Raw genomic sequence first — 72089 nt, 5'->3', positions numbered from 1 at the left:
CCATGACGACCAGTTACACCCGCTGCGAGCCCTCTGTATTGATCAGGTAAACGGAATAATCCGTCATGAAAATTATTATACAAATTATGGCCTTATAATTAGTATGAAACATGTCAGCCAAAATACGACCCAATGATAGGTGGTATTTGCAAATAAGGTCATCATAACGACCATAGATTTGCAAAATGTTGACTTTAAAGGAGATTTTAAAAAGCCTTGCAATATCAAATTATTTGTTAGGACCCTGCAGCGGTTCAAAAATTGATCTGAAATTGAATCATTCCGTTTGCTATATAGTTAAGTTGTTAATTTGTCATAAGCGTCTTTAATCTGTAAATCATCCAAATTTGAAACGTGTTGCAGACTCTATGTTGTCTTTTATTTCAAGATCACTGGGATATATCGAGTCTATTGAGAATGTATAGGTAATTGCTATTAAACAACTTGTTTGTTCCTTAAACTTCAATATATCAGCAACGGAATTGACGCAGTTAATACAAGTAATATTATTAATCACAAAAAGATCCAGTCTTGTATTCCATCATATTTCAAGTTGAAGCCCTCACCTTGTGTTTCTTACAAATATGCATTAATAATTGCTTCAAAACTTTTTAATTATCAAAAAAACTGTAAAGTGTTCAGATATCGAGCATCTGAAACATAATCTTCCAATGTGTTCATGTTCTTCTTCAAGCTACAACTATAGCCCTGCTGGACACGTCATTAATGGTGACGTAAATATAGTTAATAATGAGGACCTTAAATCACTTATTAAAAGAGGACCAAAGTTTAGGGAACCCCGATCTTTAGAAGATTACGCCAGACGATGGGCCAAACATGAAAAAAAGACCTTGATACTTTATCAAAATGAATTAAATGTATTAGGTGGATGTTGAAATCGCGCAATAATCGATTGAGGAGCAATATGAAAACCATCCATCCTTCTGTCTTCGACAATGCAGAAGTGAAACAAGAATGAGATAGATTAAACGATCGTGTACTGGTCGCCGCTGACAAAGCAGGTAACAATATTGTCTTTATTTGTAAGGCTCATTATTTCAATTGTATTTTAGAGGAACTAGGATTTAATTCTGCAAGTGGTAATCCAACTTCTACCATCAATAACTCCCTTTCTAAGGAGGAAATTCTTCAAAACCATATGTCAGTTTTAAATATTCTTAATATTTAATTTAATATCTTAATTTAGATATAACCCAACAATCAAAATGAATTTGCATTACCATACCTACACTGAATTTCAAAACTCCACAAAAATCCTTACAAAGATGCATAGCGGGTTCCAGTAAATGTTCTTCCAAGCCTCTTTGTATACTCCTCACTAAAATATTTACAGTCGTGAAGGAGAAACTTCAGGAGTACTGTATATTCGAGAAGTGATGTAAGCAGATGTGGATACTTACAAACTCCAAGGAACTTTTAGAAAATTTGAAATTACAAAATTTCAACAAAATCAATAACATCAAAACGTACGACTTTTCAAAGCTTTATACAACCATTCCCCACAATAAATTAAAGTCCAGGCTTTTTGACATTTTAGACAATTGCTCTTTCAATAAAAAAGGAACTTGTAAATATACTTACCTTGTCATTTGTCATTTGCAAAATTATTTTGTTAAAAAACATTCTGATTGTACACACAAGTACTCTGAAGTTGATATTAAAAAGATGCTTGAGTTTCTGATTGACAATATCTATGTAGTTTTTGGAGATGAGGTCTTCCAACAATCTGTTGGAAATTCCATTAGCACCAATTAAGCCCACTTATTAGCAGACCTGTGTTTGTATTCATATGAAGCAGAATTTATTCAAAAACTTCTACATGAGAAGAAGAAAACACTTGCTATGGCCTTAAACTCGACATTTAGATATATCGACGACGTATTATCAATTAAGAATAGTTACTTCACTTCATATGTCGACTCGATATATCCCAGTGAGCTTGACATAAAAGATATCACAGAGTCTGACACATCTGTTTCATATTTGGATATTTTACTAGAAAAAGACATTAATGGTAACCTAACATCAAAGCTTTATGATAAACGTGATGACTTTAACTTTTCAATCGTTATCTTCCCTTACTTATGTAGCAAAATACCCTTATCACCTCTTTATGGGGTTTTTGTCTCCCAGTGGATTCGACATGCAAGAGTATGCTCTGCGTATGAACAATTTCTAAAACGAGACAGGCTGCTAACAAACAAGTTGATGAAACTAGGATATCAACAGTTTCATTTGAAGTAATCATTTGGCAAGCTGTCTGGCGTTTTTCATACTTATTGTTAGGCCATTATTTTTACACCGAATTGTCCACGGATTTTCTGTTTTTCCGATTATGACATGAAGCACACGGCAGGTGTGACCGGTCGGCAGGAGATACTCACTCCTTTCTGATTCCACCTCTGATGTTTTTGGGGGTCCTTGTTTGCTCTGCTCCCGATTTGTATTGTTTTAATGATCTTTGAGCTTGAATATTGTTCGTTATCTGCATATTCATGTAAAAGTATGATTCAAACATGTATGTTTGTACTTTTGAAAATTTTATTTCATAACAATAATTGCCTAGAATCTTATTCAGTTTTATTGAAAAGTAATAACGCCTAGGTTTTTTTTTAAAATAAATTTTGTTCTTTTTTTTTGGGGGGGGGGGAGGCAAATTTGATCATTATTTACATGCAATACCGTATGTTTTAGGTCTGTAAATGCATATATAAATATACTTTTATGAAATTTAAAGAAAGATACTTAATGATTATTTAGATTTTTACAGATCTAAGTAATATTCTACAGGAGAGGATTTATGACCCCTTCCTCTCTTTTCACAGCAAACATGTGACAGTGTGGGAAAATCAATATGAAAACAAACTTCAAATTCTGTGCTTGTACTCCACCCTGAAAGTTTTTAGATGCTGGGGCAGGGGATCCCGATGTTTATTTATTTTGTATAATACAGTAGACATAAAACCTTGAGGGGTGAATCTTGTAATTTTTTTCACAGAAGTGGTAACTGACCACTGGTACCCGATCGTGAAAATTTCAACAACACCAGCAAATAGTGCTCTGGTGAGGCTACTGTCCTTTTTGGCATATTTCATTTTACCAAATAAAATCTGCAACATGACTATTTTTTTTAGTGCAGTCACCCAAACGGGCGACACGACACTACTCATAATAATTAATGACAAATTAATGGGTAACCCCCTTTTTCTCGTAGGTGTTAACTAATTAAGGAGCATGAACACTTGCTATAGCTACGTTTTTAATAAATTAGATAATTAAATTGCATTTTATTTACCCTATAAACTTTAAAGTAGCGGACTCTTTGGACTTTCGGAATAATGAACCTTCAGAATGGCAGACACTTTAGACCTAAAATGGAATTAAAATGGACCTAGAATGGAATTTGAGCTTGAATACTGTTCATTATCTTCATAGTGAACATTTTCGGAATCTCAGACACCTTACATCGCACAACGGACAGCGGACTTGCGAACAAAAGACAATTTACGGGGAGCGTATACAAATACATTTTAACATTTACCTGAGATCTCTGACATCTATTAAAGCGAATGAATTGAAAACAATTAAATAGGTCAGAAATGTAGAGATTGGTAGAAATTAAAAATAGTTTTTTTTTAACAAACAAAACTTAACAAACAATAAAACTACCACATTAATTGATCATAATTAAATATGTGTATACTATCTTTACATCATATGCAATGGCGGATTCAGATGAGTAACGGGAAATGCAACCCTCTCCCTTTGATTTTGGAAGAAATAAAAAATAATAAATGAGGATTGTAAAGAAAAAGAATATAAGGAGGGGTGAAAAAAGAGAGTTGTGACTGTATACATGTTATTGGAATTTTAAGATGCAACAGACAATAATAAAACTTGATTGATCTTCTTCAGCACAATGAAGTTATTCAAAATTTTTGATTTCTCTCTACTGCACACAAAACACTTTAAACACATCAGCTCGGTTAAGACAAAATAGAAACTAATGATTTCTTTCTTTTCTTTTTTTTTTTATTTACAATAAATCGGATATGAAAAAAGAAAATAATTTTGAAAAAAAAGTCACAATGAGGAATTAAAATTTGCAAATATTGATTTGAAAAATCCAAAAGTACATTGCTAAGCTGACTTTATTGAGGGATTTTCAGAACTCAAAATTTAATGAAAGTAAACAATTAAGAAAGATTCCCTCTCCAGTTTTAAAAGATAAAATACTTGATATAGATAACACATGTACGTGCAAAAATTCTGAATTATGTTTAGTATATTAATTAAACGATTTCTTGGTTGAACATGAATTCTTGTATATATACATGTACATTTATACTGAATTAAAAGTTTCATGTTATTACCTCGATAATTCAAACTGTATTTTTATCATAGCCATGGTGTAATTACAAACTCTTCATTAAAATACATCGATGCAATAATGTTTATACGTTCATATTAAAAAGTCTGTCTTTCAAAATCCAAGAATGAAGAAACTTTCTGGACAGATTTTTTTCTTATTTAAAGATCATGCGCTCATTAAGGTATCTATATCAAGATGCAAGTCCTTTACATTTTCTTAGTTCTTGGAGATCCCCGCTTTCTATTTGGTGCCACAAGAATTAAACAATTAAACAATCTCTCGGGAAAGGGTCAAATCATTATTTTAGGAAAAGTTGGTGGAGACACCCCCCCCCCCCTCAATACCACGTGCATGTGTACACTTGTACAATATCGAATAGTTTTACTCATACAAATAAGAACGAAATGTGATTATCGAGTACAATTAATCAAGATTACAAAATTTATTTATATTATTCACTTTTTGAAAACGTTCCCTTACGTGAAAAGTCCACTGTCTGAAGTTAACTGTCGGGTGTCTGAGATTCCGAAAATATTCAGTATTCCTAATAGAAATCTTATATAGTTTCCGAATTATTGGTATTAACTAATCTAACTTCAGTATCACATGTCTTGTTCCAGTATGTGTATGTCACTGGTCCAAACAGACATGTACGTATCAATTTAAAAAATAATCCTATCTGTAATACATATTAGAAGGTGAATCCTGCTAAATCCGCAGGTATAAATCTCTCAAGATAAGATAATCTGTGTAAATTCATATGAATTGTTTGAACAAAGTACTAATTCGTTCAAACAAATTTCTAATTCGTCCGAACGAAGTTATTATTTGTCCGAACGAATATCAAATTTCTAATTTGTCTGAACAAACTTTTAATTTGTCCAACGAATATCTAATTCGTCCGAACAAATATCTCATTCGTCCGAACGAATTTCTAGTTTGTCCGAACGAAATTTGTCCGATAAATTTCTAATTTATCCGAACGAATTTTTTAATTTGTCCGAACAAATATCTAATTTGTCCGAACAAATATCTAATTTGTCCAAACGAATATCTAATTCGTGCAAACGAATATATATACTTCGCGCGAACGAATATCTCATTTGCCCTAACAAATATCAAATTCGTCTGAACAATGTTAATATATTTTTTTTTTTTATCACAATTACTCTGAAAATGCAAGCGATTGCTACTACAATTATGAAACATGTCTCACAAGAATTCTGATTAGGTGAAAGTGATGGCTACTACAGTTAAGAAATACGTCTCACACGATTTCTGACAAGGTGAAAGTGATGGCTACTACAGTTAAGAAATATGTCTCACACGAATTCTGACTAGGTGAAAGTGATGGCTACTACAGTTAAGAAATATGTCTCACAAGAATTCTGACTAGGTGAAAGTGATGGCTACTACAGTTAAGAAATATGTCTCACACGAATTCTGACTAGGTGAAAGTGATGGCTACTATAGTTAAGTAATATGTTTCACACGAATTCTGACTGGGTGAAATTGATGGCTATGTCAAAGTGACTATGATTACTATAAAGATGTATGTTTTATTTAAACCCCCAAAATGTGTAAGTGATGTTTATGTTTCTGTAATGCCTATAATAAGTATTAAAAAGAGCAGTGACTAATATTACAGTCTTACCGAACTTTGGAAACGTTATCGTGATGGCTATTGCAGTGTACTTAGTATGCAAAATATTAGATAACGAACCGAGGTCAATGTCATTTTATTCAACAAGAGGCTGCAGGGCCTTACCAGTCACCTGAGTATAATACAACACTCTAAAGGATCCACTAAAGTATGAAATGAAATAAAATAAACTGAGAGATGAAGATATGTTGGCCCAAAGAAAGAGAAATAGGATAATGATACAACCGGTTAAACTCATCAAATAGCGTTCCATCTATTTTAAATCTCCATTTAAACATGTCCTAGGCCTGGTTCAGATTTAAGCTAAATAGTGAACCTTACTCAAAAAGGTAATTCAGAAAGTATGCAAGTGAATTGATATGTTTGAGCTTGACTTAATCCTCAGTCCTCTTGATTCAGGCTTAAGCCACACATGAGCAAGAGACCATAGGTGTTATTAGTATGCCTCAAAATTATGTAGACACACAGAAAGACTTTCATCCCTTATTCTGAACCAAGGACGCATTCAAAACAATATAAACCATATATATATATATATATATATATATATATATATATATATATATATATATATATATATATATATATATATATATATATATATATATATATATATATATATATATATATATATGTATGTATGTATGTATGTATGTATATATAAATGAAAAATGTGAGGATAACGAAAAGTGATCGATCTCAAAAAATCTACAAACAATACAAATCTGAGAACAGGGCAACAAAAAGGACAACTGGAAATTCCAGAGGTGGAATCAGGTGCCTAGGAGGAAATTGCCACAAATGTTGCAAATGACCGTAAAGAATTACAGCTTTTTAGCTGTAGGACCCCCTGCACCCTCTCCTTGCACAGCAATGGCGACATGTAGCCGATTAATCCCGGTATTAAAAAAATGTTTGACGAGGGTACACTTGACGAAATAGAGTCCAGAATCAGTAAGTTAGAAATATCAATGAATTCTGTGAACACTAGCAAATGTGTTGGTACTAAAAGAAAATTTTTGGAAAAAAGCGTTATATTCACCAGTAATTAACAAAAGGAGTGAGAAAAAGAAATCTAAAAGAGATAGTAGCAGAAATTGGAAAATTTAAAAAAAAAATCATGAAAATTTTGATAAAAAATGCGAAACTTGTTGCAAATTAAACATTATAAATAAAATGACAAACTTCAAAGATCAGCAAATGGAAACTATAAAGCAGTCAAATGACAGCCAATGAGTTGATAGTTGACTCAAATACCGCGACACAAAGCATGGATCAACCCCTCTTGCCTGCGGGTCATTTAACAGACACGGATATATTATCTCAAAGAAGGACAACCATTATTTGACAATTCAATGACCGGCTCTCTCGTATTATCTTATTAACATACTATTAACATGAAACAGGCGTTTTTATCTCTTCAGCTGATGTGATTTATTGAATTTAATTTGATGCTAAAAATAGACATGAATTTTTCAACAGAAGTTTCCATGGAACACTAAATTAACATATATTTAAATATTTGAACCTATCTTCATATAACTGTATCTATCTTTAAATAATTGAATTGAATTAAAAATAGGTGTTAATGAATTAATGATAGGTGTAAATAATTACACCTATCATTAAATAATTGAATCTAGGTTTAATTGAATGAAATATGGAGATAACGAACAGTATTCAAGCTCATAAAACCATTCACACTATACAAATCAGGAGCAGAGCAAACCTATTTAAAAAATTAAACCTATCTGTAATTCAATTACAGATAGTTTAGTTCAATTACATATAAGTTCAATTGAATTATACCTATCTTTAAGTCATTTGAAAAAGGTAAAAATGATTTAAAAGATTTTTTTTTACAACTAAAACATCTCCGAAAATGATTTGAGGATAAGTACGAATCAATTATACCTAGGTTCAATTCAATTGCACCTATCTTTAAATCAATATACCTATCTATAATTATTAGTATTTGTACCTATATTCAATTCTATTATACCTAATTTCAAAACGATTGCGCCTATCTCAAAATGAATTCAAGATATTTATAACTGAATTTAATCTATCTTCAAATCATCTGAGATAGGTAAAATTGATTTGAAGATAGCTGCAAATATTTGAAGGTAGGTACAAATCAAATAATTCTACCTATTTTCAAATAAATGAAATATGTCCACATAAATTGAAGTTAGGTACAAACGAATTAAAGATAGGTCTAAAAGAATTAAAGATAGGTGTAAAAAAAATTACACCCATCTTTAAATAATTGAACATAGGTTCAATGAATTGCATCTGTATTTGATTCTATTAAAGATAGGTTCAATTCAATTACACATAGGTGATACAGATAGGTACAATTGAATCATACCTATCTTAAAATCATATGAAGATAGGTAAACTGTTTAAAAGACAGAAACATTTCAATTAAAGACAGGTAAAATCAATACACCTTCACAAAGATACAATTATACCTAGGTTCAATTCCATTGCACCTATCTTTGAATCAATCACACCTGTCCTTAATTCTTAGTATCTTTACTTGTCTTCAGTTCTAATATACCTTACTTTTTATGCCCCCGTAATCGAAGATTTGGGGGCATATAGTTTTTGCCCTGTCCGTCCGTCTGTCTGTCTGTCTGTCTAGCTGACTGTCTGTCTGTTTGTACGCAAAAACTTTAACCTTGCCCATAACGTTTGATTGGTTGGAGCTATGCCTTTCATATTTCACATGTGTATTCCTTGTGACAAGACCTTTCTTTGGGTACCATAAAATTTGACCTTTTGACCTTGACATTGGAGTTTGACCCACTTTTGCTAAATTTTTTCTGACTTTAACCTTGGCCATAACTTTTGAATAGTAGGTGCTAGGGCTTTCAAACTTCACATGTGTGTACCTTGTGACAAAATCTTCCCTCGGACACCAACGACTTTGACCCTTTGACCTTGACCTTGGAGTTTGACCTACTTTTGAAAAAAAAAAACATTAGCATTGGCCTTAACTTATATACAGTTGGTGCTAGGGCTTTCATACTTTACATGTGTAATCCTTGTGACAAGACCTTTCATTGGATACCAACAACTTTGACCCTTTGACCTTGACCTTGGAGTTTGACTTACCTTTGCAAAACTTGAACCTTGGCCATAACTTATGAACAGTTGGTGCTAGGGCTTTCATACTTCCTTTGGATACCATCAACTTTGACCATTTGATCTTGACCTTTGACCTTGACCTACTTTTGCAAAACTTTAATCTTGGCAATAACTTTTGAACGGTTAGTGCTAGGGCTTTCATACTTCACATATGTAATCCTTGTGGCAAGACCTTCCTTCGGATACCAACAACTTTGACTCTTTGACCTTGGAATTTGACCTACTTTTGAAAAATTTTAACCTTGGCTATTACTTTTGAATAATTGGTGCTAGGGCTTTCATACTTCACATATGTATCCTTGTGACAAGACCTTCCTTTAGATACAAACAACTTTGACCCTTTGACCTTGGAATTTGACCTACTTTTGAAAGACTTTAACATTGGCCATAACTTTTGAACGGTTGGTAATAGGACTTTCATATTTCACATGTGTATTTCTTGTGAGAAGGCCTTTCCTTGAGCACCATTACATTTGAACTTGACCTTGATGTTTGACTTACTTTTGAAAAACTTTAACCTTTTCCAAATCTATTCAATGGTTGCTGCTGGGGTTTTCATATTTCACAGGCATATTCCTCGAGACAAGACCTTACTTTGAGTACCAACATATTTGATTTGCATTTGAGAAAGTTTAACCTTTGTTGTGAGTTGCCATACGGGGGCATCAGTGTTTCACAAACACATCTTGTCTATGTAGTCCTTGATTCGAGTTCTTCCATCTAACTGTTGAAATTTGATGGAACTTATTGTGCTCCTTTATTAGCCGACCTGTTTTTCCTATGAAGCAGAAATTTTTTTTAAATAAACTTCTACATGAGAAGAAGAAAACGCTTGCTCGGCTTTCAACTCCACATTAAGATACATCGACGACGTTTCATCAATAAAATAATCACTTTCACTCGAACTCGAAATAAAAAAAAAAACACACCACAGAGTCTGTCACATCTGTTTCATATTTGAAAGTTTTAATGACTATAGACGAAAAGGCCGAACTAAGAACTTAATTGTTTGACATTCGAGATGACTTCAGCTTTTCCATCGTCAACCTTCATTATTTATATAGAAATATTCCGCTCTCATCTATATACATGTACAGTGTTTATGTTTAAATCTGGTTAATTTTTTTGATTACTTAATGTTCCATTAGCATAAAATTGACACTCAAAATTAAAATTTGCGAATAGATTAACTGTATTTAACATCTTTTGAAGAATTATTGCAGATTGATTCCCAGTTTTGTTGAGTCAAGTTCTATGGAATAATTGGTTTTGATTCCATATAATGCCATCTCCACTGTCATCTAAATTTGACTTTAAAATTATTTTCGAATTCTTCAACCATTTAGATTCATCAACATCGACAATTTAGCACGAAGTAAGCTCTATGTTATACAGCAATGGTTTGATTATTTTCAATGTACAAACATTGACCAGTATGCAATGATTCTTGTTTTGTATAATTAATGGCATTCTTTCTTATTCATCATAATTTTTGAAATTTGGACTACTAGGTTATAGATGAAAAAGTAATATACAACACTTTAGGTGTTTCGTTATTACCATAATCCTATAACCACGACGGTATTACAATTGGGGAACAGCTATTATATGAAAGAAATTTAATTGAACATCAAAATAATGGTGTAATTGGTAATCCCCTTTCTTTTTTTGAGAAAATAATAAAAACAGATTAACAAAATATCAATTCCTTCTTCAGATTCATATGCTATTGTTGGAACAACATTATTATTATGAATTATCAAAAAGGAATTCATGGCAGACTATCATCTAAGTAGAATAATTGATCTATACCACCACCCCCCCTTGATTTTTGTTCAATATATCAAGTTTTTAAGCATAATTTTTAATCTTTTAGCTAAAATAAGACATAAATATAGTTGATAATGAGGACCTTCAATCACTGATTTAAAAGGGCCAAAATTTAGGGAGCCCCGATCTTTCAACTGACGTAATAATTTCATAAATATTATGAATTCTGTGGAAGTTACGCCAGGCTATGGACCAAACATGAAAAAGAAGACCTTGGCACTTCGTCAGAATGGATTCAAAGTATCAGATAGATGTTAAAATCTCGCGGCTGAGGGGCAATATGTCGTCCTATCTTCAATAATTTAGAAGTGAAAAAAGAATTAAATAGATCACACAATCAGTGTGTACTGGTCCCAGCTGACGAAGCAGGTAACGACATTGTTTGTAAGGCTCAGTTTTTAATTGTATTTTAGAGGAACTCGGATTTAATTCCTCAAGTGGTAATCCAACTTAAACTCATAGTACGAAGAAAGTCTATTCGGATCAATCAATAGGTAAAACAAAAGAAAAATAACAGGCGTAATAAGACATTTTCAAACGGCGTTATAACGCAAAATGGAAAGGCGTTATAACGCCAATAAAGGCGTAATAACGCGAAAAAGGCGTTATTATGCCTTTCAGAAAGGCATTATTACGCCCTTTAGAAAGGCGTTATAACCATTCAGAAAGGCGTCATTACGTCTTTCAAAAAAGTTTTATTACGCCTTTTCAAAAGGCTTTATTATGCTTTAAAAAAGGCGTTATAATGCCTTATTACGCTTTTAATTTTCAATACATGACTAACTTAGCCAACCCCTGGGACTGAAATGTTGACCCTCGGGACATGAATTCCACAATTTGGTATAGCTCTATATTCTTCAAAATAATAATTTAAACAGATTGTTGTTAGATAATCAGGAAAAAAATTTAAATGTGTAATTTATTTTCAATGTGAAACAACTGTCCTTCTCTATAATGGCAGACACCTGGACCAAAGGTCATGGATTTCACAATTTTGGTTGAAAGCTAATTGCTTTTTATATTCATGACCCCCTCACTCCTATCCCCTCCCCCAAACACACACATAGGATTTTGGAGTTTAGGCATTTTAGGGGTTTTTGTTTGTTTTGTTTTGTTTTGTGTTGCTGTTCTTTGTCATTCTTTGGGACGCTGCCCCCTCCCCTTTTCAATAATGTTGACCTGTAAAAAGTGTAATAACAGTTTTTCAAAGGCATAATAACGAAACGCGTAATAACAAGTTTTGAAAGGAGTAATTACGCCTTTTAAAAAAAGCGTAATAACGTCTTCTTCAAATGCGTAATAACGCCTTTTTAAGCGTTGTTACGCTTTTAAAAAAAGGCGGTATCACGCCTTTAGATTGTAAAATTATTTACCTTGTCACTGGTCATTTGAAAAATTATTTTGTTAAAAACATTCCGATAGTACTTCGAAGTTGATATTAAAAAGATGCTTGAGTTTCTGGTTGACAATATCTATTTAGTTTTTGGAGATCAAACCTTCTAACAATTTGTTTGAATTTCCATGGGTACAATTGCGCCCCTTTATTGACAGACCTATTTTTGTATTCATATGAGGCAGAATTTATTCAGAAACTTCTTCATGAAAATAAGAAATCTCTTGCTGTGGGCTTCAGTTCAATATTTAGATAAATCGACGACGTTTCATCAATTTACAATATTCATTTCCGTTCACAGGTCACAGTAGCCTTGTCGTAGGGCGCTCGCTTCGTGATCGGGAGGCTCTTCGATTCTCATTCGCCGCGGAGCGTCAAACCTATAAGCTAAGATGTAAACATAGGTAGTGACGGTTCCTTCGCCAAGCGCCCGGCTTTAGAAATGAAAGTCACGGATCTTTAGGATGAGAACTTAAAAACAGAGGTCTCGTGTCACGGTAGGCGTTGGCACGATAAGGAACCCTCACTGCTCAATGGCCCTGAACAAGAGCATACTCTAAGTACGAACAATTTCTAAAACGAGTCAAGCTATTGAAAAATAAGTTGAAGAAACAGGGATATTAACATTCTCGTTCAAAGTCAACATTAAAAAAAATTATGGTCAATACAATGACCTTGTCATAAAAATACAGTCAATCATTAGGTCGAATATTGACTGATGTATTTCATACAAATTGTTAAGCCATTATTTTTAAACTGATTTTTCCACGGATTTTTCTTTTGCCTGAATCATAAGAGCACACGGCGGTTATGACGGATCGACAGGGGATGCTTACTACTCTATACCACCTGATTCCATCTATGATGCTTTAAGAGGTCCGTGTTTGGTCTGCTCCAAATTTGCATTGCTTAAATTAACTTTTGAACGTGATCATAAATCATAAGAGATGAACTTAACATCAATTCTCTGTAATTTTTATGCTTGAATTGAGAGTAAATGGGGCAAAAATCTATATTAGCCCGTTACCATGGCAACCAAGTCACCTGAAAAAGTTTCATGAAAATCGCTCATGGTGTGTGCCACAGCCCTACAGTAAAATTTTGGTCCTTACAGAGAATTGATGTTAAATTTTAAAAAAGAATTTGAAATCAATTTGAGATGATAGTTGATATTGTAATATTTAAAGCCTAAACCAATTATGCAATAGTAAATATACTTATTAATAGCTTAAAACAAAATTCCTAGAACAGTTTCAACATAACTTGGAACCAAACTAAAGAATATCTTTAAAAATGTGATATAATCTATTCACCAATCTTTTTTTTTTTTAGATGTTAATCTTAATTAAGTAATCATAAAAACATTTTATCCAGATTAAGTCATAATTACCATTTGAAACTGACAGATGGAATGGTAGTGAAAGAGGTGGTAGAATATGTAAATTACTTTTTCATCCAAAACCAGTTTTAGGGAGATTACTTTTAATTGTACATATCAACACAAGAATGATTGCATTCTGATAGAAAATTTCACATGAACAACATTCACACTAGTGCTGTATATTTGTATTTGTCAATTTTAATGATATGTTTTCTACCAAGAAGAGGGTTTTACTCAGCAAATTGTGTACATTTATTTACAAGAGGATCATAATTCGTGTTTATTGATATTAGAAAAAAAATACTGGTATATACAATTTATATTACTTGATTCTGGTCATGCATAATGTATTATTGGTGATATGTATCCATAACAATCTCTTTTTTAAAAAAAAAATAACAACCAAAGAAATACTAATAAACTGGTAAACTGTGTAATTTAGAAGGAGCTTACTGTAAGTAACGATAGACAGATAGTTAAACTATTGTCCCACACGGCATGTAATATAGAGTAACCTCAGCTTAATCTTCTTTATTGTATAGATGGAAGAAAAAGGACTTATTTCACCACAAACTTTTATTCAAAATATATCGTGTTAATTCGGACAATGGGCGTAGATACATTTCCATGGAAAAAGAGGAAAATAGGAATTGTCTCTTTTGGCGGCTGAAGTATAATTTTGTGAATAGATGGAATCTGAATAATATTTTTCTGAACCTTTTAGATAAAACATGCTATTTTTGATGATTTTTTTTATCTGGGTCTACAGAACAGACCCGTCCCTTATATCGTCATTAAAACTTTTACTCTGGGATTTTGCTGAATAACCACTGTACTTGAAGAGTTTTGTTAATTTAAACATATTTTATCAATAGATTTAATAAGGATTAGTAAAGAAGCAAAGCCTATATACATGTTTACTCTCTCCTTGTAATTGAAGCGGAATAGAACACAATAATTTATCATCTTTATAATTCGAGATTGATTGGGGGGAGATGAATATGCCTCTTCTTTATCGATTCATACTGAAGTGTACGGAAATAAAAACTAAATCCACTTAAAGAAATGAAAGAATAAATATATCTAAAGACTGAGAGATTAAGGCAACGACTATAGACACAGAGTTTTTAAATAACACTAACACCAAAATCACCTTTCTAATAGCAGACAAAGTTTTACAGGTATATACACAGAATCCACATTTAATTAATATATGTCATAACATGTGTAATCAAAGAAGATAATGAGCAAAGAGAGGTAACTCTAATCCTACCTACAGCTGTAAGCAATATTTTAGTGAGGTCCTTTAAAAAGATGTCAAATTTTGGAAGAGTATCTTAAAATACTTATTTGTTCAAGAGTTATAAAAAACTCATCTGTTAGACGTCCGTCGTCTTTAGTCGTAGTATTTCGTAAAATCACTTAATATATATATTTGTAATCCATTAACGCACAAGTGAAGGACCAGAGATCACGAGTTCATATTTGTCCTTGACGGTGCAGCTGCAGGCAAGCGTGGAGAATTATAACAATGCTGGTCTTGCTTGTCTTTTGAAAGCGAAACAGTTATATAACAATCCTCACCAAGGACACCTCGTGGTGCCCTTTATTATCATATTTAAACACAGTCTGGCGAATGATGTCATAAAATATGTTTCGTAATCTTGCCGGAAAATACCTGTCACAATTTTTGATATACAGGTAATTTTAATGTAAGATGAAGCACTATTTTAATTGACATTTATCATATATTAATCATATAAATGACAATTAATTGATAATTTAGAATCTTTCTCCTTGTATTTAAATATTAATTACACATCTTTATATATTTTCTGGGCCAACGCTCGTGTTTTATGCCCTCTTTTGTATTTTGTATTGTTTGTGGATTTTTTGAGATCTATCACTGTTCATTATCTTTACCTTTTACATTAGTAGGTTTTTAATCTGACCAGTCAAAATTAACATGAAATCGAATTCCAGAAGTGCAAATAAGATGTGAAGAAACAAAGAGAAATCCTGAGAGTAAATAGAGTACCTGAATTATCCAAGTTCAATTACATGCTGTAGATTCCTAAATATACGCGAGGAATTAATTATCGCGTAATTTCGCGAGAAGCACCACTTCCGAAATAAAATTAGTCGCTTTTATTTTTATGGTGCTGAAATCAATGTAAAATCTCTTGATGAACTGTCTACTCGCGAATTATTGTTCTCGCGATTTGATGCTCAAGAGCCATTTCGCGATAACAAGTACTCGCCAAAAATAAGGAATCTACAGTATCGTTACACAAAGATATCTCATCTAAAAGAGAGGACAAAATTCCTTCACTGGAAACAACTGCTATGCAGATGGAGAGAATGCATGCTTGACCACTTGATTGAGTCCTAGTGGTCTGTCACACTGGCCAGGATACACCCTGGTCTGTGTATACGATACTGACATAATTGTCCAACATGTGACTGACAGAAAAAGGAAGTAAATAGGCACAAAATATAATGATCTACAAAGACGGAAAAAGTCATCTCTATGGAAACATGTAAGTAGTAAACGTGAGAACGTAGAGTAGTGGATAAGACAGGAAATGTGATTGCGATTGTACATCAATCTGGGATCGTTTGATCTTTGAAAGCCAATACCAGACTCAGTGAACAAATTCTATAAATCCCTGGTTAGAATGGCCAATTTGTAAGTAAATTTTAGGATGTTTAGTCCTTTTTTCCAGTGAAATGAGAGTCTACAACTGCAGCATTGTCTCTTTGCCTTATTAAAAAATAATCAGCAGTATGGTACTACCAGCTTTTCATAAAACGAGTTTCCAAGGGAACTGTATTATGAATTGCTATACTAAAATGTATGATTGTCATCGGAAACCTTTCTGATTTACTTCGTATTCCCTGCGTCTTTCAGATGCTTCCAGGTACCTTGATCAATACGATAATGATATGACGACATCATCTGCAATGTTGTCCACTATTAAACACAGTGAATATAAATGAATATAAAAGAGTGCCGAGTAAGTATATAAGAGCCATAAATGTTGTACCTATATAAAGTAAAAATTAATTCAGCTGTCACGGAAGTTAGAAGTAATGATAAATAAAGTGTTACATTAAATGTAGAGCTATGCGGACTAGGTTAGATTTCATTCCTCACGATTATTATATTGTCATACTTTTCATGTATTATACTTGGTGGATAGAGAAAAAGCAAAAATGTCATCATTTTTTTAATTTTTTTTTTTTGCACAATTGATTCCTATCATGTTTGTATTGACTCCTATCATGTTTGTATTGACTCCTATCATGTTTGTATTGATTCCTACATGTTTGTCTTACATTTTCCTTTCTTGTTTTAGGTTTTAAAATTGCGGAGTATGAAAAACAAATGCTGTACATTTAAATGCATTTTGATTGGGGTGTCAGTAGCATGGACAGTGCTATTTACGGCTATTTAAAGTTTTAAAGTCAGAAAGTCATAAGAACAGGGGAAATGGAAAAATAAAAAAAACTTTATCAGAGTACACCAGACAGACTGAGCGTATTTCTTAGAGGAACGGAACTATTCCACATCAACTGGCTCTCAACATTCAAATTCAATATATAAAACTGCAAATATATTGGGCAATATAGCCCTGTTTGCAGTGCTAGCTGGTTTTGCCTTTCCATTTCCATTGTTTCTGACCTTCCAATCCCCTCCCTGTAACGAGGAAGGGACAGGATGTACCGGAAATTTGACAATATATATCGCTCGCGTCGCTCGTCACCCCTAGTGTTCTTTTACAAACTTCCATCCGCTGAAGTCCTTCCGCCCTAAGTATTAACAAACTAAATGACTTTATCAGGATAAAGGTGAACTAGGTCTAATTCTTGATTTTGACAAACTATAATGTAAACTTTACAAATTATCCACATTATCATTTTAAAAAAAATCCTTCATTTGTATATATTGCTTACATTATTGTTTATTATTCCTATTAAACAGTTCCAATATTTTTCAAAATGTATTAGAGATCCAAATTCGTATAAAATTTTCCCTTTTTTAATGGCTTTATTATTTCAAACTGTTTCTTTTCATCATTTAGAGTTATACATTTTTTCTACATGGAATGATTTACTACTTTGTGGTAATTAATTAATGATAATTAAATCGTTCCATTATACAAATCACACTTCACATGAGTGCGCTGGAACTGACTGGGCGTGTGCCACGGAGGCTCGGAATTGCTTCAGGTCATTGGTTTTTCAGCTTTAAGATTGAACATACAATGTTGTAAAGATTTGGTTGTGACGCTGCTGTTTTTATTTTTCTATTTCCTTTGATTTAGTGACTTTCTAGTCTTTTCTTTGTCCTAAGGAGGGTACGGCGCGTTTCGAGGGTTTGAAGATTTCGATAATTGTTCTTTTCGTTGGTTAATTTTATAGTGCTTTACGTAAATATCCATTCGTGACCTTGTATCTGTTTGTTTGGTAGATTCGACACAATGGGATATACAGTGTTGGTTTTCTGAGTTTCTGGCGCTTTATATATATATATATATATATATATATATATATATATATATATATATATATATATATATATATATATATATATATATATATATAATTTAATTTTGTTTGTATTCTAGCCTCTGATTGGTTAATATCCAAAAAGGAACACAAATTATTTCTGTATAACCCGGTTTGGTATGGGGACACACCCCCCTGACAACCAGCTGAATCATCTGTATGCATACAATCCTCTCATTTCCAGTCCTCGGGATTCATGGAAAATTCCAGATTTAATAAATATACCTTTAACTTCAAACAATAATTCGATCTTACCACATGTAAACAAGCTGCTAGGCCTATGTATCAGTTTTTACCTCCCCTCGCTTCCCATCACTTCCGTTACTTCCGTTACTACGGTTGTATTATTGAGCGGCAAATTTGAACTGATAAAAACCAACGAAATTTTACACCCATAGTTATTTAATGATTTTAAAATTAAATTATAAGGAATGACTCTAATTCTTGGCCAAATTATTCGAGTATAACCTGGTTTGGGTCAGTTTACGCTGTTTTATAATCCGCTTCGCGGATTATAAAGCGTAAACTGACCCAAACCAGGTTATACTCGAATAATTTGGCCAAGAATTAGAGTCATTCCTAATATATATATATATATATATATATATATATATATATATATATATATATATATATATATATATATATATATATATATATAAATCACTAGAAAACCAACAACACTATTTATCCTATGTGTGGGATCTATTAAATAGATACAAGGTCAAAGATTATATTTTATAGCAAGCACTAAAAATGACCAACGACACGAACAATTAAAAGAACTACGAACGATAGTATTGCTCTGCCGCCTACCTCCAAGTCATATTTCAAAAGTTAACGCATTTGAATGATTTTTTCATATTTATATAGATATTTATGTGAATTTTTATAAATAAATTATGTCTGACTTTTCTTCACATGTTTTATTAGATACTCATACTATGCTACTTTGCATTATTCAACAGTAAATATAAAACCCTGAAACATCTTATTTGCAAATAAAACAATATTTATATTGTCTCTAGAAAAATGCAAAAACTTCTTATAAAATACATATAATGTAATAGAGCCAATTTCAGTATTTCAGTGATGAAACTTTAGTCAAAAGAATTCTTCCTTGAATGGAATTTTAGAAAGGCAGTGCAATGAGTCTTGCCCAGTATCGGAAATTAATCTATGATAAATGTTAGCTCTGTTGAAAAAGTTCTTATAAAGTATGCATACTAGTATTTGTACAGTCATTGAATATTTTAAAACATGTGTATAGTCATCCTGCTTAGGTCAGTAAAAACTTGTAAAATTGGCTAAACTTTTTAGTAAATAAATGAATTTCCTAGTCCATTCAGTAATTACATGTATTTCCTAAAAGAGCCAGTAAATACATGTATTTACTGAACGGTATAGGTAATACATGAAATTCCTAATTTCACATATTTACTGTAACATGGCCTGGATAGCTCAGTGGTTAATACACCTTACTAGTAATATATGTCCATAAAACGTCATAGACAGTTTTTTTTTAACAAACTTAATAAATAGGTAGAAGAAATAATGTTAAGAACAGGAAATAAAAAAATATCTAATTTAGTCAAGGAAATGCCTGGAATTTAGGAAAGGAAATAATCAATGGATCATTCATAGTAACTGTAATTAGGATATTTTTTAATTCCATTAAAGCCTTTTCATTACAAATAAGCCATAAACCATTCCTTTAAAAGGAATCTGAGATGATTTGTAAAAAGAAATGCTTCTCAATCTTTCATTTCGTGCATACAATTGAGAAATTTTGTAGTCTATGTGTGCTCACAACTGATCCAGCGTCATGTGATTAAATTGTATTGATCTGAAAGCGAAGACAAATCTCACACACAGATGAGGTTTTTTTTTCAGGTAGAAATGCACGTTTCGGCTTCTGTAGTATCTTATATAAATGTATTCCAATAATAAGACTCATGGTTTCTTCCATGCAGGAAAAGGGTGAATATAACGCTGTCTTTCATCACCTCCCATATCGTAACTGAGTCTATTGTGTCTTTTTTGTCGGTATTTGAAACAGTAATGTGACACTTTCTGAAGCCTACATGGATATCCAATATGAGACAGAGTTTACCTGAATAATAATGGCAGGAAATAGTGCCATAGAAGGTAATTAATATGCTCATTTCCTTATTATACCCCCAATTTGTAATAATGTTTAAAATTTAAAAAATAACGCTAATCACACTGAAAAGCATATTTTCTGAGTATAAATTTTAATAACATCATTGAAATAGTTTAAAAAGTTGATAGAAGAAAACAAATCATAAATAAAGACGATATGTATTTTGATACATATAAAATGTGGATGTTAATTTGATGCATATAAACAGTTGGATGCTATTTTGATACATATAGCCATGTGAGTGTTAGTTTGATACATATAGACATGTGGATGTTAAACATATAATCCATGCAGTTATAATTCGATTGAAATGCTTAGATGAACTGGTGAGTCAATTCTTTTTGTTTGTTAATTGGATAGTAGCAAAGAAGGAGTGCATCGAGGGTATATTAATTCTAACTGTTTTCGGGTGGAGAAAAATTGATTTTTTTCAGTCCTGGTTCCTTTTCTTTGATGTACTATGTCCTATTTAAAAGTGTGCCTGCAACACCAATGCAATACAATAGGGCAAGTCATTTCTCTATTTAATTCATATACTAATATTAAAATTAATGCTATGCATTGTTATAATATAGGGAAATATTTCAAAATTTTTTAAGATTTCAAAATAGTCTTCCAGAGAACCATGGAAAATTTACTTGTTTTGAGAAATGAATTATTATTTTCGAACTTGAATCTCTCTTTTGATAATAATTTGTAAAAAAAAAAAAAAAAAAAAAAAAAAAAAAAAAAAAAAAAAAAAAAAAAAGATAAGTAAAATCCAAGAGATTATTAACCTTGCATTCTTAAGCTGACCTTGTTTGTAAATACAACATATCCTGGTATAGTATTTTGTCTGACATGTTTCCTACCGTTTGTTATAGCATTGCTTTTATACTGAATTTACAACTTATCAATACATAGGGCTCACAGCGGGTGTGACCGGTCGACAGGGGATGCTTTCTCCTCCTAGACACCTAATCCCACCTCTGGTGTTTCCGGGGATCCGGGTTTTTCCCTGTTCACGATTCGTTTTGTTTACTGGGTTAATGAGATTGATCACTTCGTTTTCATCATTTTCATCACCTAAATATTTATCCTATATATTTTTCGTTTATTTGTTCTCGATAATCTTCTTAATTTTGTCTCAGCCATGCATTTGAAAACTATAAAGAAACGCATTTTAAAATTATATAAGATGAATCCAGGTAGCATCATAAATCGTTGTATGTACCACTTTTTTTCCGACCTGATTTATAAATCAAAATAAAAAAAAAAAATTAAAAAAGATTTTGTATCAGTAATATCGAATAACAACCAATGGTGCTTATGTACATATGGCTAATGAATGTTACAGATATTTTTCTTCGTTTTTCTCTTAGCTCTTAACTCTTAAACAAAGTAATATCTTTTTAAATAAAACCATAGTTTGTTAAAGTCCTTTCGCCTTTGCTGAAAATTACGGTTGTTATCTATTGAAAACAAAACATTGAATTTTAACTTTTGGATTACATTTCATGACACATAGATAATGCAAATATGTATGATTGCAGATTTAAGCTAAACTGAATTCGGTACATTGCAACATTGGTATGGCTGAATGTAAGCTTTTAAAATTCATCTTTAGCGAAATGTCATTAATTTAGGATGCTGTTAATACGTTAAAAACTAAGTAAGAGTAGCAGTGATGAATGCTATTTAGAATCAACATAAATTTCTTCCAACCGAGTAGAACAGAAGACAATATTTCTTAATTTGTTGATTCGTTCTTTCCTGCTAAAGTCACTGTTAAAAATTACAGTGGTAATGAAATCAATAGGAAGTAAATGTCGATAAAGTTAAAACAATGTATACATATTAAAGAATAAGATTTCCTACAATATTGAGCAAAGTGTCCTAAAAGTCTTATAAAAAACTTTGTTTCATGATCAGAAAGTTAAAAATGATGTACTTGTTGTTTTTGGGACGGTTCTTCCCCAGTAATAAACTATATGACCTAGACCTTTAAGATATGGCCTTAGATCAAAGCTATGCTACATTCATAGGTAAACATGCTTAAATTTGAATTCATTTGATCAAGTGTTAGAAAGTTGTGATCCGGACACACTTCCACTATCTCATTGCTATTGACCTTGACCTGTAGGAAATGACCCTGACATCACTGTTGCACATTAGGAAATACCCTACTGAAGTTTGAATACATTCAAATCAAGATATTTGTTGTTACAACCCGGACACATTTTTTTGTGGCAAACAGACAGACAGACAAACATGCCAAAACCATTGTGTCTCTTCCCGCTGGAGGAGATTAAAAAATCAACCAATTTGAAAATAAAAAAAGAATAAGCTGATCTTGTGAAAGAAGCTTTACTGAACTGATATGTATTCTGTAAAAAGATATCTTGACATCGATTTTTTTTTTTAGATTATTTTGTGTTACAATAATAACCAGTATCATATAGCGGAGTTTTACAATGTAATTTTACTATGGCTATAGGAAATTACCACATGACTGTATGTTTCCATAGTTTTATCAACCATGTGATTTCTTTTAGGCAATAATATGAGAAATCACTTATTTTTGTGCTTCATTATATTGCCTGGTAGGAATTCTTTTGTATGCAGTACAGTAAAGCAACAAAATCAATTATTATCCCTGTGATTCGGCCATGATACGTATGTAAAATACACTTTTAACTTTGTGGAAGATCCTCTTTAATTCATCAGGAGTGAATTTTACTAGTTGAATCAGGAATTCTCAGGAAAAAATGCTTTATCAGTGTCTTTAAAATGGAAATGCTTTCATTTCCAACAAGTAAGTAGTAAAAAAATGGTTAGATGAAAAATGTCAAGTGATTAGCAGAATTGAAAGCTCCACGGTTTATTGGAAATTTTACCTGAAATTAAAACTTTGTACGGATTTCATTCAGTAAAGAATATCTTAGAAATATTTTACCATATGGGTATTTTAAAGAATTATCCTTAGTTTATAATTATATCTAGATTCACAATTGAGTTAATTAAGCAACATTTACCCAAAATTGCTACAGATGAATGTTAGACAACATTAAAGTATTAAGAAATTTTTACATAAATTTGATTATCGTTTATTTGTTACGTTGAGATGCGTGTTCTATGATCATAGGCACTTGTTTCTGTAATAAACTTATAATAAATTCTAGCCAGCAAGCAGAGTTTTTGAAATAATAGAAAACAAAAGTCAAGCATGCCATATATGGTTGTGTAACAACAAATAACGTCAAAATATTTTTTTTTTATACGAAATCTTGTTTTAATGTCTTTTTTATTCTTTTTTTTTCAGTTGAGCGATCAGATTTTGTAACATGCGATTCCGCTACATCCAACAACGAAGCCAGACCAGACTCAAGCGATGGCGAGAGTTGTCTTTGCAGAAACAGCAAATCGCAACAAAAATATGTCATGGCCTGCGTTATTATTCTGTGCTTGGCAGTTACCTGGGTTACAAGCACACAGCTTTGCCAGGAAACCTATGTTCCCAATCAGTTTCATTCACCTCTCTTGTGCATGTATTTTTGGACAGTTTGGTTATTATTATTTTATCCTGCGTATGTTGCTATTGAATTAATTCTGTCAAAAGGAGATTTTCCTGTTAAACAGACCTTGAGGTAAACATCATGTCCAATTGAATTTATAAAGGAACAATCAGGCTGGATAATTAGAGATATTAAAAATTTGTCAGAAGTTTAGAACTACATTTATATATACAATAACATGTACATGTTCATGTATTTCTATAAGTATTCTATTTATCATTTTGATTGGAATTTTAAGAAGTAATTAGTGTATAAACGCTTAAGAATAAGATCATATACACGTCATAACTCTTGATTCTTTTACATTTCGACAATAGAAATGTTATTTCAAATTTACATCTCATTTTTCAGAGAGAATATACTCATATATGGACCATACAATTTTCATCCGGGCCATTTTGCCATTAAGACAATCACTCTATGCTTTCTGTGGGGGGTGACCGGTTACTCATACGTTCGAGCCCTGGACCCGAGTTTCCTGGGAGCCACGGATATCTCTGCACTATTCTCCACCAATCACACATTCGTCTATATGCTGTCTTGGATCGTTTTATTTGAAAAGTTTGTGCCACTCAGGGTAACATTACTATCATAACATTCTACTACGAAATGAGAAATTTTTTTGGCTTCCATGTCGCAACCTAAGTAAAGGTTTTCATTTTAATAAATATTAACTTTGTCTCGCCAAAGAAATAAATTTAAAAAAATGTATTTTCAGATAGATACCGCGAATTAAAAAAATATTGTTTGAATATTTTGAAGAAAATTAATTAATATTTGATTAAAATCCTCTTTAGTCACAAAGCAGCAAAAATAATCAGGATTTGAGTTTTAAACTATACTAGTATACTCAGATTACTTTGAAAGATAATGTCTCATTTATTCCGAGTAAAAGAAATTATAGCAGTGTTTCTATATTACACACATTATACTCTAATAATGTTTTTATTCTGTGAGTTTCTCATTAGTAAATTTGTCAAACAATGAAGTAAAGCATATATCTTCAGGTAATTGCACTCATTTTGTCCATTTCCGGAGTTGTGTTGTTTGCTTACGCCGACGGATTGGGCTCTCACTCGACTTGGGGCGTCGTTCTAGCCATCTGTTCCTCGTCATCTCTGGCAGTATTTAAGGTTGTATAAATCACTCCTATTATCGGATAACGAAGCTTACTGCTATCACAGTGACACTCAGTTTATTTTTGTGTGTCTACCATTTGCCAATTTGATCATAATATTATAAATGATCATAATATTAGAAATGATGATTATATATTTTTATTGAAACTCTCATTTACACTCGAGATCTTAGATTAAATTTTAAAAATTCCTTAGTAAAGTAACGATATAATGACCCACCATTACATTTCCCCTGCTGAAAAGGATATACATACTAGGCTGGCATCTCTAGTTCGTTTAACATAGGTCTTCTTCCCTCTAAGTTCTTTTTCATGCCAGAATGCAGAATTAGGAAGAAAATCTTGAATTTGTAATTTTGAATAATGACAACATTAACGATTGAGGATTAAAGCAGTTGTTGGGATATGGAGAACACTGATTTCACAAATAAATTTCGGTATGAATAGAATTAGCAAGGAGTTTAATGCAACACAAAGGTGTTATCGTAAAGCAAGTTTCTATTTGTCGAAGAGTGTCATATTAGCTCATCTGAGCCAAAGGCTCAAATGAGCTTTTCTGATCGGAAAGTGTTCATATGCTAGCAGCTTTAGACAGTACAGATTCAAAATATCTTAAGTTGCGTGGATTCAATTTCTTTTTTCTCAAATTATTGACTATGGGCTTAGGGTGGAGCTAACACTGAAGAATTTCTTTTTCATAGAAACAAGGAAATAGAATAGCAGCGCCTCATTAGTAATATTGATATTGAAGCATCTCAACGTTGTGCGGGTTCAAATACATTTAAATCAATTTTTTATGTAAAATATAACGAACAGTGACCATTCTCAAAAGTCCATATAACTATACAAAAGTCCATATAACTATACAAAAGTCCATATAACTATACAAATTTTGATCCAACACGGACCGGACCTCTGAAATCAGAGGTTAGATCAGGTGTCATCTATTGTCGACCGGTCACACCCATTGGATGCCGATAGGGTATACGGAAAATCCGCTAACAGCTCAGTGTGAAAATGGCCTTACGATTTGTATGAAAAGTCAGTCAAAATTCGATCTAACGACAGATTGTTTTTGCAAACAAGGCCATTGTATCGACCATAAAATTTGCAAAATGTTGACTTTAAACGAGACTGTTGATATGCTTGTATCATCAACTTATTTGTCGATGCCTTCCTTGTTTTAGAAATTGTTCGTAGGTAGAAAAAGCTTTTGCGTATCGAATAAAGCTGAGGGCATAAACTTTATATGCAGGTGTTGATAGTACATTGCTAACAATATTATAGCTTTACATAAGTAATAGAAGTTGATGAAAGAGAAGTTGAAGTCATCACGTTTATCATAAGAAAAGTTGTCAGTTCGCATGGGAATTATGTGGGGAAAAAAATTCTTTTAATATTTCTTCTGAAGAAAGCAAGGCCAAAGTAACTCAGATGAGCGTTGTGATCTCTTGGGTCTCTTGTTAAACATATATCAACCATTTTCTCATCTTTAATAATTTTTCAAATATCTGATTAGGCTATTGGAGGATTGACATGATGATTTAATTAAATCTAAGAATCTTCGCTAAAATATAAAATAAATTTTATTTTAATCAAAAGTCAAGACATTTATGCCTTTTGCCTAACCCCAAGTGAGAAGATAACCTAATTCTCAGTGAAATAATATTTGAATGGAATATTTCTAAATGTTCTTAAGTCGATATAAATGTATATACATATGGGGATATATATTTATTCTCTTTTTATAAGTGTAATTATCGTCCGCTTCCATCCTTCACATACAATTGCCAATACTTAATCACACATTAAAAAAAAATGTGTGACTAAAAATATGTTCCTAACAATTTTAAAAAACATGGATGCCTTTGCTAGTTTTAATTAACTTAACTTGATAGGTTTATATTTTAATTAATTACAGATGAAAATGGAGATAAACATTATCATGTGGAAGTGAATGACCGTGCCTTTAATTCAGATTCCACTGCAGTGTTTAAAACATATAATCAACTTAGTTATTTAAATATTTACTAACCATCACGAAAGAGTAGAGGTCAGGGCTTTCAATATCATCAGGATTAAATTAAACACAACATTTATTGATAAATAAATACGAAAATTAGATGATCTAAAAGGTCGTTTTATTAAAATTTTGATTGGATTGAACGAGCTGGAATTTTTCTTGTTCCTAAATACCTTTCTTTGTTATGTAAATGTGAAGATTACAAACAGTAATCAATCTCATAAATCCATAAACAAAACGAATCGTGAACAGGGCAAAAACACAGATTCCTGGAAACACCAAAAGTGGGATCAGGTGCCTTAGAGGAGTAAGAATCCCCTGTCGACCAGTCACGACCGCCGTGGGCCCTATGTATTGATCAGGTAGACGGAGTGCTCCTTAGTATAAAAGCAATAAACTAACAAATGATATGAAACAGACAAATTACGCTATGCTGTTTTTACAAAATAAGATCATTTTAATAATATATACATATTATAAAAATATATAATATAATAACATAAGATCTGGAATTTGCTAAAAGCTGATGTTAAATGGGGTTGTTGAAATCCTTTTAACATCAACTTATTTGTCTATAGCTTGAATCAGTTTAAAAATCCCTTTGCTTCTAGTATATATCTTTTATATATCACCAAACTGTCCTGTAAAATTATTTTAGTCCTCTTGAGCCTGATACCCATAGTTCTTTCATTTATTTTGAAAAAAATGTTTTTCTTTTATTTTGTATTGCTATTTACCTCAGTCTCTCATCGAACATTTGTGAAATCTTCATTTTTTTTCTGCAATTTTTATATGAAACAAAATGTCTTTTCAATAGTTTGAGACCAAGGTAAAATGATGCCCCCCCAAAAATGAAAACCTTCCTTTTACTCTTGGATAGTTGTCAATCTGTGTGCACGTAAATGATAAACATTGCTCCTGTACAATTATTGAGAAATTATTCTAAGTAGAAATAGGTTAAAGCCCCCCAGGGAAGGGATTAATTAATGCTATATTGAAGCTGAAGAATGTGTGCATAATTACGATGAAAAACGAGCCATGTACCAATATTGTGAAAGTCATATTTCACGTGTCCAAGGTTGAGATCAAAGGATGAGGGAAAGGGGATCATTTTACACAAATGTATTAAACCGTTTAACAATCTTATTTACTTTGTGGCACCTGGGTATTGAATGCCCGGGTTTAAGAGTAAAAAAAAACCCCATTTTCTGTAAAATGTAGGACACGTACGTCAGTAATTTAGATCAGAAAAGTAATTGATGAAGGTGTTAAAGTGTTTATCTTTTTCTCTTAGTACACTGTATATTTAATAACCACATCTATTTCTTTTTTTCAATAAATGATTAGACTTCTACTAAATCTAGAAAGTTTTGTAATTGTTGGTTGATTTTTTTTGTTTTATGTAAAACAAAAAACCTCATTCTGATTCTACACACAAATACTCTGACTTTTTATATTGAAAAGATGCTGGAATTGTTCATTGACCATATCTATGTAGTCTTTGGAGATCGACTTTTCCAACAATTTGTTGGAATGTCGATGAGCACTAACAGTGTTCCTTTATTACCTGACCTGTTTTTATATTCCAATGAAGCAGAATTTATTCAAACACTTCCATTTGAGAAGAAATTCTTTCTTTGGTTTCAATTCAACATTTGGATATATCGGCGACGTTTTATCAATTAACAATAGTTATTTTATTCTCCATCCCACTAATCGAAGATTGGTTGGATCAATGGCTTGCATATGTCACATGTGTATTCCATGTGACAAGACCTTTCTTTTTGTATCAACATATTGACCTCTTGACCTTGACCTTCTAGTTTGACCCATTCTTTTCTTTAAAATTTTACCACACTTTAACCTTGACCTTATCTTTTGAATGGTTGGTGCTATTGCTTTCATACTTCACAGGTGTATTTCTTTTGATGTCCTTTGGTACAAATGCTTTTGACTTTGGCTTTGGAGTTTGACCCACTTTTTAAAAAAACTTCACATGTGAGTTAAGGCTGCGTATAGGCGTTTCTATGCAAATGAGCTAGTAAAAACGCATAAGAGGTAAATTTATTATTCAGAATTTTAATAAAATTGTACAATGCTAAGAAGAATATTCTATAGATTAATAAAACTGCTGCACAAATCCTAGGCATTTTCTAATTTCAATCGGATTTTGAGGAAACATATACCGGACTGTACATTTTTACCCTGATTTAACTTATTTACAAATAGAAATTATACAACTGACCTGTTGATATATGTGCAGCAATACCAGCAATTTTGGAATATATTGCTCTTAAATATACCTTGTTTCAGTTAAATAAAATAGAGCATGTCCTTGCACCGAAGCATTTTTGTTTATGTCCATTATAATCTTGTGTAGTAAAGAGCAATAACGTCAGAATATGACTTCATAATATGTATTGGCTATCTCATGTTGTGGGTACCTACTATGTATTAGACAATGAATTTTAACTTTCTCTGTATAATAGATATAGTCCTTAGACATTTTAATTAGATTATTTGCATAGAAATGCCTAAACGTAGAGTTAATCACCTGTGTTTAACCTTCGCCATAAGTTTTGAATGATTGGAGCTAGAACTTTCATATAACATATGTGTATTTATTGTGACAAGCTCTTTATTTGAGTTTGACCGACGTTTGAAAAACTTTAACCCCAACAATACCTTTTGGATGGTTAGTGATAGGACTTTCATATTTCACATGTCTATTTCTTATGATAAGGCACCACCTTGGGTACATATAATTTGACCCTGATCTTGGAGTTTGACCCACTTCTTAAAATCTTTAGCCATAAGTTTTGAATGGTTGGAGCTAGAGCTTTCGTATCATACATGTGTATTTCTTGTGATAAGACCTTCCCCTGAATACCAACAATTTTGACCCTTTGACCTTGACCTACTTTTGAAAACTTAAACATCGGCCTTTTCTTTTGAATGGTTGGTGCTAGGGCATTTATATATTTTACAGATGTATTCCTTGTAACAAGACCTATCCTTTGATACCAACATTTTTGATCTCTTTACCTTGGAGTTAAGTGCATTTGAGAAACTTTAACCTTTGCCATGAGTTGCTTCATACTCGGATAGCTTACTGACAATTTAACGTCAATGGCCAACTAACAACTAAATTATATTAATAACAGGATGGTTTCAGCTTTTCAATGTGATTTTTACCTATGTATGTAGTAATATGTCACAATCACCTGTACATGGTGTTTATGTCTGCCAACTGAGTTGATACTCAAACGCATATTCTGATTTAAAAAAAATAGGCAGGCTAATGACAATCATGTTAATGTTACAACGATTTCACCTGTATTCAAATACAACCTATCGTTATATCGTATTGAAGATGAGAGGATGTTTTAAGTGTTTAAGTTATTATAAGGTTTTGAACATAAGGTTGAGACATAATGCGAATTTGTTGGACAAGCTCATCTTTAAATGTAGGCTAAAAATAGACAATAGATTTCTTTATCTATTAAAGTATAAGTCCTTGGCATTTTTAAAGTATCCATATTATATAGTGAGGTGATGAAAATCAGACTGGACTAAATATATATGAAATCTGGTCTTAGTGAAGAATATCTATACGTATATTGACCTTTTCGTATGAAAGACAAGGTGATTCAAATTTATGCTATTGGGACATGTCACCGGGTTTGCAGGTGCTTGAAAGTCAGTTAATTTATCGGGTCTCAGTAGCTGAGTGGTTAGAGCGCTGGCACGGTATGCCAGAGGCCTGAGTTCGAGTCCCGTTGAGACTTGATTTTTCACGACCTGTGACAGAATATTTTAATTATTGTTAAAGTTTTAATTATCATGCTCAGTATACTCAGTAAAGAAGCAATATATGGATTATCAAATGGCTTTTGTAACATTGTATCCCATATCAGCTGGACATCACTTTAGACGTTCGGGTCAATACAAACTGACTTTTCTCTGGTGTGGAATGCAATATAAGGAGAAAAATGTTATGATACAACACTTAACTTTCACTCAAATACTCTCATTGTCACTGTGATCATCTAGTCATTAAGAAAATCAATGAAACTTAAACCAGTTTTTACCTCTCTTTGTCATTAAGACATGTTTGTCTGGAATGATAATTCAAGCCGGGCAGTCGGTAGTTTGCTGTCATGCGACCGCAAATTATCGCTAGAAAATTAATAACCCTCATCTACCTTGACGTCAGTGATCAGAGATTAAGAGTAAATCTTCATGATTACCAGTCCTCTCCCATGTCTCAGATCCGATCTCTTAGGCCCTGCATAAGCGGAAGAAAGACAAAGTAATTTGTTATTTTGTCCGAGATCAAATGTTTTTTCAGAGTCTCTAAGGATAAAAAGACATGCAAAATAGATGAGTGTTATTTTTTTTTCAAATGCTAAAACACAGAATAGTGTGTCCTTTGGAGATTAGGATAAATGTCTGTAGAATCTTAAACCTTTCTTAGACATCAACAGGCGTCCTTTCCGATCAGTATTTGATTAATGTTAATTACTTTTACAACTATAAGGCACTGATGAATGAACACAATAAATACCTGATTAATTCTTATCTATAATTCACTTTCCTAGCTGCAAATTTAAAATTTTCTAGAAAGTTGAAATAAAGTTTTGATATTTTCTTCCCTGGTCATTTTTAAAAACAGAAAGTTTCTCTCTCTCTCTCTCTCTCTCTCTCTCTCTCTCTCTCTCTATCTATCTATCTCTCTCTCTCTCTGAGAGAATAGACAGTGTTACGTAACGCTTCAGAAAGGAAACGAGCACAATTTTACTTGATCATTTATTAAAAGTCATGTCAATTCTCTGTTGTCACAAGATATAGTGTTACGATTTCGCGGGTGACGATAGTCACTGTTGAATAGCTCTATTCGATACCTTTCCAATGGTATAAACATGAGCCTTCAGTTCCACATAGTTTTAAACTTATAGTCATTTCAATGGAGCCAGTCGTTGACCACTTTGTAAAAATGATTGGGAAACTGGTTGAGAATATTGAAGAAATAAGAGCTTATATAAAAGATCGTACAAAACCTCGGTAACGCGGATTTTTACTGAATTGGGGGAAGTTTATGGGTCTGATAAGGTATCTTATAAGACAGTTTGTATGTGAAGAAAGAAATTTCTGACTGGCACAGAGTCTGTCAAAGATGCAACAAAATCTGGCAAGGTAAATGTCTCAAAAGTCAGGGAAATATTTGAAATTGATGGCAGGTACACGATTCGGGATATTGCCAAAGCTATCGTGGGTGCATTTCATTTTAAACGTATTTTGAAAGTACGAAAGATTTCTGCTAGATGCACAGATGACCAAAAACGGGTACGAGTACAAACCGCTAAGCAATTGCTCCAAATGTTTCCAAATTCAATCGAAGACAATTTGCAAACTGGTGACGAAGCTTGGGTTCACTATTTCTATCCAGTAAGAAAAATTTGAAACAAAATATGGCTAACTAAACACGATAGAAGGCCTGTAGTTGCCAAAAGAACCATAAACACAAAGAAGGTTATTTATTGCATATTTTTCTCATATGATGGTATAGCCGTATAAATTCCGGTGCCGAAAGGCAAAAGTGTTACAGGTCGGTATAACCGAGATGTTATACTAAAAAAGCTAAAAAAAATATCATAAACGACGCCCTGTGCCAGGAATTAGGCATGTTCATCTACGTCATGATAATGCTCCATCGCATACATCTGAGCTTGTGAAGCAATTTTTTGAAGTCGGAGAAGGTTACCGTCTTACCACACCCACCATACTCTCCAGATCTATCCCCATGCGACTTTTTCTTTTTCCAAAACTAAAGTTCTTATCTGGTCGTCGTAACAAGTCCCGACAATCCCTTGGCCCAGCCATCAGTCAGTGCCTTAGAGCTCTACCTAAATCAGCGTTCCGTGACGCATTACTGGAATGGATTCAGAGATTGAAATATCTATTTCAAACTGCGGAGAATACTTTGAAGGGACATAATGTTCATTTCAATATATGATTCAAATGCTTTTGAGATATCGTAGAATATACATTACATATCGAACAACATTCGTATACTGATTTTTTTAGTTAGAGCATGTAATTGTACATTAAGCTAAAATATAAGATTGATGAAATACCGTTTTTAGTAATCTGATTAGAAATTGGTAATAAAATGAACACTGTTGTAATCTTTCTAGAGCAAAACTATAAGCTCCGTTTGATTTTCAGTGAAACGATAAACACAGTTTGAATGGAAACAATGCCATTTATTAACTAAATAACAAAACTATTGTTGCAGAATAATACTTTTTGTAAGGCGAATTACAGAATGATGCAATATATATTCGTACACAATGATCCTCGTTTTAGAAATTGTTCATACGTAGAGCATGCTCTTGCGTATGGAATCAACTGAGAGACATAAACTCTTTGCAGGTGATAAGGGTATATTGTTGAAATCATCAAGTTTTGTTGTTAGGTAACCATTAACGTCTTTTTCTAGAAAACATCCAAATATGAAACAGATGTTTCAGACTCTTTGGTATCTTTTATTTCCAGCTCACTGGGATATATCGAGACGGCATATGAATGAAAATAACTATTGTTAATTGATAATACGTCGTCGATATACAACAAGTGTTTTCTTCTTCTCATGTATACGATTTTGAATGAATTTGACAAAAATAGGTTTGCTAATAACGGGACGCAATTGGTCACCCATAGGTATTCCGACAGATTGTTGGAGGACCTGGTCTTCAAAAACTACATAGATATTGTCTATTAGAAACTCAAGCATCTATTTAATGTCAACTTCAGAGTACTTGTGTGTAAAATCAGAATGTTTTTAACAAACTAATGTTGCAAACGTCCATTGATAAGATAAGTAAATTTACGAGTTCCATTTTTATTGAAAAAGCAGCTGCCAATGATGTCAGAAAGTCTTGACTTTAATTTATCGTGGGGAATGATTGTATAAAGTGTTGAAGGTCGTGATGTTATTGATTTTGGTAAAATTTTGTGATTTCAAATTTTCTAAAAGTTCCTTGGAATTTTTAAGTATCCACATCTGATTTACACCTCTCCTTAAATATATTGTTGTACAGTACTCCTGAAGTTACTCCTTTAATACCGTTAATATTTTAGTGATGAGTAAAGAAAGAGGCTTGGTAGAACATTTACAGGAACCCGCTATGAATCTTTGTTTGTAAAGCATTTTTTTAAAGTTTAGGAATAAAGTAATTCATATTTAATTTGATTGTTGGAAATATTAAAAAAAATTAAAGCTGACATATGATTTTGAAGAATTTCCTTCTTAGAAAGGGAGTTATGGGTATAAGTTGGATTACCACTTGCAGAATTAAATCCCAGTTCCTCTAAAATGCATTTCAAATAATGAGCCGTACAAACAAAGACAACGTTGTTACATGGTTTGTCAGCTGGGACCAGTACAAACTGATCGTATAATCTATCTAATTCTTTTTTCACTTCTGAATTATTGAAGACAAAAGGATAGATGGTTTTAATATTCCTCCTCAGTCGCTTAATGCGAGATTTTAACATCCATCTGATACATTTAATCCATTTCGACAAAGTGTCAAGATCTATTTAACTCTCTTTGTTTTCCCAAAGACGTTTTATTTGTGAAAATCTTATAAATACCTATATAAATATCATTCAAATTTTTAATGTTTGAAAATTGACTTGGAGGTAGGTGGCAGAGGATACTATCCAGTTCTTTCACGTAAAAAAAAACTTTCTAATAATTTTCACCAGAAATTAGCGTGAATTCATGTTAAACTCTTTCAAATGATAACATAAATATGTAATTTTTAAATTCAGGTTTTATTCAAGAAATGGATAGGGCGTTTAGGTTTTGGACAACTGTCCATGTTTTTATCGATCATGGGTAAGTAATACTATGACGAATGTTTTGATATTTGTTTTTCTTTTGTATCATACATATTGATCACAGCTAGCATACAGGTTTAATATGACAGGTGTTCTCTGTCTTCTTGATTAAATACATCTAATATTACTTTGTAATTATCTGACCATTGTAAAAAATACATGTTCTTGATTAAATGCTGGTTTCAAAACAATATCCCTCTGTGAACCTTACCCCTTCTTCTAGAATTGTTCTAATTGTGAATTGAAAGGGGACTATAACCATTATTTTCATCTTCACATTATGGCAAACACAAAGTTATTGAAGAATCAGTATAAAATCGTTCAATTATAGGGACCTAAATATCATAGTGGCATAATTTCAGGGATCAGTACGTCATTTCTAATAGATATAAATGACAGAAAGAACAAATAGCGCAATTAAAAGATAAATTACACATTTTTTTATGCTGCAATAAAAACAGTGTCTTGCTGTGCACTATATATACTATAGGATCCATCAAAACTTAGTCAAGAAAATTATCGTCATCAAATTGAAAAACAATTCTAAAATTACAATACTACATAAAACAATTGTTTGAATAGAATACTGATCAGTGTAACAAGTACAAGACGACCAAGCACGTCTTGTAGATAATGAAATCTTCATTTATCGTAGGTTTTATTTTGGCGAATGTCTTTACAATTTTCATGTGATCTAATCTTGCGTACTTGAGAAGCATACAGCTGTACATATGGGCGAAACTTACTCAGTATAACGTTTATAATGCCATTAAATTATTTCGATAGAAACAAGTTACACAGGAATATCAGAAGCGACAGAATTGTTTGAACTGTCTTTACAATACTTCTACTTAGCAACAAAACAATCAAACCAAAATACCAACCTCGCCCCCCCCCCCCCCCACCCCCCAAAAAAAATAATTTAAAAAACAAAAAAAACAATGGAAAATGATAAAACATTTTTGGTGAATAAATCTGAACAAAATCGCATTAAAGATTGATATAGCTGATTTAAAATGAATAAAACTTTTCTCTCTTATGTTTTTCATAATAAGGCCTTGGTAATCTTCTAATGTTATGGCCAGTGATAATTGGACTACAATATTCAGGAGTGGAGTATATAAGAGCCAATGTACCCTGGAATCAACTCTTTGGAACAGCTGCTCTAATGATAGGTTTGTCTGAAAAACCAATAATCACAATGGAAAGAAGTAACTAACAAACAAAACTATTGATATTTCATAACTCTAATTAATAAACAGCAGTCACGCTAATGTTTATTATATACAATTAATTAATCTACGTTTCCTTGAATCTTTTCTCATTACCACAAAATTCAAACTGATGACAAGCTCTTTTTTTTATTTTAGTGTTTCAGTTTTTATCAAACTATACAGAGTGTCTGACAAACGAATTGGTGACGGGTCTTGGTATGGTAGTGGCCGTCCCTATGTGCGCAGGTGAGAAAATATACACAATTTATCCCCTGTGCTGATGAAGTTTTCCCTGTGTGCGCAGGTGAGAGAAAATACACAGATTATCCCTGGTGAGGGTGGTTGTGGGTGTCTCTAAGTGTGCAGGTGAGAGAATAAACAATTTACCCATGGTGAGGGGACATAAGGGAAAAGAAGAGAGAGGAGAGATGCAATCATAAAACATTCTCTATCCTAAAAGAATATATTTCCATATGTAAAAAAATGTTTAAATATATTGAAATACATGACCTTGTCAGCAAGCACAATTTATCATGAAGTCAAATGCTGACTGACGTTTTTCATACTAATTGTTAGGCCATTATTTATCGATTGTCGACGGATTTTTCCGTTATTTCCCGATCATGACAAGGAGCACACGGCAGGTGTGACAGGGGATGCTCACTCCTCTATGGCACCTGATCCCACCTCTGAGGTCCGTGTTTGCTTGCTCCAAAATGCATTGTTTAATGGACTTTCGAGCTTGAATACTTTCGTTATCTTCATATATTTCATGTATATCTTTACAATATCACATTTTGTTTACAAAGAAACCTCGAAATAATTTTTTTAAAATTATATTTATTTTTTTAAGAATTGATAGATAATGTTAATAATGTTTAATGTCATTACAAAATTAATAGTACGTACAACTGCTTCAAACATCCTTTTGTGAAAAAGTTTTTAATAAAAATAGTTGTTGTTATGAGTTACCCCAAAACATAAAAGTCAGCTTGGTAATTATAAACTGAACATATATATAAAATGAAAAGTAGATTGCTTCTGTTCTGTATCTATATTTTATTTTTCATAGGACACAAAAAGTCGGAATTTCAGACAATTATGATTATTATAAGCTCTCTCAAAAGGATTCATCTCGAGTGCATTAATTTTAGAATACAAATTCGTAGTTCCTATGGAAGTTGTATATTTTACACAATATTTCAATTTAAATCAGATGAATGTACCTTTTTTTCAAAAAGCAGGCGATTTAGTCAATTTTCTTTCACTAAAATCTGTCAATATGGTGAAAATACTTCACATATATGAACTTAATGACAAAAGATGTTGTTACGTTGTTTAATATGGAAGTTTAGAAGACTGTAATATTGATTAATATCTAGCAATTCAATATACCAATACCACTGCCAAATTCAGGCCGCGAATGTACTTATTTTGAATGGTGAATCATTAACACATATAGAAACATCACCCTTTTGCACAATAACTGTGGAACAGATGCAATTGAATATATTAAGATCCATAGATATTATTAGAAAAAATGTAGACACTGCTAAATATCAAAATAACCAGGATATCAAGAGTTCCAGACGGAGATATGGCGTAAACAATGGTAGCAGGGATTCAATAGAACATATATTGACACCTCTCACAATTGTTTTGCTTTTCAGAGTGAAAATATTTATATATACATTAATCAGTGTAGGACAAACCCATATTAATTTCAAATTGTATGCACATTTTAATTTTTCCTAACGTTATTTTTAGGATTTTTATGATTAGAGTAAATCTGAATGTATAAAAGCAGATAACTCTACAGAAGAAGCTTAAATACCAAGGTTGAAAAAATAAGTTAAAAAAAATTTTTTTTATTTATTTCAAAAGCACATATCTACGGAAGCCGGTAGGTGCCAGGTAGAAAAATATTTTATCTGGCGGCAGCCAAATAATTATCTGGCGGCCGCCAGAAACTTATCTGGCCGCCGCCAGATAAGTTATCTGGCGGCCGCCACATAATTTCTGGCGGCCGCCAGATAAAATATTTTATCTACCTGGCACCAACCGGCTTCCGTACATACCACTTATTACGTTCTAATTATAATGGATATCTTTTAAATCTTTGGTCTTTAGATTTATTATATAGGAAACACAGAGGAACATAAGTTTTATATTACCTACTTTTACACACTGTATTTGCGTTAAGTTTAATTGGTACCTTTTGTGCAATATTTCCGGCACTTTTTCGTGAAATCTCTCTCTCTCTCTCTCTCTCTCTCTCTCTCTCTCTCTCTCTCCCCAACATAGTTTCAATAAATGTTAAACACAGAAATACCAATAGCCCTTATTCACGAATACGTCATATACTCCATTACCTTGCTTTGTGCCAAATTTAAAATACTTAATAAATACAGTTTTCATTTTTCTCCGTTTTTTAACACAATGCAGCCAATTTCCGTTAATTATTCTTCTACATGATCTATTATCTGAACCCATTTATCACAAATTTTAATCTTCATTTTTCTATATTTTAGTTTCGGATTATATTTGGAGAAATCGTCATTTCAATGGTATGAAGTTCTCCGGAGTGGTGCTGTCTACTTTAGGCCTTATATTGGTACTAATGCCTGACACATGTTTTAGCCAAGCCTGTTCATCATGCGTGAAATATACTCACACAAAACAAACCATTACACAGCCAGAAAGAAGAGGAAGGCGATCTAGAAGGGAAATTAGTCGAGCCTGATCTTGCATTTTCTTTATTTAGTATCCATATCTAAAATTGTGTAAGATAAAAACCTGTTGAAGTAATATATACTAAGGTTGTTAAAAAGTTCGCCGACACGGTGATTTTCAGGAAAATTAATACTTTGAAGAACGACATATGTTTGATTAAATTATTATCTTTGACTGAAAATTATACAAAAGTCAGGTCTACAATCATTTTGAAAATATACAATGTTGTTGACTTGGTGGTCATAGACTTCACGAACAACCACCAGAATTTTTTAAATTTTTTTTATTTATTTATTTATTACACCCCCCGATTGAAAAGCGGGGGGGGGGGGGTGTATAGTGATGACCGTTTGTCCGTCTTTTGTCTGTACGTCCGTCCGTCTGTTACGCTTTGGGGTACATATCTCTTATCTGCAACTCCACTGATACCACTGATTGAAATTTAATGAGACATTCACAAAATTTCCGTTACATAGTGCCATTGCGCGAATCCTATTTTACATTTTGATGGGACACATATTTGGGGTTCCAATAGCAAAACAAAGACACTGCCATTCTTTCTATAATATTGAGGGGTGCCAATCTAGTATCCACAACGCCTCTTATACCACTCATAAAATTTAATGATACTTTCACAAAATCTTTATTACACAGCGCCATTGTGACCTCCTATTTTACTTTTTGATCGAACACATATTTCGGGTTTCCAATAGCAAAACACAGACACTACAATTCTTTCTATAATATTTAGGGGTACCCATCTATTTCCCGCAACTCGTCATTTATCACTGCATAAAACTTAATGATACTTTTAAAGAATCTTTATTACATAGTGCCATTATGCACCTCCTGTTTTAGTTTTTGATCTGACACTTATTTCGGATCTCCCATAGCAAAACATGGACTTTGCTATTATAATTATATGGGAGGCGGAGATATCATTTTATGAGCTCAGTGCTTACAGTAGCTTTTTTTTGACATTAAGTGACGTGACAGCCTGATTCCAAACCTGTCAATCTTTTTGAGAAATGTGAAGATAACGCACAGTGACCAATCTCAAAAAAAATCTATAAACAATACAAATCTGTGAAAATGGCAAAAAACAAGGCCCCTTTAAATTTCAGAGGTGGTATCAGGTGCTAAGGAGAGTAAGCATCCCTGTTGACCGGTCAAACCCGCCGTGAGCCCTATGTATTCATCAGGTAGACGGAACATTCTGTAGTCAAATTCGGTTTACAAACAAAGGCCTAACAATTAGTATGAAACACGTCAGCCAAAATACGACCCAGTGATAGGTAATAATAGTGATAGATTTGATAACAAGGTCATTATAGCGACCATAGAATTTACAAAATGCTGACTTTAAACGAGGTCGCTGAAATCCCTGAAATATCAACTTATTTGTCAGTAGCCTGTCTCGGTTTAAAAATTGATCTAACTCAGAACATGCCCTTGAGTATCGAGGACGTTGGGATATGTAAACGCCATATGCAGGTGAAAGCGGAATATAACACAATAGTACATAAATAATCTAAGGAAAATTGACAATGGAAAAGCTTAAGTCATCATGTGTGTCATGCAATTAAGTTGTAAGTTAGCACCTATCGTCTGTAGTCAGTAAAACTTCCAAATATGAAACATATGTAGCAGACTCTGTGGTATCTTTTATTTCAAGTTCACTGGGATTTATCGAGTCCATATATGAATAAAGTCAGTCTTTTTATAATTTTGAATATCTTTCAGTTCTACTGATTTGTCTTGTCTTTTTCCCTTTTCAAAATCATATTACAGTATACAGTGTACTTCGTTTATTCATATCTAAAGTAAAAAAGAAAAAAAATCTTCATAAGCATATAATGATAATTGCGTGCTTTTTGTAAACATGCTTATTAAGGAAAATAGTTTTCTACGATTAAGCGTCTACGTTTAACTCGTATATATAACTCAGGTAGAATGTTACTTCCTCCATATGTAAGAGCAGTGCCTGCTTTTTGGGAAAAAAAGTCTATTGGGATCTTGAATCCGCATTGCACGAACACACACACACACACACACACACACACACACACACACAGAGAGAGAGAGAGAGAGAGAGAGAGAGAGAGAATATTTGGAATAACATGTAAAGATGTTGCCGTAAATGAAGTGGTCTTTTGCATTTTGTAAAAGAACTGCATTGGTTCATCACCTCTTGAGGAGGGATATCAATGTTTGCTTTTGATTGTAGATCCTTGTTCCAAATGTGTCTTAAATTTTATTTGAAAGCAAGTCATTATGTGTATGTAATATGTATTAGTATATTTCTTTAGAAATACATTGATTACTTATAATCAAACGATAAGCCATGCAAATATGATACACTTTACATGTATTATTTAACCGTGTATGTATTAAAGTTTTTATTTTACATGTACCAAAAAAAATCTCATGAATTTGTTCATACGCACATAAAACATGTTATTATGTACACTGCATTTCATAATCTCTGTTGAAATTATGTAATCTATATGTTCTAATTAATTAATATAACATTCAAATATCTCACCATTTATGTCATATTCGTTTTATTTTATTTTTTTTTTTGCAATATTATATCATAGCATATTGGATCGATTTTATTATGAAAGTAAGTTATGAGAGTTCTTTGTTGTGAGATACATCCGATACGATGTCAAGATATTTTTAAGTAATTACTCTCGACAGTATTACTTTTTTTTGTATGGAAGTGCATTAATTTGAGAAGATTAAAATAAAATAGTGTTAACGGTGAAGATAACAAACACTGATCAGTCTAATATATCCAGGAAATAAAGCGTAAATAGGGCAAAAAAACGCACCCCTGGAAACACCAGAGGTGGGATCAGGTGCCTAGGAGGAGTAAGCATCCCCTGATGATCGGTCACACCAGCTTGTGTTCAGTGTAATAATCAGGCATACGGAGTACTTCGTTGTTAATTTTCTATTAAAACAATTACCTAACATGTCAGACTTAATACGACCCAATAATAGGTTGTTCATGTATTTACAAACAAGGTCATTGTAACGACCGTAAAATTTGCAAAAAGCTAACTTTAAACTGGGTTTGTTGCAATCCTTGAATCATCAACTTATTTTTCAGTAGTTTTCCTTGGTTTAAAAATTGATCGTACTCAGAGCTTTTTCTTGCGTATCGAATTAGTTCGGAGAAATAAACACGATATGCAGGCGATGTTGGAATATTACTACATAAATAAGGGAAGTTGAATATGGAAGAGCTTAAGCCTTCTCATTTGTCATTCAATTTAGTTGTTAGGTTGACCTTATCGTCTATTGTCAGTAAATCATCCAAATATGGAACAGGTGTGGCAGACTCTGTGGTGTCTTTTATTTCGAGTTCACTGGGAAATATCGAGTCGACATATGAATGTAAGTAACAATTGGTTAAATGATATAACGTCGATATATATACGAGGGGTGATCAAAAAGTTCGCGAACTAATTGAATTACTTTCATAGAAGAAAATAAAATTAGGTTTCAGTGTTCATTATATTTTAAAGTAGTCCTCTCCGATTTTTATACACATCTACCCATGCGCGAATCACGTGATCCAGGCGGTCACGTGACATGCTCCGTAGCGTTCTGTTCACAGAAGCTGAAAGATGTTTCCGAGTCATATTTCTTACCATGCAAGTTATTTTTTACAACATGAATAGTCCATTTGTCAAAAATGACCAAAGCTCGGCAATAGAATGGGTGGATAAGGATATCCTTCCCCAGAATGAGCATGGTGACCATCACAACCCGAGTCCTCTGTCCTGGGAGCTTCGTTTATCCAATGTGGATAAAGAATTGGCGCCTTCTTTTTATCATATCTGATATGTTTAAAGGCTAAAGTAAACGATATTTTAGGAATTCAATAAATATATTATTGTTAAGATATTCAACTATTTTTCCAACTGCTACTTGGCGATCTTTCTTAACAAATTGCTCAACGAGAGACATATCTCTTTCCCCGTTTACTTTCACTGGGCAAGAGAACAAATGTTATTTTTAATCATCTCCCTTTCTTCACTTAAACAACCAATCCAATTATTGATTAAATTTCTGGCAAGTCTTTTGTCTTCGTTGACGTTAAACAAATTATTATATGCTACTGCAAAGGAAATTCCAAGATACATGTTAAACTTTACAGCCGTTCGTTGCTCGAGTACAACGAAGTCAACCATTTTTTTGTCACAAGTCACCTACATTTGAAGTCATTTTTACATTTTGACGCCACAGACATGGAGCAAAATATTACATGACACCTGCTTTTTAAAGAGCATATGTATGACACATATCATTCTGATCTGAATCGTGGTTTTGTAAATATAGAGATAGTTCGCGAACTTTTTGATCATCCCTCGTATATGTCGAGTTCAAGGCCACAACAAGTTTCCTTCTTCTCAAGTAGATGTTTTTGAATAAATTCTGCTTCAAAGGAATACAAAAACAGGTCGGCTAATAAAGGAGTACAATTAGTAGCCATTGAAATTCCAACAGAGTGTTGGAAGACTACATAGAAATTGTCAATGAGGAACTCCAGCATCTTTTTAATATCAACTTCAGAGTACTTGTACATATATGTAGAAAATGTGAAGGTAACGAACAGTGATCGATCTAAAAAAAAAAAAACCCTACAAATAATACAAATCTGTAAACATGGCATAAAACACTAACCCCTGGAAATTCCAGATGTGGGATCAGGTGCCTAGAAAGAGTATACCTCCCTTGTCGGCTGGTCAGACTCACCGTGAGCCTAATGTGTTGATCTGATTGACGGAACGATCCAAAGTTAAATACATTATAAAAACAAAGGCCTTACAATTTGTATGAAATATGTCAGTCAAAATACTACCCAATGATTAGGATGTACTTGCTAAAAAGGTCATAATAAACCAAAGAATTTACAAAATGCTGACTTTAAACGAGGTTGTTGAAAAATATGGAATCAAAATATCCCCGTAAATTTTAAATCCAAAAATTATTTAAATGCAGCTCTAGTGGTTATTGAAACCTATGAAAAAGATATGATTCTAAGAAATAAAAGGATTGTAGCATAATCTTTCAAATGTATGTAAGAGGGCAAATTATATTTAACATCTTGTTCGAGATTCACATTTACATTTTTATAAAAATTACAAATTTGGAAATGAAAAAGTATTTTTATGTTTATATCCTATTTGAATAACTGTAATAATATTAGTATTTGGCTGTAAGTAAATTTTATAATTAGCCCTTTCACGATAACTGCGGTATTGCTCTTCTGCAGGGCAAATTAATAATGTTTGGCGAAGTTTTTGTTGATAGATAATTAAATGACGCATATTAAATAATTGCTTTTACGTCATATTTCACCAAAGTATATCATTTTGCCCTGCAAAAGAGTAGTACTGCAGTTACCGGGAAACGGTCTATTAATTTTTTACACTTGTGAATCTGTCCATTGATTGGTCAATTTACGGTATATGCAGTAGGCCATCTTTTGGCGGCATTTTTCACCGTAGATGTTGACAAGGGAAGACGTGTTGTACTAGCGCCTTTTGTCTGATAGATTCCTCTTGTATGGCGACGTCACAGTGACCGGAAGCCATGACACTGCATTCCTTACTTAGGACCTCTGTCATTATTGAACAATCAACTTAAGAATAAAAGAACTAAAATAACACAAGGACCATCTAATTATTCTTTTGTGTTACATGTATCTGGCATGTATGTCACAAAAACAGAAGCAAACATCTTTAGAAATAAAATCTAAACGTCACATGTGATGCACATCCACCAGTGTGGCCACAACTACCGATTAAACTATGACCAAAGTTCAGGGTTAGGGAGAGGGCTTATATAGACAATATGCCATCTGCCCAATCCTTCATTATTTTTAACTGTATATTGATTTAAAATCATACATAGGATTCAGTTTTAGGTTGCTCAATTTTACAAGTGGGAAACAGTGATACTGGCCCAGCTATTGTAAAACATGGGTTGAGATATATTCAATCTACCAATATAAGACTCAAAGGACTTTCAAATGAACAACTAGCTTATGATCTCTTTAATCGATTTTACTGAAAAGTATTAACATTTTAATAATAATAGGAGCCTAGATATCAAAAAGTTAAATGAGGAAATTCTTTGTTAAATACACTTTTTGTGAATAAGGCTGTTACCTTTATTGATTCAGACTAAATTTCAGACAACTGCTATCTGTCTAGTGTGTACCTTAATGCAAGGCATTTGTCTATAATTCATGTAGATTATGTTGCAATGAAGGCATTGGAACTCGGGTAAGCTACACCTTATAGCATAACACTTTTCATTACCGAGTTATATTATGTGTACATTAAACTATACACGAGATCAGTAATAGATAGAGGCTACTTTAAAAAAAATATTCATTTTTATTGGTGATTTACCAGTTACTTATCATCAAGTTTGTCAATTACATCATCAAAATTGTCAGTTAGATGTTTTCATGCAGAATCATTATGTTCCTATCAAATAAGAATGAACCCAGACAGAATGGATGTACAAAGTTTGTAATGCACGGTAGAGCAATTACACAGCTTATACCTGTAACAGTGTGACTTTGATCCGCCTCTTCAAACTTCAAACCACAAGAGACTCAGTCTAGACTGTGATGTCACATGAGAAATTTTTTCCCTAATAGCATGACTTGTTACTAACTAATCTGTTCAGATTCACAATGTATTTGCTAGACAAAGCTTCTTACTATCGTCAGTGAGGTTTCATCTCTTCTTAGGTACATATAGTTCCATGGTAAAAATATAAAGTGATAATTTTTCCTTAGAATGATCTCCTCATTAATAAGTCATGGCGTATTCTCGTGTTGTAAGTTGTATGTTTCAAGTAATTTTCTTTATCGAAATACATGGAAAATTACATGCCATTTCACTCTTGCCTAAATATTAATGATACTTGATACATTAATATTTAGGAAAGAGTAACATGGCATGTAATTTTCCATGTATTTCGATAAAGGAAACTACTTGAAACATGAAGTATATTTTTTAAAGTTCTCGCTTACAAAAAGTGACTTACAGTATATAGTATAGTACACGGGGATTTAGATCACTTTAAATAATCCGACTGACAAAAAATGGGGAATAAAAAAATAAAGGTATGGAACTCCTCATGTAGGGTAGCTACTATCACCAATGAAATATCAATGAATCAAAGGATTTAAAATTAACTTTTATTCATATCTCTTCACATATAAACAAACCAAAGTAAATTACTACCAAAGTTTATTCCGAAATTCCGTATACTAGTACTTCCTAATACATACTGAAATCAATTCCAAAGAATGGGTGGACTTTAAAGTCCTGAAGAAAAGCCGTAAATTGAAGTTTATAAAATGTTTATTTCTTTCCATAATATAAATCACAGATATCTTAACTGTGTGTGTATTCTTGACAGATACATGGATTTAAAACACTCTTTTCAACGAAAACAAAAAAAATATCGAAGGCATGGAATCCGAAGATTTTTTTGAATATCAATAGATAATCAGGGTCACGCTTTTTTCATCGTCGTAATACATAGTCAGCGAATGGTTGTCGGCTGCTCTTAAGAAATCTTTAGCTGTATATTGAACAAAATAATGTCATATTTAAAGGAGATGAGCCTACAAACGCGCTTAATTTTACAAAACACATGTTCAAAATAAACTTTTCGCTTCCATTATTATGACTGTGATTTGACCTCAACAGACCTGTTGAATATTACAATTCATCACATGGTGTCCAGCTGCTAGTGAACTCGTGAAAACAATATTCTAAAACGTGACTTTGATCTAAATCACGTGTTAGAGCGAGTATGGTTGGTCTGCCATTTGCAGAATTTAGTAGATTAAATCTGCGAGTCCTTTCACTATTTACCAGAGACATCACTGTAATTGTTGTAAACTGATACACCATACACATTTTAGCATTTCTAGAGAGAGAGAGAGAGATGACGCTGATCAATTGCCCCGCCTCCTATTAATATTGATTATGTGACCTAAACACCACTCCAGAGATGTCCAATTCCGGACGGTGACACTAATGCATCGTTGCTTCAATTTCGATTCTTGGCACCAAGGCATTGCTTTTGTACAAATGTTCTATCTAATATACGGTAGCCTAGTGGTAGTGCAATCGCTAAGTGATTGGGAGGCCAAGGTTCGATTCTATCTCGCCGCGTCAAACCTAAGACGTAAACATAGGTAGTGACGGTTCCCTTGCCAAGCGCCCGGCACTAGAAGTGAAATTCACTGGTCTTTCCGAGGTCACGGTAGCCGTTGGCACGGTAAAGAACCCTCACTGCTCAATGGCCCTAAGTGCCGAGTAAAAGTCTAAATTTGAAGCCCTTCGCCGGTATATGGCGACGTCTCTATTTAGTAAAAATGAGGATACCCACTGCGATACTGCTCACTGGAAAAAGAGAATTTAATTATTATAATGCATAGAGAGTGAATATATTGATGACAATTACCGCATTTCAAATATCAGCTATCAATTTTGGTCTGTCTGTCCGTCCGTCCATTTATCAGTCTGTCTGTGTGTAATCCTTTCGTTTCCGGGCGATACATCGAGAAGCTTAGAGCTTTTGTCGTGATATTTTATACCACAAATGCCCGTGGCAAAAAAAAAAAGGTCAAAATGTCAAAGATCAAGGTCATAAAATCATACATGTTGTAGTTGATAACCACATTATATTTGTCCGATAGTAGTAAAGTAAAGTAGAATCGCTATCCTGATTAAGAATAATTATACGTATCTTTAATCACAGAACATCGCATATATTTCCATTGCCCACCTTAACTTTGCTGCTTAAAATGAGAAAGTACACCACTAATCATTTCTGACCCTGAGACAGAGGACTTCGATAACATATTTGTGTTTTATATATGTTTGGTTACACAAAATTTTGTCAACAAACAATGAAAATACAGATATGCGTCCAAATTGTGACCATCTAACGTATAACTCCAAAATATTCTGTTCCTATACATACATTTTATTAGATGAAATGTAAAAACTATTTGAATATTATAAACTTATTTTATTCAAAATATTTTCTTCAAGAAAAACAATCTTAAACATCTAAGTTATTATACAAAAAAAGTACAATACAGAAATATTTAGCACTTGAGTTGAGTCAGAAAAAAACTAAATTAAGTCCCAAGAAGATAACTGTCATGGCTGCCAAGGGGATAGCGCTGGCACTAAGCCAACAAGCCCATGACACTTGAGAAACTAACATTTGAAACATCCCCATGTTATTGAACATCGTGTGTTCATCCAGCTTTGTGTGGTTGGTAGTAAAAATGAGGATACCCACTGCGATACTGCTCACTGGAAAAAAGAGAATTTAAGTATTATAATGCTTAGAGAGTGAATATATTGACGACAATTACTGCGTTTCAAATATCAGCTAGCACAAGGTTTCCGTTTCGTATTATACTGCAGTTTATCGCAAATAATTCGTCGGGGACGATATAATCCTAGGATTTGCTGAAAATACTTTGTCGGATACAAAAAGATCGAAGGAGATATCAAATGAAAAAGTCGAAGATAATGAATTATGAGCAATGTCAATGTCCTGTGAACTATACGAAACCTGAACAAGGCAAAAACGTAGACCCCTGGACACCTCAGAGGTAGGATCAGGTATCTAGGATGAGTAAGCGTCCCCTGTCGACAATTCACATCCACCACGAACCCTCTGTATTGATCAGATAACACATTATGATCGTTAGGGCCACCGGAGATACCAGTACTTCATTTGAGAAAATATGATCCTAAGTCTTACAAGAGATATTTCATCTGAGAAAATATGATCGTAGGAGTTCCTTGAGATATTTCATCCAAGAAAATATGATCGCAAGAAGAACTTGAGATATCTCATAAAGACAGTCTGATGAAAAGAGTCACCTGAGATACACATATATTAAAATAACAGTAACTTGATCCGAAGAGCCGTATCACGTTGAGTTGACTTGCGCGGAACATCAGATCAAACGAAACACGGAGAGTCGTGTTTGATCTGATGACCCGCACATGTCAACGAGACGCGACACTGCTCTTCAGATCAAGTTACTGTTATAATGATTAATTTATTCTATACCCTCTACAATTAGCAAAATATTATAAAAAAAATTTTGGGATCAATCATACAATTTTTATCCATTAAACGAAATACATGTACATTTTCAAAGAACTATTTGATAAGCAAAAAAAGTCATGCATGCTTTGTACTACGTCATCAGTTTCAGAGAAGGGTGATATGGATTCAGAAATCTCAGTGTGGTGATCCGAAAAGTCGGATCACACTGTTAGAAGATTGCATAAAATCAACAGTAAAACTGAGTGATACACAGTTGGGTATATAATAAATGTATTTCTTCTAAAATATATGATGGTAAGTTACATGAGGTATTTAATCTTAGGCATGATAGTTGGTCTTCCCTTAGATATTTCATCTTAGGCATGATAGCAGGTCTTCCCTGAGATAATTCATCTTAGGCATGATCGTAGGTCTTACCTTAGATATTTCATCTTAAGCATGCTCGTAGCTCTTACCTGAGATATTTCATCTGAGACAACATGATCGTAAGAGTTATCTTAGAATATCCATCTAAGAAAATTACTACCCATAGACTCGCTAGAATAATTTCATTTGAGACAACATAATCTTAGGGGTCAACTAGGATATATGGATAAGTAGTACCGGTAAATATTTTCATACGACAAAGGGCTGAAGAAATAATGTACAATGCTAAAGAATATGAGGAAATTCGGAGAAATTCTATGAAGCGTAAGAATTTTTCGATAAAAATTGTGGACATGTAGACTGGTGGACAGGTCGACAAGATGACAAGTCGACGGATTAACAGAATGTTTGGTTGACAGGTCGACAGGTTGACAGATTGTTTGCTTGACAGTCAACATGTATCCAGGAAGACAGTTCGACGGGTTGACAGGTTGAAAGATTGTTTGCTTGACAAGTCTACATGTATTCAAGAAGAAAAGTTGACAGGTCGTAAGGTAGACGAGATGACGAGTTGACAGGTCAGCAGTTTGACGAGTTGACAGGTCGACAGCATGACAAGTCGACGGGTTGACAGAATGTTTTGTTGACGGGTCGATAGGTAGACGAGTCGACAGGTTGACAGGTCGACGGGTTGACAGATCGACAGGTTAACATATTCTTTGCTTGACAGTCTACATGTATTCGGGAAGTCAGTTCGACGGGTTGACAGGTCGACAGGTTGACAGATTGTTTGCTTGACAGGACCTGTCGACCTTTGTGATGACAATACAGGTTAAGTGTCAAATTTTCAACCATTTAGGGAAAAACTCTTCTTGTAGACTATTTTCTCTGGTTGACTATTTGATGTAATAAGGCAAAACACTCACTTTTTGTTTTCTAAAGGGAACTATTTCTTTCCTTGTTTTAAATTTGAAAGATGTTTATCGGTTTTACGGATCTACTTTTCCGTATACCCTAGTTGAACTAATCTTAGGTACAACGTGAAAAATCATCTAAGACAATTTGATCGTTAATCTTATCTGATGATATCTCATCTAAGACAATATGATTGTCAGATTAACCTGAGATATCACATCTAAGACCATTCGATTGTAGGTGTTACCTGAGAGAATGCTAATAAGGAGAGTCATTACATGGGTTAGCAGCATGTCAGCAGCAATGGAGAGGAAAAGGCACATAAGAATGAGGACCACCGTCAGAAGCGCCATCCCCAGGGCCAAGACACAAAACCCCCGAGACCGACGGATCCAGTTGTGTCCTGAACAAAAAAAATTAGACGGTACAAAAGCAATGCATGTTAATGTCTTATAACCAAATGGCTATTCAGATAAATAATTACATGTGTAGAATGCATTTATCATTGAAATAAAACAAGTAAAAAACAAAGAATAAAGAATGCAAAATATCCCACTCAAAGTAATTCGCATGGATGATATTACTTTTATTATTATTATTATTTTTTTTTGTTGAAATACTGTGGCTGTACAATAAAATTTGCTCATAAGATAATCTTTGAGTACAAACTAAATAAATAAGTTTAAATAAACTTCGTTTTTCATAATAAAATTTCTTTTTTCTACATATTTCACTGATTTTTGTTAGATGAAATAAAAATGTGTGAAAATAACGAACAACGATCATTCTAAAAAAAACCACTCAAGCAATGTAAATTATCAGCAAAACCAACACGGACCTCTGAAAACAGAGTTGGGATCAGGTGCCATGAAGTAGAAAGCACCCCCTCTCTACCCTGCCTTTGTCATGGTCGGATAAACGGAAAAAATTCCATAGGCTATTCAGTGTGAAAATAATGGCCTTAGTTATTGTATGAAAAACGTCAGTTAACAAGTTACTTAATGGCAGATGGTATTTGCAGACAAAGTCATTGTATTGACCATAGAATTTGCGAAATGTTGACGAGATTTTTTATATCCATGTATCATCGACTTATTTGTCAATAGCCTGTCTCGTTTTAGAAATTGTCCATATGCAGAACTTGCTCTTTCTAAACGAATCTACTGGGAGACAAAAACCAGTTGCAGGTGACCAGTTGCAGTAGCATAGTGGTAGGGCGTTCGCGGTTCAATTCACGTTCCCAGTGCCGCATTACAGCTAAGACGTTAACATAAATATTGACTGTTCCCTCGCCAAGCACCCGTATTAGAATAGAGAGTCTCGGTCTTTCGTAGAAATCTTACAAAACCTAGGTACCTTGTCACAGTAGGCGTTGGCAGGGTAAAAAAAAGTCAGTGCACAATGGCCTTGAGTGCCGAGTAAAGGTCTAAATTTGAAACTCTTCATGGTATATGGTGACGTCTCTTATGATTGACAAATTCTTGCAAGGGACTTGCAACAACATACAAATAATATCAATCAATCATATGCAAGTGATAATAGTATATTAATACAAAAATAAGTGGAGTTGACGATTCGATATTAAAGTAGACGTTAACACGTTTATCAGAAAGTTTAGTTGTCAGTTTGCCATCAATATCTTTTTCTAGTAAAATATCCAAATACAAAATAGATGTGTCAGAGCGTTGTGTCATTTATTTCAAGTTTAATTGCATATATCAAATCAACGTAAGAATGACACTGGATATCAAAATGCCGTTGATATATCTAAATGTCGATTTGAAGGCCACAGCAAGAGACTTCTTTTCATGTAGAAGTTTCATATTAAATTCTGCTTCATATAAAGACAAAAACAAGTACCGGTTTGCTAATAATGGGGTAAAATTAGGGACGATGTGAATTCTAATATTGTTGGTAGACTTGGTCTTCCAACCAGATAGATATTGTCAATGAGAACATCAAGCATCTTTTTAATATCAACCTTGGAGTACTTTTGTATAGAACCGGAATGTTTTTAACAAAATAAGTTTGCTGATGACCAATGACAAGGTATGCAAATTTACGTTTCATTTTCTATTGATGAAGCAGTTGTTAAGAATGTCAAAAAGTGTGGTCTTTAATTTATCATGGGGAATGGTTTGATAAAATGTTGGAAAGTCGTTGTTTTGAATCTATTGGTTTTGTTTAAACTTAGAACATGTTGCTGTACAGTACATCCGAAGTTTCTCTTTCACTGGGAAAAAAATCAAATAAACAATTGCAAACAATGAAGTTTTCACCAAATTGAAAGCCAGAATGAAAATCGACGGCAAACTGTTTCCAACGATCAGGGTTTATGGAATTAATGGTCTAATCATTTAGAAACAAACATCAGCATATCTCTGGAGATGAAATCCAATAGAATTTTCTTTTCTTGTTGACATCTTTTTTGAAGCTATTCTCTGTTCTTTATTCAATGAACCAATATGCCGTTTTGATTCAAATAATTTTTTCAAACTGACACAGACACAGTGAATAAGTAAAATTGATAAATAAAAAGAAAAAAAATAAGTGTGTGGATTAATTCATCATTTAAACTGTTATGAATAGAGAACTTGCTTGCCCCACTGCTTCAAAGCAATTAAAATTGTTGTTGGACTCTCTTACCGAATGAAAGAAACAGGTATGAAAAAAAAAAATGTAAAATCAATTTCAAACTCGTACAAAATATGGCAATGTTTGTCATCAATGTTTGGCACACAAAATTAGTCCCAAAAGAAAAGTTGGGAGAAAATTTGGATATGAGATGGTCTCAGTTCGTGAAACATGGAAACCATATTACATAGTTTTATATTTCCCATGGGTACAACAAGTTTGTTACAAAATTAAATGTAATAAATCTTCAAAAGCTTAGCAATTACTGTAAACCAACTATTATTCGCGTCATCTTTTATTCGCGAATCGTCACTTTGAAATCAATCTGCGACAATTATTTTTCGCGACTGAGGAAACATTCTCTACAAATAAAAAGCGAAATAATCGGTTCGCGGCGATGAATATTCGCGAGATAAAATAGGTCGCGAAACTCGCGAATATTTCTCGCACGCGAATAAAAGTTGGTTTACAGTATTCCTTTTAATAAAATGAGGTAATCGGGAAGTAGATTACACTGATGTACGCTAACTCTCTCTCTCTCTCTCTCTCTCTCTCAACATGTGACACGGAATATTGGACTTTTGCGAGAAGCAGTGACTTTTACAGTCTACGGCTTACTTTGACATTTAACTTGCCTTGTGTACGGAGGTACGGTTTTGACAATAGCCAAGAAAGTCTTAATAGTGGTTATAGGTATGGTGTTAAGGGCAGTAACATGATTTACCGGCATGCAATCAACGCAAGAGATGATGGGATCCATAATTAAATAATTTACCTTATTCGTGAGGGGTAGTATCTCCTTCCAATCTCATTTTCTGAAGGAATCAAATAAGGAAGAAAAAACCATTCCGGAAGGAAAACTAAGCAAGAGTTCATCAATGTGGGAAGGGTGGGGGTTGAGGGTAGGGTGGTTGCTGGTCCCTTCCTCGACAACGTAAAATGTGCTTTGAAATGGCCCATTATTATCGTTTAATTAACTGTTAAGCTCAATATTTATATCGCAACAGAGCTTCCATATATTGTCCTAGCGTAAAAGTAAGTCGTCGATTGTAAAAGTCAGCGCTTCTCGCAAAAGTCCTTTACTGACCGATTTTAAACAATGTGAATAATTGACTTTTCTATAAACACTCGTGTTCGCATTAATATTTCTAGAGCAGAAATAAACGAATTGATCTTTTTCAAATGAAAAAAAAAGTTGATTTTATTGAGTAAATTCAACAAGTCTTGAGAATCTATATAAACTAATTTAACTTTAATTTAGATAAAGCAAATATAAAACCTTACAATACTGATACCCTCTGTTCATATGTAGATACAACGGAGATCTTTATTACACATTTACTGTTTACTTCTTTTTTATGCCTTTTTCTAAAAAAAACTATTGGTTGTTTAAATAACAATATAAAAATATAAAATAATATGATAGCCCTTCACATTAATTTTATTCAATAGAATTTGAACTTTTCTGCAGCTTTTAATAGTTTAACCTTTTGTATATACCTTCTGGTTACCATGGCCTCAAGAGTGAGATATAATGTTGATTAATAGTCTCAAGGCTAAGCTGGAAATTCTTAGGTCACATAAGGCTATATTTTCAATGCAAAAATAAAATAACTAAATTTAATCTAAAATTAATTTTAAAAAAGGATGTAAAAATTCTATTAATATATATATATATATATATATATATATATATATATATATATATATATATATATATATATATATATATATATATATATATATATATATATATATATATATATATATATATATATATATATATATATATATATATTCTGGTATTAAAATTTAATCTCCAAACGCATGACTTGAACAAAATTGAATCAAATAACATGCTTGCTTAATAACATCTTACAGTGGTTATTTGTTCTTATCAAAAGGAGATTTTTTAAGGTTAACCCTATATTGAATATAAACGTATATATGTTCAATTTTGATCTCTTATTGTGGTCCGATATTTGCCCTGGAAGCCATGATTTAACTAATTATGAGGATACTGAATGCTGATATGAATAACACCAATATGATATGAATAACTGTTGTCCATTTTTGGGTGAGAAGAAAAGATTTGTAAAGATCTCTTTGTATTTTAAATATATTACCATATATAACAATTAACCCCATATTGTGACGCCACCCTAGTTTTGAGGACCATGACTTGAATTTACACTACATGGATGCTTGCATACAAATATATGTAATGAAATATATGGAGATAACGAACAGTATTCAAGCTCAAAAGTCCATTATACACTACAGAGCAAACACGGACCTCCAAACATCAGAGGTGGGATCAGGTGCCATGGAGGAGTGAGCATCCCCTGCCGACCGGTCACACCCGCCGTGTGCTCCTTGTCATGATCGGGAAATAACGGAAAAATCCGTCGACAATTCAGTGTGTAAATAATGGCCTAACAATTAGTATGAAAAACGTCAGTCAGCATTTGACTCAATGAAAAATTGTATTTGCTGACAAGGTCATTGCATGGACCATAGAACTTACGAAATGATGACTTTAAACGAGACAGCTGATATTCTTGTTTCATCAACTTATTTGTCAATAATTTACCTCCTTTTAGAATTTGTACATACGTAGAGCATGCTCTTGCGTATCGAATCAACTGAGAGATATATACCCCGTATGCAGGTGATGAAGGTATATTGCTGCATAAGTAAGGGAAGTTGACGATTGAAAAGTTAAAGTCATCACGTTTATCATAAAGCTTGGTTGTTAGATTACCATTAACGTCTTTTTCAAGTAAAATATCCAAATATGAAACAGATGTTTCAGACTCTGTGGTATCTTTTATCTCAAGTTCATCAGGATATATCGTATCGACATAAGAATGAAAATAGCCATTGTTAATTGACAACACATCGTCGATATATCTAAATGTCGAGTTGAACGCCACAGCAAGTGTTTTCTTCTTTTCACGTACAAGATTTTGGACAAATTCTACTTCATATGAATACAAAAAAGTCTGCTAATAACGGGGCGCAATTGGTACCCATAGAAATTCCAAAAGATTGTTGGAAGACCTGGTCTCCAAAAACCACATAGATATTGTCAATCAGAAACTCAAGCATCTTTTTAATGTCAACTTCAGAGTACTTGTGTGTACAATCAGAATGTTTTTTAACAAAATAATTTTGCAAATGACCAATGACAAGGTAAGTATATTTACGAGTTCCATTTTTATTGAAAAAGCAGCTGTCAATGATATCAAAAAGCCTGGACTTTAATTTATCGTGGGGAATGGTTGTGTATAAAGTTGAAAAGTCGTAAGTTTTTAAGCTGTTGATTTTGGTAAAATCTTGTGATTTCAAATTTTCCAAAAGTTCCTTGGAATTTTTAAGTATCCACATCTGATTTACACCACTTCTCGAATATATTGTTGCACAGTACTCTGAAGTTTCTCCTTCACCACTGTTAATATCTTAGTGAGGAGTAAAGATAGAGGCTTGGTAGAACATTTACTGGAACCCGCTATGTATCTTTGTTTGTTAGGATTTTTATGAAGTTTCGGAATCCAATATAAATATGGTAATTCGAATTCATTTTGGTTGTTTGGAATATTAAAAATATTCAAAACTGACATATGATTTTGAAGAATTTCTTCCTTAGAAAGGGAACTATGAGTATAAGTTGGCTACCAAAACTTACCCAATATATACCTATGTTAATAAATGATCCCCATTCTAGACCCACCATAAGCCTTTGGGCAATGACTAGAACAAAATTCAAAGAACACCAATGCTTGCATGTTAATATGATTAAATATGATGCAGCTTTTTTACAATAATACGACATTTTGTTACGACTCTGTTCTTGGGTTTTTTTTTTTTTTACAGACTTTCCATTTTTCTGATTTTACACTATTAAACCCGCCCCCTCCATTGTTGCCTTGCCCTAGACCAATGGTTTAAAGAAAATTGAATCTAATCTACAATTGATTGCTTTCATATTAGTATGACTTATTATAGTCCTACGTTCTGAAAATGGGGATTATCTTCCATCTATCTATTTGTAAATCTTGACCTCTCTTTTGTGGCCCAAAAGTAATAAGTGTACATATCAATAAATTCCAATCAATACTATAAAGGAGCCACTTGCGTGTAATGATTTTGAAATGCTGGTCCTAACAAAATAAAATCCCACATGTTCTAAAGTCACACTGGGATGCTGCCATGAAATAACTTTCTGTGGACCTTCCTATATAATTCTAAGTTAAATTTGGGTCCTTATTGCGACCCCTTACTAGCCCTTAGGGCGTTGATTTATATAAGCTTTAATTTACACTCAATAATGAAATTTATATTTACCAATATATTAAGTTTCTTCAGAAGATTTTTTTATGATCCTATCCTTTTTTCGTTATTTTTGATTATCCTCCCTGGAAGCAGGGTGTTGCAATTCAATTTGAACAGTGATCTTGAATTAGAAGACACCACAAAGTTTACCACCTCTGTTGGTGTCGTTTCATATTTGGATGTTTTATTGACTATAGACGTTAATGACAATAAATAAATAAATAATAAATAACTTATGGTTAACTATATGACAAACGGGACGACTTAAGCTTTTGATAGTCAACTTCCCTTATTTATATAGTAACATTCCAGTATTTCTGCATATGGTGTTTTTGTCTCCCAACTGATTTGATACGTACGAGTATTCTCTGAGTACGATGATTATTTTTTAATCCGAGGCTAGTGAAAATAATTACATGTTACAGGGCTTATAACAAACTTGTTTAAAGACAGCATTTTGCACTTTCTATGGTCGTTTACAAATTTAAATTTTCATTGGGTCGTATTTTGACTGACATGTTCGATACCAATTGTTAAGTCATTGTTTTATATGCTAGTTTTGACCACAGATTACTCCGTTTACATGATGAATATAAAAATATCAAGGCAACTGTGACCTGTCGAAGGGGGAGACTTACTCCTCCTAAACATCCGATTCCACGTCAGGGGTCCGTGTGTTTGACCCTGTTTATAATTCGTGTTTTAAAGGATTTTTGAGATCGATCAGTGAAAGTTATTTCTCTTTTATCATTTTATCTTTAATCATCATCATTCATTGCTTTGAGTAAAATTTGGCTGAAATGGGAATAGTGATTCTGGAAGTCAAAATTTTGAAATGCTTACACACGACAAACGATACACATCACTCAACAGACGAAATTCTTCGATCAGATGAGCCTCCTTGAACCATCGGCTCAGGTGAGCCAAAAACTCAAGCAACAGAAAATTATGATTACCAGCAGCTGTTCATTATAAACAGTGCTACAGCTATTGCTTATTAAGAGACATCGAGGATACTTGAAAGCCATGGTTTTCCCCTTAGGGCATGTCTTATTCATTAATCATTAATCCCATCTGACATAGCAGGTAAGAAGATTGTCTTTGTTTGTAAGGATCATTATTTTGATTGTATTTTATAGTAATTTGGATTTAATTCCGCAATTGGTAACCCAACATAAACTCATAGTTCCCGTTCTAAGGAGGAAATTCTTCAAAATTATAGGCCAGTTTTAAAATGTTTTTTTTTTTTTTTATATTCCAAACAATCAAATTTAATTTGAATTACCTATCTATACTAGATTCCTAAACTACATACAAATTCTTACAAACAAAGATACATAGCGGGTTTCAGTAAATGTTCTACTAAACCTCTTTCTTCACTCTTCTCTAAAATGATAACAGCAGTGAAGAAAAAACTACAGGAGTACTGTACAACAATAAGTTCGAGAATTGGTGTTAACCAGATGTAGATACTTTTGTACAACCATTTCCCCACGATAAACTAAAGCCCAGAATTTTTGACATCACAAACAGCTGCTTTTCAATAAAATGGAACTCGTAAATTTACTTACCTTATCATTGGTCAATTGCATAATGATTTTGTTAAAAATACACGCTTGCTGTGGCCTTCAATTCAACATTTAGATGCATCGAACAATTGAACAATTGAACAATTTCTAAAACGATGTAAATTATTGACAAACAAGTTGATGAAACAAGAATATCAGCTGTCTCGTTTAAAGTCATCATTTCGTAAGTTCTATGGTCCATACAATGACCTTGTCAGCAAATACAATTTACCATTGAGTCAAATGCTGACTGACGTTTTTTCATACTAATTGTTAGGCCATTATTTACACACTGAATTGTCGACGGATTTTTCCGTTATTTCCCGATCATGACAAGGAGCACACGGCGGGTGTGACCGGTCGGCAGGGGATGCTCACTCCTCCATGGCACCTGATCCCACCTCTGATGTTTAGAGGTCCGTGTTTGCTCTGCTCCTATTTTGTATTGTTTAATGGACTTTTGAGCTTGAATACTGTTCGTTATCTCCATATATTTCATCGACTACATTCTTTCAATTAACAATATTCATTTTCATATTCGGATATTTTACTAAAATAGACGTTAATGGTAACCTAACAACAAAACATGATGACAAAAGTGATGTCTTTTTTATCGTCAACTTCCTTATTTATGTAGTAATATACAATTATCACCTGCATATGGAATTTATGTCTCCTATTTGATTCCACACACAAGAGCATGCTCTATGTACGAACAATTTCTAAAACAAGGCAACCTAGTCACAAATAAGTTGAAGAAGCAAGAAAATAAGTCTCGTTTAAACTTAACATTTCGATTTAAGTCGACTGTTGACAGACGATTTTCATACAAATTGTTAGGCCATTATTTTCACACTGAATTGTCTTTCCGTTTTGCCCGATTATGACGCAACAAAACATCATTTCTATTATGAATTTTGTCGAAGATTATGCCAGACGTCGGGCTAAATATGAAAAGAAAGATCTGAACACTTAGCCAGAATGGATAAAATGTTTTAGAAATATATTAAATAATCGCATAAGAAATTTAAAAGGCAATAGGCGAACCATCAATCCTTCCGTTTTCACCAAATCGGAAGTGTTTAAAGAATTGGAAAGACTACATAAACAATATGTTATGGTTCCAGCCGACAAGGCTTGTAACAACATCGTCTTTGTTTGCAAGGCTCAATATTCTAACTGTATTTTAGTAGAACTCGGTTTTAATTTAAATCGGAAATCCAACTTATACTCGCAGTTCACTTCCTAAGGATGAAATTCTTCAAAATCACATTTCAATATTTAAAACTTTCAAAATTCCAGTCAACCAAGTTGAGTTCGATCTACACTACCTATATTGGATTCCTAAACTTCATAAAAATCCTTACAAATAGAGATACGGTGCAGGGTCAAACAAATGCTCTATTAAGCCCTATCCTTACTCTTTACAAAAATATCAATTACTGCTAAAGAGAAACGTCAGACGTACTGTGCTATAGTATATTCTAGAATTCTTTTTAATCAGATGTGGATTTTCAAACACCCCAAACAACTTTCAGAAAATTTAAAATCGCCAACATTTTCAAAAGTCAATAACATCAAAACGTACGAGTTTTCTACACTTTTTTTTTTACACCATTTCCTCACAAAAAATTGAAAACTAGACTTTTTGATATCACAGATAGCTGCTTCTTCAATAAAAATGAAAGTCGGAAATTTTCCTATCTTGTGACTGGTCATCAGCAAAATTACTTTGTTAAAAATCACTCTGATTCTACACACGTACTCTGAAGTTGATATTAAAAGGATGCTTGAGTTCCTCATTTATGTAGTCTTTGGAGACCAGGTCTTCCAACAAACTTTTGGAATTCCAATGGGTCCTAATTGTGCTTCTTTATTAGCCAACCTTTTCTTATATTCCTATGAAGCAGAATTTATTCAAAAACTTTTACACAAGAAAAAGGTCGCCCGCGTGGCGCAGTGGTTAGAGCGTCTGCTCTAGAGTCGCGGAGTAAGGAGTTGATACTTACGTCGCGGGTTCGAATCCCACTGTGGGACGTGGAGACCGGTCCTTCGGATGAGACCGTATAAACCGAGGTCCCGTGTCGCAGTAGGTGCTGGCACAAAAAAGATGCCTCACTGCTCAATGGCCGTAAGTGCCGAGTATAGGACAAGATTTGCAGCTCTCCAACGGCAAGTGGTGGCGTCTCCATGTGAGTGAAAAATTCTCGAGAGGGACGTTAAACAACATACAAACGAAAAAACAATGTATTATCAATTAACAATAGTTACTTTCATTCATTTATCGATATACGAGTATCCCAGTGAACTTGAAATAAATGACTCCATAGAGTCTGCCAAATTTGTTTCATATTTGGATGCCTTACTGACTATAGACGATAAGGGCCAACTAACAATCTAATTATATGACAAACAAGATGACTTAAGCTTTTCAATCGTCAGCATTCCTTATTTATTTAGCAACATCCCACTATCGCATCATATGGTGTTTACATCTCCCAACTTATTCTATACTGAAGAGCATACTCCGAATATCATTTTTTAAACCGAGGCAGGATTTCAACAACCTCGTTTGAAGTCAGCATTTCCTAAATGTTATGGTCGTTATAAAGACCTTGCAAATATAACCTATCGTATGGTCGTATTTGGGCTCTCTTTTTTCAACCAATTGTTAGGTCTTTGTTGTTTGTTTTTACTGAATTTGACTACGGAATGTTCCGTCTACCTGATCAATGTATAGGGCTCACGGCGGCGGGTGTGACCGGTCGACAGGGGAAGCTTACTCTTCCTAGGAATTGTATTATAGATTTTTTGAGATCGATCACTGTAAGTTATCTTCGACTTTTTCATATGTATTTGATAAGTGACTCTGAGTGCTATACTCATAATCAGCAAAGTTAATAATAAAAAAGCCTTCAATGGAATTTAAGCCTAGAAATATTAAGTCAATTCATTTAACGACTATTGATTATTTTATGTGCTTTTTTCCCTTTGAGAATATTTTATGCACTCTTGCTATAATCTATAAACCTTCCTCATGCATTTTTGGCGATGAATTGCACCTAGTCTGCACTACATGTATTTCGCCCAAAACAATTCTCTTTACCTCCAACTAAATTCAAATCATAAACGAATATCTGCAGCAGCAAGGGTTTGAGGTTACAGCATATCCTGCTTGCACACCATACCGTTCTCAATAAGATTCCTTTTTCTTTCCAAATGCTGTATATAAAAACATTCTGGGAGACAATTTATATCTCTCTCAGTACTTGAGATATCTCTATATCTCCGTGTGTTACAGCTATTCCAAAAATCAGGAAAGAACAAAATCAGGAATTTATGATTGGATTAAGAGGCTTAAGAAGTGCATAGAGGCCATGCGGATTACATTATCTTTAAGGAATTAAATAGTTTTTTCTGAAAATTATTACTGTTTGTATTTTTTGTACTCGAGCTAGTGGACAAATATTATTGAACAACCCTTGTTTATATATTCCTTAATCTGAAAGTTAATATTACGAACGATATATATATATATATATATATATATATATATATATATATATAGATATATATATCATCATCATCATCATCATCACAGAGAATTCACTTTTAAAAGAATACCCATTTCCGCCCCACCCCGGGGTTGGACTCTCGACCAGCTGAATCAGTCTCCTAGCAGTATAGGAAAAGCACACTAGACCTCACGACTATCTAGGCAATTCATAAAGCTTCCTTTCGATGCCAATGGAATTTTCGTGGCGCCACCTCGGTTTTTGAGGTGGGATCAGGTGCCATGGAGGAGAGAGTATCCCCTCCCGACCGGTCACACCCGCCGTGTGCTCCTTGTCATGATCGGGAAATAACGGAAAATTCCGTCGACAATTCAGGCATAACAATTAGTATGAAAAAACGTCCGTCAGCATTTGACTTAATGATAGATTCTATCTGCTGACAAACTCATTGCATCGACCATAAAACTTACAAATCATGACTTTTAATGAGATTGTTGATATTCTTTTTTCATCAACTTGTTTGTCAATAACTTAACTCGTTTTAGAAATTGTTCATACGTAGAGCATGTTCTTGTGTATCGAATCAACTGAGAGATATACACCCCATATGCAGGTAATAAGGGTGTATTGCTGCTTTAGTAGGGGAACTTAAAGTTAAAGTCATTACGTTTATCATAAAGCTTGGTTGTTAGATTACCATTAACGTCTTTTTCTAGTAAAATATCCAAATATGAAACTGATGTGTCAGCATCTGTGGTATAATTTATATTTCAAGCTCACTTGGGTATATCGTTTCGACATATGAATGGAAATAACTATTGTTAATTGACAATACGTCGTCGATATATCTAAATGTCGAGTTGAAGGCCACAGCAAGACTTCTTTTTCTCAAGTATAAGATTTTGAATAAATTCTGCTTCATATGAATTCAAAAATATGTCTGCTAACAATGGGGCGCAATTTTTACCTATGGGAATTCAAAAAGATTTTTTGAAGACCTGGTCTCCAAAAACCACAGAGATATTGTCAATCAGAAACTCACGCATCTTTTTAATATCAACTTCACAGGACATGTGTGTACAATCAGAATGTTTTTTAACAAAATAATTTTGCAAATGATCAATGACAAAGTAAGGAAATTTATGACTTCCATTTTTATTGAAAAAGCAGCTGTCTATGATGTCAAAAAGCCTGGACTTTAATTTATCGTGGGGAATGGTTGTATACAGAGTTGAAAAGTTGTTAGTTTTTATGTCATTGATTTTGCTTAAATTTTGTGATTTCAAATTTTCCAAAAGTTCCTTGGAATTTTTTTTAAGTACCAACATCTGATTTACGCCACTTCTCGAATATTTTGTTGCACAGTACTCCTGAATTTTTCCATCACTGCTGGTAATATTTTAGTGGGGAGTAAAGAAAGAGGCTTGGTAGAGCATTTACTGGAACCCGCTGTGTATCTTTGTTTGTAAGGATTTTTTATGAAATTTCGGAATCCAATAAAAATATGGTAATTCAAATTCATTTTGGTTGTTGGGAATATTAAAAAAAATCAAAACTGACATATGATTTTGAAGAATGTCCTCCTTAGAAAGGGAGCTATTGGTGTAAAGTTGGATTGCCACTTGTAGAATTAAATCCCAGTTCTTCTAAAATACAATTTAAAAAAATGAGCCTTACAAACAAAGACAAGGTTTTTATCTGCTTTGTCACCTGGGACCAGTACATACTGATCGTGTAGTCGATCTTATTCTTTTTTCACTTCTGAATAATTTAACAGGGAAGGATAGATGGTTTTCACATTGCCCCTCAATCGCTTAATGCGAGATTTTAACAGACATTTGATACATTTAATCCATTCTGACGAAGTGTCAATGTCTTGTTTTTCATGTCTGGCCCATCGCCTAGGGTAATCTTCCTCAGAATTCATAATATTATGGAAATTTTGATTCCAGTTGGGGGAACGGGGTTCCCGAAATTTTGGTCATTTTAAAATAAGTGATTTAAGGTCCTCATTATTAAGTATATTTACGTCACCAGTAATAACGTGTCCAGCAGGACTGTAGTTGTAGAATGAAGAATAACATGAACACAATGGAGGATTATGTATCAGATGCTCAATATCTATAAAGTTTTCTTGTAATTAAAAAGGTTGGAAGCAATAAACAATGTATATTTCTAGGAAATACAAGGTGTAGTCTTCAATTGGAAATAAAAGTGGAATACAAGACTGAACCCTTTTGTGATTAAGAATATTACTTATATTAACTGCGTCAATTCTTTTGTTGGCAGATTGAAGTTAAGGGAAAAACGGGTAGATTTAGCTGTATTTTCTTCCGTAAAACGTGGTGCTTTTAAAAGCCTATGATTTGTAATATCCATAACCACAGATCGGAGCCTGTATATAGGTGACAATGATAAACTACAAAGACATGGGTAACCTGCTACAATTATCATTAATATGATACACTTGACAAAGGCCCCTCTCCTTTACCCAGGAAAAAAATGTGTTATGATGGCAAAATAAATCCCATTTCATGAGAGGAAATTATAAAGCTGAAAAATAACAATCTTTTGCATATTTTTTATTTTTTTTTTATTGTCGCTAATCCAAGATACGCTTTGTATCAGTATTATCTAGAAAAAAGCTACTGTCTGAAATATTTAGTCAAATTTCCATTTGCTTGTAATTAGATTATTTTTATGCGGTTTCTTTTTCGAAGGGAGAGAGGTATGTGGAAATTAGTTTTGTGTTTTTACAAGTTTTCCTATTTCCAACTGACACGCGTACAATTAAAGTTTGAAGAAGAAAAAACAATGAAAAAATAGATGTTAACTTATATTCAATAAAAGTTGAAATAACTGCTAGCTAGATAGATGAAAAGAAAAAGATATAAGTAAAAAAACTGAAAGATGATAGATAGAAAAATAGATGCACAGGTAAGTGGTAAAGAATAAGTAAAAAGTTTACCTTGTGTTTTAAATGGTGGTATGCAATTTTCTTCAGCAAGAAATTTGGTGCAAACCCTTGTTTCCCAAAGTCCAATGACGATGTGGGCCGTGAAAAGCTCTAAAGTATCATAAGTAGAGAAAAATAATTCACTGGAACTATTAGATAAGTTCATTGTGTTCATAGAATGCTCTGCAAAGTCAGTATCTTCAAAATATGAAAAGTTATATTCCTTCTTCCAGTTTTCGTACAACACTGACATATTGGAATCAGAGGCCACATCTTTATGATGTATACTGGAATCTTCAAAACTGGAAGGAACTTCGGTATCTAAAATGGAGGGATCGCTGGTATCTAAGTTGTTAAAGTGAAGAGTAAACTCTAAGTATTTCCAAGACGGGGCAAATATTCCCGCAACAAATATCAGAAGGGTGATACTTGCAGAAAAAAAGCTGATCCGGAGAAAAATGGTGGATTCATAAAATGCTTCATTAAACTTTTCCACCATAATCCCTCTATCTCTGGTTCCCTTGCTTTTGTTCATGTGCATCAGATGTCAGAAACACACGACGATATCTGTTGCTTGTAATCTTTGTTATATATCTATAATCTGATCAATATTTTTACAAGGTTAGCCCTGATTAAAACACACGCTGAAGATGTAGCACCATCTGGAGATGACCGTTAATTACCACTCTTTCGAATTCTAGATTTAGACGATTGTGTTGAGAAAATATGAATCCCCGAACAAGCGTTAAGAAGAAGTTTTTCCTCTTTTCCTAAAGAGAAACATTAGACATGTAATCTTTTTATCAGCCTAATGATATGAAATTTGACTTAGAAAGCCCTTCAGCAAAGCGATAATAAGAAATGATTACTTTAGATTACAATACATTTTACATTAAGATCATATTTATGAAAAGAATACTTTAATTAACTTAAGAAATTTCTTCATATTACATTGAATAAATGTCTTCAATTTTCGGCTCAGCTTCTTCTCAAAAGAAAATAGGAATATTTTGATTGTGCTTAAGTAAAACACCTCGTCGTTTCGAGATACATTTTTCCGGAAGTTGTGTTATTAATATATATCCATTTTTCTTCCCAAATTTCAATGTTTATCTGTCAATTATTTATTTGTTTAGGGTTCTTTAGAAGGAATAAGAAAGGGCGAAAACATGCATTTCACAAGACAAAAAGAATGTGAACATTCTTCAAAAATAAAATGTATTTTATTAAAATAAAGCTCTTATAATCTTTGATTTTTAAATCGTGGAAAGCCGTTCTTTTTGGTCTATTTACATTCTTGTAATGGTTATTACAAATATTTTTTTTTTACTTTTTAGGTACCTTTATACTAGTATAATACAGAAACAACACAACTCACAGTAAGACAATATTTGTATTTAAAAAGGTATTCAGATACATACAGTGCGAGGCGTACAAATGTAAAACTTCATTTTAAAGGGTCACATATATATAGTTTGAAGATGAGTGCAACCCTCTTCTTGCTTTTCTTTTACCTTATCCTGATTCTTGAACCCGACGTACTTCAATTGGTACGAAATGTCCGACAGAATAATTAATTCATATGTTTATACCATGTATAGTGAATAATCAATATTTCAACTGCAAAGTTAAGTGCGGTGTATGCTTTATATAAACCTAAGTATGGTTCTGATGTCAACGTCTTTTTCTTCATTAAGTGGGCAGTAATTTCAATTCATTTTAATGAGTTGTGCAAACCTGTGGACAAGTTTCTTGCCTTTTGTGTCATTATTTTAGAGCTGTGGAATGGATTTCCTAAACCTAGAATAAGATTGTTTTTATAATTGCAGTTTTATACGAACGTCACTGTAGAATTGAGGTAATCAATCTTATACAGAATGATTCCGTTCTATAGGTTTTATATTGTCACTAGGAGTAGATATATGAAATCATTAACTTTAAGGTCAGTGACTCTGAACATAGTAATTTTTGTCACCTAGCACTATAACCATCATGAAGTTAAGGTTTCGAAAATCACTATTACTTTTAAAAATAACATTGCTAATGACGTCTTATAATAAAGGATTACTTTAGTATTTCGTCCCTGATTTTCGTTGTTTTAAATCTTTGGGATTTACTTTTCATTTTTTTAAATATAAAGATGTACAGCATTAACTATTTTTCCTTGTCTACAACTCATAATCAATCATTTTTCTGCACACTACTGTATGTTGATGGGGAATTTTGTTTAAGTTATTGATAGAACTTGTCTTCGTTCATAGTATAGTTGACAACAACAACAACAACAAAATTACATAGAAATAGCAACAATCAATACATGAGGAAGCCTCTGTTATAAATTGTTGAAATGTCTGCGTTGAAGTTACTAGCTCTGATTCTTAATCGAAAATTCAAATTAGCTTTCCCCTCTCTGTAATCAGACATTTTCTTTGTTCTTGTTTTAGTGTTGTTTTATCTAATCTAGATTTAAATGCAGCCACCGATGGGGCTTTTTTACCATTTAATTCGTAGTTAATTCCATTTAATTGTATTCTTCAGATGCAGTTCCTAATTTTGAGTGGAAAGACTTCTTTCTGTATATATTAATCAATATGGATACAAAAAAAGTCTAAAAAAGACAAATTTGAAGACAATTTGAAATCAGAAAATTTTACCAAAATTAGAAGCATCAAAGTGTATGACTTGTTAACACTTTATATGCACCCATTACTCATGAAATGAGAGACCAGACTTCATGATAGACAACTGCTTTTTCAGTAAAAATGGAACTCTTAAAATTTCATATCTTGTGATTGGTCATGTTCAATTTTTGTTAAACATAATTTTTATTTAAGTTGATATTAAAAATATTCTCGATTTCTTCATTGATAAAACCTCTCTGCGGACGTCGGAGACCAGGTCTTTCAACAATATATTGGGATTTCCATGGATATAACTGTGTCCCTTCACTAACGGATCTATTTTTGTACTCTTATGAAGCAGGATTTATTTAAAAAGAAAATAAAAAGAAAAAAAATTCTTACTGTATCTTTCAATTCGACATTTAGATATTTCGACGACGTTTTATCAATCAACTGTTTTCATAGTCATACATACCTTTATTTGATATCTCAAAGTGAACTTAAAATAAGAGACACCACAGTGTCTACACATCTATTTCATATTTGGATGTTTTACTGGAGAAACACATCTTTGGAAAACTGACAACTAAACTTTATGATAAAAGTAATGACAGAGAAGGCTACTCCTACTTGATCTGATCTCACTCCTGATGTTATCAAAGTACACATTACACAGACTAAAGTGGCTTACATAAATTTTATATGAAATTCACATGAATTTCATGTGAATTCTTTGCATGAGAAAGAGACGGAAAACAAGACATGTGAAATTTATGGGAAAACTTTAAGCCATTTTGACATAACTTTCATATGAATTTCACATGGAGAGCATATCGCATAAATATCGTGCAAAGAAAACTTCACATGAAAGTTCTAAAAAAAAAATTATGTGAATATCATTCAAACTTATTCACATGATATTGGCATGAAAAAATATTTATATAATTTTTACATGATTTTCACATAATTTTTCAAATAAAAAGATAATCACATGAATATCATGTAAGCAACTTTTCCCTGTGTATAGTTCTTCTTGAATTGAACTTTTGAGCATGATTTGCTTGTTATCTTCACATTTTAATATGCATATTTTGAAAATGCATACATGATTTTAAATTTCAAACAGATGATCCACTGTACTACCATGAAAAATCTAATAAGAACAAAATAGATTTTTTTTTTACTTAAGTTTCCCAACCTTACTCTTCACCTTACTCTCCACACAACTTTGAGGAGTTGCAGTTTAAACCAGTTATAATTCTTGTTGCTTGAACTGAACATCCTTAAATAGTTTAGAACTGAGTTCATTTCAATTATCCCAAATAATATCTGCGTATTTGAACACAGATTTGATAAATACTATATGATTTCTATTTAGGAACCTTGGTAATTTTATATATTTTTACTATCGAAATATAGCATAGGTGGCATTATGGTGTTATGTTTTTTGAGAGTTAATCGTTTGGTTTTCTTAGTTTTTTTTTTAAAAATAAGGCTATATTTAAAAATTTTACACGCTTTTTCATGGACATTTTTATATGAAGGGACTATCAGACTAAAACGTTAGTCTTAAATGCTTTGTAAACAATGATTGTTTAATTGCATTGTAAACAATAAAAAATCAAATCCTTATGTTATTTTAGGAAGTATTTATATATTTATTGTCTCGCAAAATGAACCCTTTAAAAGGGCACATGGTCCTCATTTGAACACTTTTAATCTTCTATACACAATAATACTATAAACAATAAATATTTAAAATGGCTCAGTTGTGCTGGAGAAGTCGAAAATAAGAAAAAATAACAGACATAGAGACAGACGACAGACTAACAGAGAGACGGACAGACAATGGACTAACTTCGATCAGAAATGCTCAATTGCGCCTTCGGCTCAGATGTTGAGCCTTCGGCACAGATGAGGTAAAACTATGTGCCATCATTGTAGGAGTTATCATCCTTACAACAAAGAATTTGGTTTATTGATTCATTGCAATTCACTTCAATTTTGTGACGCCATAAGTAATTCTGTTAACAGTTTTCATGCGAACTGTTACAATATCAAGCCATATTGATATCTTTAAAGGGATTGTACATTTACTGTTGTATGTTAGTGGAATTATAATATTTAATAGAGATCTAATGGTTATTAAGTATACGGATAAGATGCAGACATTCTTCTTGACGTCTTCACCAACCAATACTTCTGTAACTGAAAAAAGTAAAAATAGAATGATCTGGCAATATTTAAATCAGAAATTATATTTAGAAAATTGATCCTTAACAATGCCCAAATACTAAAGATAGAATTACCATAAATTGTGAGATAAAATTTATATTGTAAATTTCAGGGTTCTTTTATGGGATTCTGCTGTTCTTTTTCACAATATAATCAAGTAGAATTCAAAGATCTCAATCACAGATTTGAATCAGCAATATTTACATTATCCCTGCCGTTTCTCTGGAGCGCACGCGCCTTCCAAGGCTTGAAACGCGTTCGCTTCTGACCTTTAGCCAAAATCGGTGATCAGTATATTTAAGAAATCACTGTCTAGTTAGTAGAGTATGCCAGGGCATCAACGATAGTTGGAAAAGTGGGATAATTTGCATAACGGGCGAAGCCCGTTATGCATAAATTATACCACGTTTCCAACTATCATTGATGTCCCTGGCATACTGTACTAACTAGACAGTGATTCCTTATATTTCCATTTCATTGTGAAATAAAATTGTAAATTTATTTTAAAATTGTAGACTAATAGATTAAAATTGCACGAAGCCTCACATGTCAATTTCAATAGTCCCCGCTCACTGACGTCAAACACAAAGGCAGCCGCACGAGAATTACATATATATTAGGTCTCCTTAGAATCAGACACAAAGACAACCGCACGAGAATTACATGTATATTAGGCCTTCTTAGCTCCTGACCTTTCGCTTGGCGAAATTTGCATTCCGGTAGAATGATCAAGAAATCAACTCAACTAACTTTCAAGGAGTTATCACAGAGAAAACAAATAGAAATGGAAATATATAATTATATATATACTAACAAAGTCCCGAAAACCTATTGCAGACATGTAAGACTTTATTCAGGTATCACTTACAGTTCCTATCCACGTTTGGCTTGTTCTAAACAGTCTTCTTACTTGTCTGCAACAAACTGACTATTTAACTCGACAGTCTCAGTATATATACCCTTCAGGTCACGTGGCCTGCTGAGAACCGAATTGAACAACACAAAGAAGCAGGAAGTCATCACAATGCAGCTTCCGGAAATCGGAGGGATAATTCGATCTTGATTACAACTTTGCTTCAATACTTCTTCTGCAATTTAATTCCTTCCATAAAATGCTGTCTCAAGAACAGATGATACAAACGTTTATCAAAAATCTTGAAAATAACAACTTAAGTCATGTTTATTTAAGTAAAATGAATAAATTTAACCTAATAGTTTTTTTTTTCAGTTTTCGTTCATAGCTTTACAATAATGGAATTTAAAGTGACAAAAAATTGTATAGATTTATAAGGATGTTTTCAGAAAGGTAGGAGTTTTCAACATCATAAAGATGTTTACAATTTCTTAATATTTTAGAATTTTATTATGTGAATCATTTACAACCAATATAGGTCCAAAAATATATACTGATCCAGGCATCCATTTTTTGGTTTGTATCATTTGTCCTTAATTTTAATCCTTTTTTATATGCCCGTCATCCCATTTCAGGAATGATGACAGACGTCTTTCATACAAATTGGTAGGCCATTGTTTTCATACTGAATTGGCTGCAGATTAACTCGATCATGACAAAACACACGCTACACTACGGATGTGACATCAAGAGGGAAGAGTTATTCCTCCATGGCACCTGATCCCACCTCTGATGTTTTCAGAGGTCCCTATTTGATATGCTC

General features: G+C 33.0%; 2 protein-coding genes across 2 annotated transcripts; one reads left to right on the top strand and one right to left on the bottom strand.

Moving 5' to 3' along the window:
* Positions 1-20441: 20441 nt before the first annotated feature.
* Positions 20442-39129, top strand: LOC133191448 (solute carrier family 35 member F3-like). Its single transcript, XM_061327202.1, has 8 exons — positions 20442-20533; positions 23851-24175; positions 24455-24680; positions 25111-25236; positions 35104-35170; positions 36228-36347; positions 36543-36632; positions 38918-39129. The coding sequence occupies exons 1-8, from the start codon at positions 20509-20511 to the stop codon at positions 39127-39129; spliced, it is 1191 nt and encodes a 396-aa protein (XP_061183186.1). The 5' UTR covers positions 20442-20508.
* Positions 39130-48299: 9170 nt separating this feature from the next.
* On the bottom strand, positions 48300-66092 carry LOC133191272 (uncharacterized). The gene is made up of 3 exons (XM_061327026.1): positions 65570-66092; positions 50797-50952; positions 48300-48496 (listed from the first exon to the last, which is right to left on the bottom strand). The coding sequence occupies exons 1-3, from the start codon at positions 66090-66092 to the stop codon at positions 48300-48302; spliced, it is 876 nt and encodes a 291-aa protein (XP_061183010.1).
* Positions 66093-72089: the final 5997 nt, after the last annotated feature.

This window comes from Saccostrea echinata, unplaced genomic scaffold (genome assembly GCF_033153115.1).
Source record: "Saccostrea echinata isolate AGI-Se365-2 ecotype Australia unplaced genomic scaffold, CSIRO_AGI_Sech_v1 ptg000023l, whole genome shotgun sequence".
Classification (NCBI taxonomy): Eukaryota; Metazoa; Mollusca; class Bivalvia; order Ostreida; family Ostreidae; genus Saccostrea; species Saccostrea echinata.
This window is presented reverse-complemented; position numbering and strand designations above follow the sequence as displayed.

Coding starts and splice junctions, on each gene's coding strand:
- LOC133191448 (XM_061327202.1), top strand. CDS start 20,509: ATGGCAGGAAATAGTGCCATAGAAG. Junction 24,176..24,454: donor CCTGTTAAACAGACCTTGAG/GTAAACATCATG, acceptor CTCATTTTTCAG/AGAGAATATACTCATATATG. Junction 25,237..35,103: donor CATCTCTGGCAGTATTTAAG/GTTGTATAAATC, acceptor TTTTAAATTCAG/GTTTTATTCAAGAAATGGAT.
- LOC133191272 (XM_061327026.1), bottom strand. CDS start 66,092: ATGAACAAAAGCAAGGGAACCAGAGATAGAGGGATTATGGTGGAAAAG. Junction 50,953..65,569: donor ACCACCATTTAAAACACAAG/GTAAACTTTTTA, acceptor TTTTTTGTTCAG/GACACAACTGGATCCGTCGG. Junction 48,497..50,796: donor CCTTATTAGCATTCTCTCAG/GTAACACCTACA, acceptor TCTTTTTTCCAG/TGAGCAGTATCGCAGTGGGT.